Genomic DNA, 72,089 nt, shown 5'->3' on the forward strand with positions numbered 1-72,089 from the left:
GCAAATATGAACAGCACTAAAAAAGACATCCACTTAACAATATGCTTCTGACTTGGGAATGTGCTTATGAATACACCTGGTTTAAATGAATTTACATACATACCATAAGACAGAAGTGTAACTTTACCCTGTAAACATGGTAAAAGAAACCTTTTAAAAGTTAATGAAAAAATCGTGTTCAGATAAAAAAAAAAAAAAAAGGAACACCTTACAACAGTTCATAAATGTGGTCTTTAACTAATATTTAGGTGATGGGTGTTTAGTGGCAATTTCAGGCTTTTTTTATATATATATATATAGATTAGACCGTTGGTTTTCCTGTTTGAATGGTTTTACACTAGTTATTTTGGGGCCCTTTATAGCTTTTTGTTCGGTGTGAGCCAAGGCTCCGTGTTGACGGCCGTACATTGATCTATAATGGTTTACTTATTATAAATTGTTATTTGGATGGAGAGTTGTCTCATTGGCACTCATACCACATCTTCCTTTATCTATTGACCATGTTAATTTTTTTGTTGTTTTCAATTTTGTTTGTTTATTTGTAAGTACAAGGTGTAAGCTGTTTTGTCTAGGCTATAAACAGGTTTCTTACTAAATTGGTTTCGGTCATCAAGATGAAGAGGATACAGTGCAATTCAAATAGTATTTATTTACAATCAGACTTGCAGGCCTTTTTTTCATGACTCAGAGTTTAAAATATAAGAAAACATCAAAATAACAAGGGACATTCGGAAAATATCTTCAAAGCGCGTGAAATGTTTAAAACAGTATTTGTTTTTTAACAAATGAGGTTTGTCATCTAAAACTTGCATGAGCACAAAGTACACAACTTCAAATAGCCAATTCTCTATACCCTAAGCATCACAAAAACCTGGCAGAGCAGATGTAAGGATCATAATAATGACTAATACCAAGCCATTGTTCAAATAACATATCTCAAATTTCAATAAAAAGAGCTATTTTACAGGTTCGCGTATTGCATTTCTTAAACACATAAAATCATTAATTGATTAAATTTCTTGACATTTGCATTTGAACTTTAGCGTAAAAACTAACTCTTAATTAAAAAAAAAAGAATCTTAGAATGTAACTTCCAGTAGTGGTGATTTAACATGTCCTTGAGAGAGAAGAGAAGAAAAAAAATATCACTTTAACAATGATTCCTCCAAAAAAATTATTTCATTCCACATTGAACAGTATATAGTTTCTTTAAGTAAACAATCAATGTCAGTTTCTAATTCTTATTAAACTAAATAGTTTAAAACAATGCATCTTTATTAAAACAATTATCTAAAATTTAATGCCAAACAAGCATAAATAGGTTTACGATTGCATTTTTTTTTTTTTTTTTTTAAGAAAGCAACTTGTTAACATTTGCAGACGGGCTGCGGACAATTCAGCAATATTTATACTTTACAACCAATCTTAAGAAAACTCCGGAGGCTCTCCGAATTGTGAGATTACGAATAGATATTTTTAGAAAATACTTTGTAACAAACATTTTGATTGGTTGACAAAAGTACAAAACTCACGGTATGGAATGAAAAACTTACGGTATGGAATTGAAAACCAATGTTGTTTTTTTATGAGTGGCCGTTCATGTCATTTGCGGGATATTCTAACGAGTTAGAGAAAATAACGCGTTATTTTGTAAAACTATCGCGTTACTTTGTTAAACTAACGCGTTATTTCTTCATTTTATCGCGTTATTGTCCAAAACTAACGCGTTATTACAAAAAACTATAGCGACATACGATTTTGCTATTTATTTGAAATATAATCAAACTATAACGCGTTAGTTTCCACAAATAACGCGATATTTATCATTGACGAGCCAGTAAGAAATAACGCGTTATTTTGTTAAAATATCGCGTTACTTTGTTAAACTAACGCGTTACTTTGTAAAACTATCGCGTTACTTTGTAAAACTAATTTCTACTTTTTATCGCGTTAATGTTTAAAACTATCGCGTTAGTTCTACAAATGTAATCTAACGAGATATTTTATCGGAAATACACGACATGTGTTTTTATTTGTTTTCAATGTCGATATCCAATCACAAGTGCTGTTCCTCTCAGTGAGACTGGATAATCAACCCGAAGAGACAGAGGAGACAACACATCAATTGGCTACTAAATTGAAAATGTCTCTGGCGCAACTTCATGGATATCATTAATCAACCGGACACGAGGGAGAGGGCTGCTCCAGATCCTGAACACGAAGATGAGGATTTCCTTTCAGAGTATTCCTATTTTCCCTCGTTCTGGCTAAGAGTTTGAAAGTTCGTGGTCCATATGGGTTGATGCAGACGATGATGTTGAGGACACAGGAATGTACATTCCGGGAACAGACACTTGTTTTATTCGCATAAAAACAAGGCTTATAAATGTCTTTGGTCAACAAAGGTTGCTTTGAAAATAAGGCAAAATATTTTTTAATTGTAATGACCTTAACCTTGACATTAGCATTATAATTTTGATACAATTTTGTTTAATTCCGCCAATGACACGAACGGCCACTCATACACGTGTCATAATTGACACACAATTTACCAATGAAATCAAACAAAATCGATAGATAAGATCATTCAATCGACGAGATGTCGCCCTTCCTCCGATCAACGGGGGTTATCAGCAGTTAAGTGTGACAATTGTCACCTTTTACAGAAAGATCTGGTCCGAAAAGATCAATAGAAGACCACCGCTAGTATCAATATCCATCAATATAATAAGGCACAAATAATTATCATTTCTTTATGATTTATAAATTGTCTTAAAACAATGCTCCCGTTGTCATTTGATCGTGTTGTTTTTAAATACGCAAAACTAAAATAAGTTATCGAACTATCAGTCATTCAATATATCTCATATGCATTTACCGCCTATTTTATCCTAAAATTTTACAGCTTTCATATGTACTTTGACAGGAATCGTTTTCTTATTCGCCCGTTTACGTGGCGTATTATGGTATACCGTTGTCCGTCTGTCCGTCCGTCGCCAACACGTCGGACAATAACTCAAAAACGCTTATACCAATTCGTATGAAACTTTGGTGAATTGGTAAAATATCTATTGATGTGAGCTCCCTTTCGTTTTTTATAAATTTTAGATTTGACGTTTCTGAGTTTTGGGGTTTTATTCATTACAAAAAAGGGGGATTTTCCAGTTTTCGGACATAATCCTTAAAGTGCTTTGAGCATTTTAAGCTTCCGAGTTTTTGTGTTTTATTTATGAAAAAAGGGGGATTTTTTAGTTTTCGGACAATCACTCAAGAACACTTTCACCAATTTGCACGAAACTTTGGTGAATTTTTTATATCAATTGACCAGCTCCCTTTCGTTTTTATAAATTTTAGATTTTGCGTTTCCGAGTTCTGGGGGTTTTATTTATGAAAAAAAGGGGGGATTTTCAAGTTTTCGGACAATAACCCAAAATGGCGCAGCTGTTTATATTTTCTATCATGATCAAATAAGTTTTTTTGTTTTTGTTTTTTTTCCCAATAATTGCATTTAACATAAACTTTGCACACATTTCAATTGAAATAACATTGAAACAAGATTGAAGGTTATATAAGTCACAAAATTGATGTGACAAAGTAAATTTGTTTTAACATAATTGAAGAAGATTTGTAAACGACAAATAATTATTACACTAGTTTTGATAGGGGCTCGTATCATGGAAAACCTATCTTTATCCTGTACAACAAGACGAAGTATAGACTTATAATTTTAGCGGAAATGTATATGATTCGTGTTTGAATAATGGAATATCTTGCACTTCTTTCTTATACATATTTTACGCAAAGTCTTAAAATAACTACATGTATCATTTGTCCTTTTATAATAGCCGAGTCTAATACATGTATCATTGTACTTGCCTTCCACACAAGCGGAAAATAAGGAAAGAGGGGCAACATACAGTGGAGATCACTTCTAACCTCTCATTAAATCTGTCAGAATCTGTCAGGAGAACTGTTCTAGGACAGTACGTAGAACTGTCAGCCTGACACCTTTTAGTCAGTTCTAGGTTAGAACTGTTCTAGCTAGAACTGATTTGGTCAGTTCTACCTAGACTGATTTGGACAGTTCTACCTAGAACTGATCCTGACAGTTCTACCCTAGAACAGTTTTAGACAGTTCTACCTAGAACTGACCAAATCTGATAACAAATTCTACGGCCAGAATTGATTTATAAATTCTACGGCTAGAAGGGTACACGACAACTCGTACTTTCGGCAAGTCGTACTCAATATATAAATTGTGTATCTCAATAATATTTCCCCCTAATCCTGTTATTTGGTCCATGTTTGGGGCCAATAAGAGTATATATTTCAAAAAGCTGTATTTGTAGGACCCTTATTACTATATAATAGCAACAAAGCCTTGTAAAAATGTCTTACAATGTGTGTGTAAATATTAGTGATACTAGTGTTTTTTTTAAATACGCCTCTCGTAATTCTTCTAAATATTGGCTTAATTTTTATTTTAACTTTTATAATAATTGAGGTCAATACGTATATAAATGATAGTAGTATTGTGATGAAATATACATTTTAAAATATAGTGCAAACGTACATGCAGAAAGATTAGATCAGGTGTGAAGTTGTTTTGATAACGGTTAATTAATGGCACGCTTCGTGTGTGAATAAGGGCCGATTAACTGGTAATCGACATGCTTCAGGTGTGAAACAATGATCAATATTTTCTACTAACACGAAAAAACTAAGACATGTTCAACGCAATGTTCAGTAAAAAATATCCTTTTCATATTCTATGGATCTACCTCAGGGTGCACTGGGATACTTCAGGGAGTTAAAATATCCATATCTACGGATATAAACGTAGAAAACTTATATTATAATGCTAAAAAAATATTGGGTACGACTTTGTAGAAGTACGAGTTGGTAGAAGTACGAGTTGCCGAAAGTACGAGTTGGCTGAGTACGAGTTGCCGAAAGTACGAGTTGACATGTATCCTGCTAGAATTGATTTATAAATTCTACGGCTAGAATTGATTTATAAATCCTACAGCTAAAATTGATTTATAAATTCTACGGCTAGAATTGATTTAGTTTAGATTTAAGAACTCTTTGTCTAAATATATTAAAGGCTTCGGCAAAATAGCGATTAATCAATCTACTAGTAATTAAAATATTGATCTCTGATTACGTTATGAGCTCATATGTAGTATAACGTAATCAGAGATCAATATTTTAATTAGATTGGGGAGGGTTGGCGCCTTTAAACGAGTTTAACCTCGCCACATTCTGTATGTTCCTGTCCCGAGTCAAGTAGCCTGTAATTCAATTTGTTGCTTTGTAACATATTTGTTTTTCGTTCATTATTTTGTACATAAATTAGGTCGTTTATTTTCTCGTTTGAATTGTTTTACATATGTCATTTCGGGGCCTTTTATAGCTGAATATGCGGTATGGGCTTTGCTCATTGTTGAAGGCAGTACAGTGACCTATAGATGTACATTTCAGTGTCATTTGGACTCTTGTGGAGAGTTGTATCATTGGCAATCATACCACATCCTCTGATTATTTTTTATATATACATATATATAGAAACACATATGTCATCATCCTTGTTTTTTTTTTGCTTCAAAGTTGACCGATACGCTTAGAATTTGACAGAAAACGTGTGACGTTACAGATTTTGTTTTTATAAAATGACCATAAACCCACTTATTCACGGTATATATGGTATCAATATCTCTGACCTGACACTACGTACATTTTTCGAAAATCCGGTCAGAAATGCTTGTTTTGGTCCTAAACAGCTACGAAAATAACCCTCAAAATAAACCTAAACCTTCATATTGTTGTATGAAACCTTTTGCTAAAATTTATAGAGATCGATACACTTATACTGAAGTTATTGTCTGTGAACATGAAAAAAATCAGTTTGTACAGACCCTTTTTGGCCAATTATTCCTAAACAGCTATGTCATTAGCCCTGAAAATTAATCCCAACCTTCCTATTGTAGTGTGGAACCTTTTGCTAAAATTTACCAAAGAAATATCTCTTTTACTCAAGTTATTATTAAAACTAGACAAATAATTTGTTTTTGCCCTTTCCGGGCCCTTATTACAGAACAGCTAAGACTATAACCCCCAAAAACAATCCCAGCAATCCTTTAGTGATATGGATTCTTGTGCTAAAATTTCATAGAGATCCATGAAATTATTCTCAAGTTATTGTCTGCGAATCAAATATTGTCTTCAGAAGCAGACATAATACTACGCAAATAAATTTGCTGTCATATAATAAGCTCTTTGTTCTTTCAAACTTTGTATTTATATCTTGAAAGAAATGAAGGCTTCAGAGCAAATGCAATGTGATTCCCATTATGATTCATATTTCAAAGGGGCATAATTGGTTTAAAATATTTGATCAGAACTTATTTTCGAAAGTGTCAAAGACATTGCTGATATACACCAATGATAAAAGTGTCATAAAATTGAGGCAAGAATTAAACACATGAGAGCAATAACATTTCAATTTTCCATATAATCAATATTTCAGGAGGAATAACTCTTTTAAAAGTAATTGATCTGCACCGATTTTTAAAATCTTCCAAGTACATTGATGATATAAACCTATAATATAAATTTCATTAAAAAAAACCTGGCAAGAATTGTACACATAATCTAGAGCGCTCATAAGGCAATTTTCAATATAATTAATATTTCAAACGGAAATAACTCTTTTAAAAATAATTGATTGGCACTAATTTTTTTGAATCTTAAAGTCCATTGATGATATAAACCTATAATATAAATTGCAGAAAAATGTGACAAGAATTGTACACATCTCATATAATTAATATTTCCAAGGGGCCGATGATAACTCTTTTAAAAATAATTGATCAGCACTGATTATGGAACTTTTCCAAGATATAGCTGATATAAACCTATGTTATCAAGGATCATAAAATCCGCCAAGAATTGAACACACGAAAGCCCTAACGGTGCAACTTTCCAGAAAATTTACATTTTAAGGTGCATAACTCTTTTAAAAATAAACGATCGGTACTGATGTTTTAACTTTTCCAAGACATTGCTGATATACCTATAAGTTTTATAGAAATCTTGCGAGAGTTGTACACGTGAGAGATCTTACAAGACCAGGCATACGAATGGATGGACGCACGACTGGTATGTTCATGTCCCCTGCAAGGCGTTAGTTACACGGGTGACAAAAAAAAAACACCACTAAAACTTTTTTGCTAGCTACAAATATACAAATGCACAACATATTCAAATACCTTTGCTGAAATGTTGTTTTTTATTGATCGTTCTTAATTATCCCTATTGTTTTCATCCTCGTCCTTTGGTCTCTGGTGGACAATTGTCTCAATGGGAATCATACAACATATCTTGATTCTAATAATAATACAATAATTATCGAAAAGTGCATCATTTGTTAAAAAAATTCGTAAGGGTTCCGTGGAATCCATTGTCTCGCCTACTTTTACAGTTAGTCGCGGGCTCAACAAATATGGGAAAAATCAATAAAAATTTTCCTCTAGATACTGTCTTATGTTGTACTGTTTTACCACTGTCCCAGGTTAGGGGGAGAGTTGGGATCCCGATAACATGTTTAACCCTGCCACATTATTTATGAATGTGCCTGTCCCAAGTCAGGAGCCTGTCATTCAGTGGTTGTCGTTTGTTTATGTGTTACATATTTGTTTTTCATTCATTTTTTTTACATAAATAAGGCCATTAGTTTTCTCGTTTGAATTGTTTTACAGTGTCTTATTGGGGCCTTTTATATCTGACTATGCGGTAATGATTTTGCTCATTGTTGAAGGCCGTACAGTGACCTATAGTTGTTAATATCTATGTCATTTTGGTCTTTTGTGGATAGTTGTCTCATTGGTAATCATACCTCATCTTCTTTTTTAAATTATGATTGTAAAAAGCTTTTGTCCAAGTTTGGTAAAAATCCAGTATGGTTCATGAATATAATAAATGTTTTAAAAACTTTAACTGCAGACTGTATATAATGTTAACTGGAAGAGTAAACAGCTGTCATATCCAAAATTTATTAAAAAAAACTTAGGGGAGGTATAAACCTTTACAGATATAAATCAGTCACCAAAGTTTAATGAAAATTGCTCAAAGCATTTTAAGGATATTGTCCGAAAACTGGAAAACCCCCCTTTTTGTAATGAATAAAACCCCAAAACTCAGAAACGTAAAATCTAAAATTTATTAAAAAACGAGAGGGAGCTCATGTCAATAGATATAAACATTTCACCAAAGTTTCATGCAAATTGGTTAAAGGGTTTTTGAGTTAATATCCGACATATTGATGACAGACCTACAGACAGACGGATGGAGGGACAACTGTATACCATGATACGTTAAAACAGACTTATTAAAACTAAGTCCATTTATAAGTAATATACGGGAAAACAGGAAATAAATTTAAACAAAATTTCCTTCTAGATACTAGCTTTTCATCATAAATAGGCTTCGTATAAGAAAGTTATTATTAAAATTTTCAAAACTTTAACCACAGAGTAAATGAAATGTTAACTGGCAGAAAATCTAAGTGCATTTAAAAGTAAAATACGGATAAACAGGATTTTTTTTTACAAAATTCTTATTTCTGGATACTATCTTAATATGATCATAAACAAGCTTCTGTCCAAGTGTGGAAGACTAAGTTCATTTATAAGTAAAATACGGATAAACAAGATTTTGATTTTTTACAAAATTTTCTTCTTGATACTTTCTTATGATCATAAATAAGCTTCTGTCAAAGTTTGGTACAAATCAAACTTATTAAAATTTCAAGGACATACAAAAACTTTAACCACAGGGTGAATATTGTTGGAAGCCACCGCCACCACCGACGGAATGTAGAACCGCTTTGTATCGCTTTTCCTACAAAAGTCGCAGGCTCGACAATAAATGGGGAATGTGTCCATGGGACAAAGATGATACTCCCATTTGCATATCATATAAAGTTATAAAGGGACATTACTGAAGAACGGTACAAGTGACACTACCCAAATTTCTTATTGATCTGAGTTTTGTAGTAATAAGTCTTGTGTACAAGTTTTATAACATTTGGTTTAAACCAACTTTGGAACGTACTGACGGACAAGGGTAAAACTTAATGCCCCCTCCCCTACGGGGAACATACAAATACATTTCAACTACACTTGTTATATTTAGGAAATAATGGGTTCAAATAATCAATTGCCAGTCCAGGTTATGGATTATTCTCACCTTTTGATATATAAAATTTCATACAAAAAAGGTTTAAAATGACATTTGTTGCAAGACAAAATGAACCTATGCATGCTTTGGTAAATTCAATTAGAAATATCAAAACTGACCAAAAAATAACTTACACCAAATTGCAAGTCTAGCTTATTAGACAGAATTTTATATCAAAATCGAAAACTAAGCAACATGGTTTTATTACATAGAATGTTTTTAACAATGCATAACATAAGTATTTTGAGAGTTATTTTACATTTAGTAATTGTTTATGGTCAATAAGTTAAATGTGCTGTGAAATCATAATACTGTTTAATATACACATCACAGTTTTTATCTATTTAGTCTCTTTAACAAACAACAACATTTGTATGATTTTCTCTTCTAGCTAGCAATTATATTTGGTAATGATCACAGGTTTATTTTGTTTAATTATATAATAAGCAGAATAGTTCTATTGATTTATTTTATCATGTCCGCTGAACTTCTAATGTATATTATTTCTATTTTTTGTAACAAATGTACAATATTGGTATGATTTTCTCTGCTTGCAATATCTAGTGGTGTTAGTCCTCTCCATTTAATGTTACAATCTGCTTCATGTTTTAACAACAATTCAACAACCTTTACATGACCTTTATAACAAGCTATAAATATGGGGGATTCTCCTGTTCTCATACACTTATTAATGTCAGCCTTATTGTTTATTAACATCTGTACTACTTCAGTATGTCCTTTCTGACAAGCAATGTACAGAGGTGATACTCCATCATTATCACACTTATTAATGTCAGCCTTATTGTTTATTAACATCTGTACTACTTCAGTATGTCCTTCCTGACAAGCAATGAACAGAGGTGATGCTCCATTATCCATACACTTATTAATGTCAGCCTTATTGTTTATTAACATCTGTACTAATTCAGTATGTCCTTCCTGACAAGCCATGAACAGAGGTGATACTCCATCATTATCTCTACACTTATTAATGTCAGCCTTATTGTTTATTAACATCTGTACTACTTCAGTATGTCCATCCTCACAAGCAATGAACATAGGTGATGCTCCATTATCTATACACTTATTAATGTCAGCCTTATTGTTTATTAACATCTGTACTACTCCAGTATGTCCTTTCTCACAAGCAATGAACAGAGGTGATACTCCATCATTATCTATACACTTATTAATGTAAGCCTTATTGTTTATTAACATCTGTACTACTCCAGTATGTCCTTTCTCACAAGAAATATACAGAGGTGATGCTCCAGTATCTATACACTTATTAATGTCAGCCTTATTGTTTATTAACATCTGTACTACTCCAGTATGTCCTTTCTCACAAGAAATATACAGAGGTGATGCTCTAGTATCTATACACTTATTAATGTCAGCCTTATTGTTTATTAACATCTGTACTTCTTCAGTATGTCCTTTCTGACAAGCAATGTACAGAGATGATGCTCCAGTATCTTTACACTTATTAATGTCAGCCTTATTGTTTATTAACATCTGTACTACTTCAGTATGTCCTTTCTGACAAGCAATGTACAGAGGTGATACTCCATCATTATCTATACACTTATTAATGTCAGCCTTATTGTTTATTAACATCTGTACTACTTCAGTATGTCCATTCTCACAAGAAATATACAGAGGTGATGCTCCAGTATCTATACACTTATTAATGTCAGCCTTATTGTTTATTAACATCTGTACTACTCCAGTATGTCCTTTCTCACAAGAAATATACAGAGGTGATGCTCTAGTATCTATACACTTATTAATGTCAGCCTTATTGTTTATTAACATCTGTACTACTTCAGTATGTCCTTCCTGACAAGCAAAGAACAGAGGTGATAATCCATTTTTACGACAATGGTTTACATTACTGTTACAATGATATAAACACCATTCAACCAGATCAATATCTCCTATATAACAACACTGTATCAATGGAGTGTCTTTGTTTTGTGTGTTATATAGACTTGCTAATTGTTTCTGTTTTAATATTTCCAGATCTTTTAAATGCACAAGGAATTTTTGTCTGAAGATTTTATCCTCCATATTGATGTTACAGAAGACATCTTCTATCTTTCCTCTAAACCAGTCATCTATCATTCTATTTATATACATTTGCTGATATCTTTCTAATACAACTATCAAAAATTCATTTCTTTTGCCTTTATCTTCAAAAACAAACCTTTCACGTATAAAATGACTTGAAGCATTATTTATTAAACAATAAATCATAGCGCTGCCAAAGTAAAAAGCAAGAAAGTCAAACAGCTTGTCATGAATTGTTCTGTACACTTCACCATCCTTTCTGATAAACGTTTGAGTTAGTGAATCCAGCACATCACGAAGTACCAATCGTGAAGTTCCTTTCACCACTTTACAAGCTTCAAATGTGTTCTTTATAATTGTTTTGATATCTTTATTGACATCTTGTGTGAGCCATTCTTCTTTGAAACGATTGTTAAACATGACACATAGAGCAAGTGCACAGTATTTGACATATCCTCCCTCTGTTTGTAATTTATCTATCTCTTCTTTGTAAACTGTAAATGGATTCTTAAAGAAATCTTCCATTATCAGATTTTTGTTTTTGCTGTACAATTGACATAAAAGAGGAAAACAGTCAAACATGTCATAAAATTCCTTGATCTTAAAGGCTTGTGTTTTCAAGTAAAGTTCAGCAATAGATTGTTTTTCTTTTTTCGATAAACGTATATCTTCAGACAAAAGATTGCATTCACAGGATTGACAAAATGATAAAGATTTTATTTTTTCATCCTTAAAAACCTGAAGTCTACAAGACATGATTAATTTGACAGGTTTCTTTTCTATTAATGTTTTGATTTTTTCCATTAGATTTTTCCAGCTTTCCAACTTCGTAGGATTTATGGTATATGTTCCACAAAAGTCATCCACAACAAAAAGGATTTTCTTACTTGGATTGTACCACTTGATAATTTCTTCAGGGCTTGTTACCGGTAAAATATCATAGCCGCCTTCTTGCATTTGTAGAGCAACATGACGCACTAATGATGATTTTCCTGTTCCCGAACTTCCGGTGACAACAACACAACCATTTTCTTTAATACATTTTAGTACACTCTTTGCTCCATTTGTTTCTATAAACATTTTGTCATCTTCTGTCCAAGTTTCCAATTCCTCTTTAATTTGACCTAAAAAGAAAGGATATGATATTTCTTTGATATTTATATTTATTATGAGATGGACTACTGTTACCTTGCTATACTGATAAGTACTTGTATTTAACTTTATGTCTTGAGCTTACCTGATGAAAGTTATTCCTCAATAAAAGAAATGATCTTTCAATAGAAAAAACTTCATCAGCAATGCTCAAGACTTAAAATTTAGAAAAATCAAACGTATAATAGCTAAACAAATCAAAAAGCGGATTTCTATTTATTGTTGTGTATTTTGTTTTTGTGTTGTTCTGTTGCACCACTGATTGAAGTTTAGGGGAGAGTTAGGTGGTAATCGACATGTTTAACCCTAAACCACATTATGTATGTTCCTGTCCCAAGTCGGGAGCCTGCAATTCAGTGGTTGTCCTTTGTTACTGTTTTATCATATTTGTTTTTCGTTTGTAGTGTGTGCATATTATAAGCCAGGCTTTTGGTTTCTTCATTGGAGCTTGTATTGGTTTTGCTCATTGTCGAAGGCTGTACAGACTGTAATTGCATTCATTATGGTCTCTGGTTGATAGTTGTCTCATCGGCAACCATACCACATCTCCTTATTTTATATACAAATCATCAGGGTTAATTATGCCTGAGGGAGTTAGAACCAATATTTTAGCATATAACTGACATCATGAATGAGAAATTAAGAAACAATTATCAATTATCCAGATGACCCCAGCACTGTACAAATCAGGAATTAAATTAATTTGGTGTTACAATGTTTCATTATCATACAAGAGTCAAAATATGGCATATTGATTGGTTGATTGTTGGTTGCTTAAAGTCCAGTGGCAAATATTTCATGTAAACAATAAATATAATAGATAGGTCTTGTAATGCTAGTTGCAATCCGAGATGATGGTCGGGGAAATTTAGACTGCCACTGGAAAATGAGGGTATATTGGATAGGGACAGAAATTTCGCCTTGCAACAGGCTACCTACAGACCCCTTAAAGAGTTGTTGCAAGGGTTCTTAACGTGCAAACAAAATATGGCATAAGTCTCATGTACAATATGGTAAAAAAGAAATGATGTTCAGCAATCCTACCATGCATGAGAGCTTTCTGTCAAATTGCTGTCACAAGCTAAAAACCATTATAATACTCCAAACTAGAGACTCTAAAGAACCTGAGTTGCTCACCTTGGTCTTTGTGCATATTTAACAAAGGAAACTCACCAAACTTTGTAGAGAATAGAATGTATGACACAAATCTAAAATTTTTTTTATCTTATATTAATGATCCTTTAATTTCTTTAGTTGCTCTCTACCTATGTAAGTTTTTGCTCAAAATACAAAAGAGGGTAAAAGAAATCTGCATTTCAGGGCAATAACTCCTTTTTAAAAGAGTGACAACTATATTGGCAAAACTTGACTTGTTAGTAGATCTTGCCTTGCTGATAATCTTTGTAATAAGAAGTGTCTATTTATCTATTATAATATTTATCATATAAAGCAAAACATGGCAAAAATCATTAAAGGGCAATAACTCCAATAAAAACCTGTTGGAAGTTTTTTTCCAAATTGTCTTACTTGTAGATCTTGTTTTGCTGTTCATTTTTGATTTTTAAGTTTTTATCTATTATAGTTTTTAAGATATAAGGCAAAAACGAAAAAAAAATGTAAAAAATCTTCATCAAAGTGCAATAACTCTGATAAAAAATTGATTGACAAATTCGATCATGAGACTTGTTTGTAGAACTTGTCTTCCTGATCATTTTGGTAACTTAAAATTTCTCTTTATCTATCATAGTTTTCAAGATACATGTAGTATGCAGTCAGATTTTGTCAGTTTATCTCTATCTATGATTTATATAATGTTCAAGATACTAACCAAAAAATTTCTTTAAAATTAACAATTCAGGGGCATCAACCCCACAACAGGTTGTCTCATTCGTGTGATAATGTCAGGAGAGAAATATCTTTACCTGATGAACGTTTTTTTTTTTATCTCATGTCAGATTTGCACTAAATGCTTTAGTTTAGAGATATAAGCCAAAAACTGCATTTTACCATTATGTTCTATTTTTAGCAGTGTCAGCCTTGTGGTCAGCAGGCAGGGTCATCGTACACATTTTTTAAAACTAGATACCCTAATAATGATAATAATGTGGCCAAGTGTGGTTAAATTTTGCCCAGAAGTTTCAGGAGAAGATTTTTGAACCAGGTGATCCGCAGGGCGCAGCTTTATACGACCGCAGAGGTCGATCCCTGAACAGTTGGGGCAGGTATGGACAAAACATTTAAGCGTGATACAGCTCTGAATTTGGATTGTGATCAAATTTTTGACATTATATGGGTTTTTTACACAAAACAAATGTCAAGATTTTACAAATCAATTAAAAATTTCTTCTTCAAACTTATTTAAATCTAAAATTAAATAGTTGACACAGCATAGGTTTCTGACACAGAATGAATGTGGTCTAATGAACTTAAATTTTTTTTTGCCTTTGAGCAATTCATTATGCTGTCGAATATTAATCCTGTCAAAAAAATGTTTGAAGAAATTTTCTTTTTATTTATGAAATCTGAAATGAGAACAAGTATGGACACAACTTTTAAGTTTGATACAGCTATAAATGTGGATTGTGATTAAATAAATCATAGGTTTATGTCACATTATGAATTTGGTTTAAGAAATGAAAATTAGAATTTAAAGTTTTTAAATTTAATATTAAACTATTATGGTTCAATATCCAAAATGTAAATAGTCATGTCTGGCAAATGTCCAACATATGATACATTATCTAAAAACATTTTTTGTGGGCTTTCTGGTGGGTAGCTGTCTCCATATTTTTGGTCAAGTTATTAAGGCCACCATAATCAGCTTTGCCTGAAGTGTAGTAAGCATGGTCTTGACCCTTGGCACTGGACTTGCACCATTTTTTAATTTGGCTAGATACTGTGTCTTCTTTAATTTGGTGCTGGGGTACAAGTATTTGGTGATAACATACAGTTTGCATTTTGTCAAATTATAAGACAAACACACTTATTTAGGTATTCCATTGGACCAGATAGAAGACAGATAAAAAATATGGAGACAGCTACCCACCAGAAAGCCCACAACTTTATCAATTCAACACCTTCTGTTACAAGCATGTTCAGTAATGGTACAAAAGTTGACAATGTGGCTAAACTAAAGCAGATGTACTTTTTGTCAACTATGTATGATGGCTGATTATTTATCTTGAACTATATAAAATTGTGATGAATAAATATTTGAACCCCCCTTATCTTCTATTTTACTAGTAAAAATGGTTATGTAGGTGCTTGAAGGTATGGAATCATTGTTGTGTTTTAACAAAAAAGGTAGATATGCAGTTTAACAAACACAAAAAATCCTGCGTATGTCGATAAAAAGGTCTATAAAAAATCTCCAGTTTTGAGGCCCAAACTCCAGCTGAAAATTTCCAAATCTCCAGTTGTGGCTTGACAACTCTGTCACATGTATATAAGAATGAGTTTTTGTTGACCAAACTAGTCAATCAAAAGTTTTACTCTTGATTCACTTTCAATGTTGACATTCTTTTCCTTTCAATAACTGAACATGCTTTATTCATGTGTAACCCATATCTATCTAAGGAGTTCAATTGGAATTCAGATTAGTACAGATTCAATTAAGTCGGAATATTCACTTGCAAACGAATAACTTATCAGCGATGTTTTGTAGCTTATTTTGAAAAAATGAAGCAAATTGGCTGCTAAAAGCAATTAATTATTTCACTATTTTGATTCAAAAACAGTCATATATCTCGTATTTAATGCCCCCTTAAGCAACCAGCAATCAATCAATCTAAAGTTCATTGTGATGTTCATCACACTTTTAACCTAGCTCTTATATTTTTCACAAAAGCAGCCAAAAGTGCAAAAACTAGAGAAACTAGATATTTATGGGGCAATTACTCAAAACAGATTGAAATTTTTTATGTATTTTCTTGGAGGATACATCTCTTGTTGAACTGATTATTTTTTACTAACGTGAATTTTAACTATAACTATATTAAAAAATCAAAGAACCTTTGTGAGCAGGCTCACATACCCCACACTGCCACATTGTCACTGGACAAACAAATACCACCAGATCCTTAGTTCAAAGACCCATAACTCAAAAAGTGTCAACTGATAAAAAACTTTTTACAGGTATGCACATTAACATATTATGTCCTCATTAACTACAATGTTTTATAAAATTCTGTTGTGTGGTTTCAGAGGAGTTGCAATTACAAACTGTTGCAGTAGTATATTTAGGCCAAAATTCTTAGTTCAAAGGGGCATGTATAACTCCTAGAAAAAAAATTGAATCATAATTTCCTGTTGATATGCACATCTACATAGTATGTCCTTATTATAGATCTTCAAGGTTTCAAGAAATTCTACTGTGTTGTTTGAGAAGAGTTGCGATGACAAACTGTTGCAGTAGTACCGTATAGTGGGTTATTTTCACGGGTGTAAAATTTCGCGATTTTCATTGAATAAGGTATACGAAATATTTTGGTGTATTCAAAACTTTTATCAATACATTTGCATGTGCCATTTTAAATTGGCGGAATTTGTTTTGGGGATTTTGTTCCATGCGCGAAAATAGGTGAAAATTTTCATTCCACGAAAATAACCCGCTATACGTACACTATATTGAGGCAAATAAGTTCAAAGGGGAGCAACTCCTAGGAAAGAATTTGAATCATAATTTCCTGTCAATATGAACATCTACATAGTATGTCCTTATGATCTACAAAGCTTCATGAAATTCTGTTGTGTGGTGTCAGAGGAGTTGTGATGACAATAACAGGTCTGACGGATTGACAGACAGACAGATGGACGGATCAAAAACATTATATATGCACATCTACATAGTATGTCCTTACAATCTACAAAGCTTCAAGAAATTCTGTTGTGCGGTTGCAGAGGAGTTGCGATGACAACAACAGGACTGATGGATGGACAGACAGATGGACAGTTCAAAAACATTATACCCTCAACAACTTTGGTGCGTGGAGTATAATAACAACAGTGAAAATTATTGGTTTTCACCTTTATTTCAGGGGCAATATTCCCATATGCCATGATGATATGGTCATGATGGTCTTCAGATTATCCTCACACTTTTTAGGTGGATAGAACTTGCTATTCCGAAGATTTTAGCATGTTTCAAAAACGTTTTCAACCTAGATCTTACAGTCAGTCAGGGTCACTACTTGTACAAGTTATTTTTAACAAGCATTCTGTGAATATTGCATGGCAATACATAGTCCCTTACCGGTTAAAAAATTCACTGTATTGGAAAAAAAATTTAACTAGATCTAAAACTTGCCATGGTGTAAACTATATAACAAATGTCAATTCAATATCTTCAAGTATGACGAAACAAGAATGTGTCCACAGTACACGGATGCCCCACTCGCACTATCATTTTCTATGTTTAAAGGACTGTGAAATTGGAATAAATTCTCTAATTTGGCATTAAAATTAGAATGATCTTATCAAAGGGAACATGTATACTAAGTTTCAAGTTGATTGGACTTCTACTTTATCAAAAACTACCTTGACCAAAAACTTTAACCTGAAATTTGCACTATCATTTTCTATGTTCAGTGAACCATAAAATTGGGGTCAAAACTCTAATTTGGCATTTAAATTAGAAAGATCATATCATAGGGCACATGTATACTAAGTTTCAAGTTGATTGGACTTCAACTTCATCAAAAACTACCTTGACCAAAAACTTTAACCTGAAGCCAAAAACTTTAACCTGAAATTTGCACTATCATTTTCTATGTTCAGTTAAGAAATAATTGATGCCAGCTATACTTTATTGTAGTTTTAACATGGGTAGGCATTATATTCGTGATTATTTTTGCCAGAGCGATAGCGAGGGCTAAAATAACACGAATATAATGCCTACCCATGTTAAAACTACAATAAAGTATAGCTGGCATCAATTATTTCGATTCTGATTAGGACAATTACGGTAATTTCTATGTTCGCTGTGTATAGGTGCACAGTATTTGTGTAGGCTCTTCCATCAACCTTCCTGTCGATTTTTATCCAACTAGTTCAAACCAGTTTAATTTCGCAAAGTTGTTAATTTCTAAAATTCAAAATTGAAACAGAAATTAACAAATTAATTTATTAACCATTGTTAACTAAAACACTATTTGTGTCATAATATAACAGAAAAGTTATATTACAACAGTCTTTTCCTTTGAGGTCAATTTCTGACACGCACATTTTCAAGTCAGTTGTCAATGGCGGTGGACGCACAAGGAGAATCGGGTAGGTCTTTATTTACTAAATTAATCGTAAATATTCCGCCGGTTAATATTGTAGCATTGGTAAATATGTTCATATCTGATAGAGGATTCCTTGATAAAGTTTTGCTGACAATCGAGACTTGGCAGAAGGGGCCCTTTCAGTTTGACAGATCTCCATTCATACTTGCGGTGGCTACACCTTGTAAAGTTGGTGCCCTTTGTGCATCTGACGGTTTCAAATGCTGTATAACATGATGATTAAAATTAATACTGGGTGACAATCTTGTTGCATTTGTAAAATGGATTGGAAACCTTGGTGGTATATTGGTAATTACGCCTATTTCTTTTTATAGGAGAATGGGGTTCGATTCCCTGCTAGGGTCAATCCATTTTATCAGAAATATGAAACAATTTTGTCATTTCAGTACAACAGTAATAATAACCTATACTTTATTTTATATTTTATCGTCGGAACATATGTTTCAATGAAATTATTATATACAATGACATGCCTTTTTAACAGGAGAGATGAAACGTATTTTTCAGAGGGAGGGGTTTTGAAGTTAGAACAGCCAACATGAACGTTGTGGTATCTAGGTCAACTATGACAATTACGATTTGTAACACATTGTTGTTATTGTAAAAGTATTAGTAACAAAATGTGTATCATTTTAGTGTTTGAAAGTGCTTTAATTTAAGGAAATACATTAAATGCATACCAATTTGACGAAATTTATTTTTCTGCCGTAGTCAATATACGCATGTGTAAACTAATTTTATTGGATAATAAAGTATGGTTTCTTTACAAAGCTAAAGAAGCACGTCATATTAGAATGAACCGTAAAATTGGGGTCAAAACTCTAATTTGGCATTTAAATTAGAAAGATCATATCATAGGGCACATGTATACTAAGTTTCAAGTTGATTGGACTTCAACTTCATCAAAAACTACCTTGACCAAAAACTTTAACCTGAAGCCAAAAACTTTAACCTGAAATTTGCACTATCATTTTCTATGTTCAGTGAACCGTAAAATTGGGGTCAAAACTCTAATTTGACATTTAAATTAGAAAGATCATATCATAGGGCACATGTATACTAAGTTTCAAGTTGATTGGACTTCAACTTCATCAAAAACTACCTTGACCAAAAACTTTAACCTGAAGCGGGACAGACGGACGGACGAACGAACAGACAGACGGACGGACGCACAGACCAGAAAACATAATGCCCCTACTACTATCGTAGACGGGGCATAAAAACGTGCAGAAAACTGAATATTTAAGTGAATTTTATAAGTCAAAGGACCACAACTCTGCAAAAAATCTTCAGACCGGAACAAAATTCGAACTTAATCTGTAACTTATCATGATATTATATTTTTAGCTGTAATCGCCATGACTGTATGAAAATCACAAACCTTATAGTTGACATACTTGAACAAAACAAAACTTTGGTTTCAATATATTGGTATGTCTATAGAGAAGATGATTTTTCGAGAACAACAGATTATAAAATAAAACAAAACCTGTATTTACACCTATGTTCTATTTTATTAATGCCAGCCATGTAGACAGTATGACCAGACTTCATTCTTAAACTAGATTATGACTGTCACAAAGTTTTGTTCTATGTTGCTAATTTGTAAATTTTAGAGAAGAATGTTTTAAACAAATATAAATCAATTGTCTTAAAAACATTTGTTAGACAGTCTTTCCCCTCTGAGACATGAATAATTGATGTCTTTGATTGATTGATTGGTTGATTGATTGATTGATTGATATGTACATAGGTACGTAGGTTGGTTGGTTGGTTGACTGATATACTACATGTACTAATTAAACCCATGGGATAGGGTTTCTTTGAACAAGCGAAAATGAAAAAAAATGCGATCTTGGACCCTGTATTAAACAGATTTATTGATTAGTTGGTTGGTTGGTCGGTTGATTGATTGATTGATTGAAAGTCTGCGTGGCACTCTCCCTCTCTTAGCGAGGCCTAGGACTTAAAGTCGATATTCTGACCGTCGACGTTGCTGTGTACTTATACATCCTGCACTCCCAAAATGGAGGGCCTAGGGATATCCAAATAAATAAAAGTTCTTACATCTTCTTTTATTTTAAATTTACTCTTTTTCCTTTTGGAACTCATACTTTGTGGTTTCTTTAACTTGCTGTGTGTGCATTTTGTTTGAGCTTGTAGGAAAAAACTGAGTCACATTTTGTCTTGGAAGTTTCACTTTCTATATTTGGATACAGAATTTTTTATTTTAATTTAAGGTTCACGCACACAAAGGTGTTTTGAAGAATGTGATGTTCAAATATATACGTGTGGAGAATATAAATTTCTTTTCTAAGGAGACCGCTGAGCAGGGCACATGTGTATTGATCGAAGAAATACGATCACTTTTGGTTTTCTGATTTACAGTTCATTGATGACGGATCATGCATGAATCTTACATACACATGTTTACGGGAGCAAATAATTGTATTTTAATGCATTTTTACTAATTTGATTGTAGGAATTCAGCAATATTTACGAATTAAGGAGCAATTTCTATGTCACTGAAATTTATTTCTCAATCAAGCGCACCGCTCCTAAGGGGGACTTTTTTTCTTGAGTTATTTTATATATTTTACAGGTTAACTATTGTTGTTCAATGCATTCACACAAACAGTGGAGGATGATGGACCTTGGTTGATAAATCACAATAAGATGCATGTAAACATTAAGATATCTTCAAAGTTTGAGGCTGTAATTAGTTCATTTTGTTCATTTTCCTGTTTCAGTGGCATGGAACCCCTAAAACAAGGACGCTTACCATTTTGACAAAAACCTTCAACTAATATCGAGTTGCGACTAACATTTCGGTCTAATTTTTTTATACAGCTTACAGTTCATGTGATTCAAAAACATAACAACAAATTTATTTGCTAAAAGCCTGATAACTCCTATAAAATTTCATCAAATCAATTCGAACCAAAATAGACAAAAATTCCTGAGGATGTAACAAACAATAAAGAAAAAGAATTTTGTCGATTTCTTTTTTGAAAATGTACACATATGAAAATTTACAAAGCAAATTGTTTGGCTTAGGGAGCTACCATTTGATTTTTATGGGGGGCTAGGATAAAAAATTTTGTCCTGCATTCTTTTTTAGTTGTAATCTCTGTCCTGCCTTTTTATTTTTCACTCTATTCGGTCCTGCTTTTTTTTTAAAGTTTATCCTGACTATTTTTACATAAATTGTCATCCTGACTTTTTTTTTTTGCAAGTGTCTCATCCTGCCTTTTTTTTTTACTCAAAACTCCTGTCCTGCCTATTTTTTTCAAATTTCATCCTAGCCCCCCCCATAAAAATCAAATGGTAGCTCCCTTAGCAGGGTGAAATTTAAAAGGGCATAAACTGTATGATAAAATATAAGAAATATCTAAGCGACATAGACATATTGCGAAACAAAAATTTATTGCAAGAACAAAATTTGACGGAATAAAAAAACAAGAGGCTCTCAAGAGCCTGAATCGCTCACCTGAATTTTTTTGGCTTAATCTCATATCAATGATTATTTTGGCTTTTCAATTTATTTAAATGTTCTTTGAATCGTCCTATTTTCTTCAAAAGCAAAAAAAAAATCATTTTCTCCTATGTTCTATTTTAGCCATAGGAGCTATGTTTCTTGACATACAAGGAAATGAAATATGAAATTTATACTAGATACTCTGAAACTCTAAAACTCATTTAGCCTAAGTTTGGCTGAAATTGATACAGCAGTTTCAAAGGAGAAGATTTTTTAAAGTAAGTCAACATGATGAACAAATTGTGAAAAAAGTCTTTAAAGGGCAATAACTCCTTAAGAGGTCAATTGACAATTTTGGTCAATTGACTTATTTGTAGATCTTACTTTGCTTAACATTTTTGCTATTAACAGTTTATCTGTATCTATAATAATATTCAAGATAATGACCAAAAACTGCAAAATTTCCTTAAAATTACCAATTAAGTGGCAGCAACCCAACAATGGTTTGTTTGATTCATCTGAAAATTTCAGGGCTGATAGATCTTGACCTAATGAACATTTTAACCCCCTGTCAGATTTGCTCTAAATGCTTTCGCTTTTGAGATATAAGCCAACAACTGCATTTGACCACTATGTTCTATTTTAAGTAACGGCGGCCATGTTTTTTGACGGATCAAAAATCGAAGCACACACTTTGTGCAGGATAATCTAAGGAACAATCATGCTAAGTTTCATCCAAATCCATTCAGCAGTTTCAGAGGAGAAGATTTTTTAAAGTTAGCAAATATGATGAACAAATTGTGAAAAATTGTCATTAAAGGACAATAACCCCTTAAGGGGTCAATTGACAATTTTGGTCATATTAACTTATTTGTAGATCTTACTTTGCTGATCATTTTTGCTGTTTACAGTTTATCTTTATCTATAATAATATTCAAGATAATGACCAAAAACTGCAAAATTTCCTTAAAATTACCAATTAAGTGGCAGCAACCCAACAATGGTTTGTTTGATTCATCTGAAAATTTCAGGGCTGATAGATCTTGACCTAATGAACATTTTTACCCCATGTCAGATTTGCTCTAAATGCTTTCGTTTTTGAGATATAAGCCAAAAACTGCATTTGACCCCTATGTTCTATTTTAAGTAACGGCGGCCATGTTTTTTGACGGATCAAAAATCGAAGCACACACTTTGTGCAAGATACTCTAAGGAACAATCATGCTAAGTTTCATTCAAATCCATTCAGTAGTTTCAGAGGAGAAGATGTTTGAAAAATTGTTAACGACGACGACGACGGACGCCAAGTGATGAGAAAAGCTCACATGGCCTTTTAGGCCAGGTGAGCTAAAAATAATAATAGTAATCAGAAGAAATACAATAGGTCTTTCCACAGAAAAGTGGAAAGACCTGATAATAACCAATAGATAACAACAACTAACACCTAGTGACAAGAATAGCTATTTGTATGCTTTAGGTAAGCTTTAGAAGATAAAAAGCAAAAAATACAAGGAATGTATACATTAAATGTTTAACGTAAATTCCCTTGTTTCACATCCTTAGCTATATGGACCATAATTTGCTATTGGGCTCCGTTTCCTATAACTATAGAAAAGTGATAAAATGTGGATTACTGTAAGAAAAGTTGTAACTACATCTAAAGATGCCATTATTTTTATCAACATACAAGTGTGTGCTACTCTTCCCTAGAAAAAAAATTGAAATTAACAAATTTCAAAGATTATACGACCGTATTTGTGTGTCGTTTCTCGCGTTACTTTTTGCGTCTGAAGTGCATAACGCTGACTAATTTATAGATAATTGTCACCGGCAAATTCGTAATTTTTGCTTTAAAATAACAAAGAACATCGACCAATAAGAATAGTGAGAAAAAAATGCCGAGAACTATAAATATTTCTGTAGCAGGTGTAAGAACACTGTCGTTATTTTGGTTTCCCATTTCGTAACGCACATTTTAGATGGTTTAATCTGCTTTGTTGTAAAAGAATTCTTTGCAACAATATGCAAATACGAACTCTCGCGAGATGTTCAAACAGGTAAATGAGAGATGATTTACATTCTTGTTTTGTTCTTCGTAATAATTAAGTTAGAAAATGACGTTATCGTTATGCGTTACATTTCACACGAAACAGAAGTCCATTTATTTATTAAAATTGTTTTTGTCGTTAAGTTCTAATCATTTCCGGTCATACGTGAAACATGTGACTAACATGTGATCACGCCCTTACAGCCGGATATACGAAATACTAGGTCTAAACATTGTATTTGTTTCCAACGGGATGTAAGCAAACATAATCTGTAGGCTTGTTTCGTCTTGTTTAAAAAAGGAAAATACAATTTTCAAAGAGATTGCGCCGGGGGTCTATTATTTTTCCTATGTGCATAATGTTACATACGATCTTGTGTGAAAATAAATGCCCAATGACTTGACAAAATCGATTTCAGATTTGACCAACGTTTTAACACACTTTGTTTCCCAATAACGAAGTAAAGGGTCCTTGGAAAATTCAATCGAAATTACGTCTCCTATCATGGTGCCGATGTTCGTTGGATTGATTTAGCTTCAGCAGTAAATATTACTGGATATTTTAGGTGAATAAAGATAATTTAATACAAAATACATGTTAATGTACCGTTACACTTGGAATGTACAAAGTTGGTATCTTTGTCACAATTTTTAATTAATTTTTTTTATTCATGTTCTGCAAACACTTATCAGAAACGCAATAAACTTGTCAAAGGAAAAGTAAACTTTTACCATGCATGACTTGAAAGGAAGTACTTTATTGATTTTAGCCCACTAAAGTAGGTTAAAATGTGGAAACCATGTAGATGGTGTACAGCTCACAAATATCACATGGTGCCTATTTTAAAGATGCTAATTCCAAGTTAAAAGTTGTTTTCTTTACTGGATTTAAAGAATTTTACATTACCAATGATTTGGAATAAATTGTATATAACTGGAATTTCAAAACTAAATATAAATACATTTTTTTGGCTAAAACATCAAGATACAACGATTATGGTATCCTGTATCAATGAAGAAAATACGGAAATTCCTGAATAAATTGTACTAATTGTTTTCAAAACAAGCACATATTTAGGAGTTTTATAATACTGTTACATTTAAGATGGATTTTAAGAAAAAGTATACTGTTCAGATCATTTTAAGCAGATTTTGCAATAAAATAAAACTAAAAAAATGCTTTCGGTTTCTTATGGTTTCCTCTCGCGTTTAAAAAAAACTTTAATTTAACATTGAAAATAGATTTTAAATATTAACATGAAGCAAGTAACACTAGTAATGGTGTTCATATATGTCTTTTGAAATATATTGTGCAAAATAAAGAAAATAAAGATTGGTTTCCTGTTTTGTTTCCTGTCACGTAAACGGTGAATCAAAATGTATTAATTTTTTCTCGAAAAACTCAATTGTTCCATTAATACTATTCTAACATCAACACAACCCACAGAATAAAAGTTAAAGTTTTAGAACTTATAAAAAAGGATACAAAAAGAAACCAAAGGCCGAATACCAAATTATGGTCCATATAACTCTACAACCTTTGTCTAAATGAGTATAATGTACCTCTGATGTTCCACGGTATTGGGTCTTTCAAAAGTTCTGTCACCTCTGAGTGTTCAGTCTGTAAAGTAATGTGGGAAACTTGTAACTTCCTAAGATTTTCCGTCACTTCTGAGTGCTCCGCCCCTTAAATATCCACTGTTTGTCCTAATTCTTTTATCTTTTCCTGTGATTGTTTGATTTCCAGCATAATTTCCTGATTTGACTGATCTAAGATTTTAACCTTTAACTCTTGGCACTCTTGATTCATTGGCTGACCACCCAGTCTACTTACTGCCTACAAAAATATTTTGAAAAACAATAGTATTCAATCAAAACTCCATATATCTCAAAATTAATCTTAACAGACTTTTTCATTAATGAATTTCACACCCATCTAATTAGAAAAATTACCATTTGAAGTCACTGAGGCATGAGATAGGGAAAGCTCATACACTGCATCCCTATATCTTGTTCACTGAAAATTGTGAGGAAAAAAAATACATGTTGGATCAATGATTTTGAAAGAAGGCACCTATTAACATTTTCACTTGCGTTAGATCCCCTGGGCCCTTCATAACCTGTCAGTGATATATATAAAATCACTGATACTTAAGTTATGTAACACTTACATCAGATATATTACTCCATGCTGTATTGAAATCACCAGTGGCCATTTTGTTACTATCATGATGGGCTAATATATTCCTGTACCATTTAATCCTTGCTAGATCAGGTCCTGGAGTTGTCTCCACTGGTAGTGGTAAACTGTCAAAGCCATTGATTGGCTGAGAAACAGATGTCAGGTTTCTGATCAAGCAAATCATCAATGTTACATCAAATGTTGTGGAAACGGGAACACCTATAACATCGAAAGAATTATAATTAATAACATCTATAACATCAAAAGTAATAAAATCGGGTACACCGATAACATCAAAAATATTTGAACTAAGTTCACCTGTAACATCAGAAGTAATAGAATCAGGTACACCTATAACATCAAAAATATTGAAATTAAAAAGTAAAATCACAAAAATACTGAACTCATATCGGAAATTCCCTAATCACATGGCAAAATCAAATGACAAAACACATCAAAAAGAAATGGACAACAACTGTCGCATTCCTGACTTGTTACAGGCATTTTCAAATGTAGAAAATGGTGGATTATTTTCCTTGCACTAGATAATTATTTGTTTAAACTGAGACAACATTTTTAAATATACCATATATGCAACAGTATATTACCATAGACTGAAGATAAAGAAGAAGAAAGAAGCAACATTTTGAGGTGAATTCAATCACACATATACTCTCCATTTTAACATAAACTCATCATAGATACCAGGACTAAATTTTATATATACGCCAGACGCGGGTTTCGTATACAAAAGACTCATCAATGACGCTCAAATCCATGTTAACATGTTAAACTTAAATTCATTGCATTGGGGTTTTCTTATCCATATAACATGTATAAACATACCATTTCTTGGAAACAACAGATTCCATTGAGCCTGGTTCAAAACTCTCTTTAATTTTAAATCCTGAAGAGTGGTGTATTATGTATTCAGCGTTGAATGTAGATGAGTAGGTGGAAATTCTCTGTCAAAATAAGTACGGACTGCTCTTGGTGCCACTCCTTTCAATAACAAAGCTTAAGCGTACATAATTCTCTTCTTCTTCCAAAAGGGGTGCCATCATTCTAAAAATCCTTCTATTTACAATTGAAACCTATACCATTCTAAATATGGTCCATGCGGTCCTGAAAATAAAAAAAAATTCTACAAATGATAATTCAAAATAGCAAAACCTTAATCATCAACAGAGCAATAAGCTACATTTCCTTATTTAGAATATTGATAAGAGGATTTCACTCCTGCTGTGTAAATGTACGAGGAACAATGTGGTAATCTATAATACTTAAATAACGAGGTCCAATTTGTTGCATGACGCAAAAATGAAGAACCAAAGAATTCAACTTTATATATAACTTATATAGGACAATACTGTTGATTAAAAATTACACCATTCCAGGCCCTTTTGTTTTCCAAATAATTAGTATTACCAATAGTTAACAAGTTAAGGGTTGAATCCAATACCGAAAACAATAGACCACTTTCGAGTTCATCCGTCACTGAAAAAAACTCGTCAATTATGCACGCCTTTATGACGTCATTTACCAGATAGAGGTGATCGCCTGTATCCCTGCACTATTAAAGTTCATCAAGCGTCTAAGTGATCGTCATTGTGCAGGATAAACTAGAAATAATGTTTGTTTTGTAAGTACCTAATCACAATTCCCTAATGACAGCAGTGCTGATTTTCAATTATGAGAATTTAATTTGCCGAATAATTAGTGCAATTATAGTATAATAGTTTTCCAACCTCTCGCTCAACATTGGAACAGAAGTGGTGATGCACCTAAATGCACGAATGATGTTCACTAAAACCAGAGTTTTTGACGGAATGCATATAACTCAAAAGTTGTCTATAGCCATGTATCAAATGTACATGTTGTTTCAGGTTGTATGTATGTTCTGTATATTCCTCCTTTATTGGGAGCACTACCAAGGGTTATGATGTAAAGGCGGACATTAAGCATGTGCACTGTACAGTACAGATTTAATGTGAGCATTTGCCTTCCCAGTTGTAGTAAGAAAATAAGAATGGGCCCAAACAGATAGATCTTGAAACAGAGAAAAATGCTCTTTTTTGGGATGTTGTCTCTTTGACTCATTCCTCATTTCCATTCTCAATTTTATTTTAAAACTGTTCACCTTATAATCAGCATGACTTTTTCAGATGACAATACAAATACTAAAACTCCAGACTAAACATCAGCTATAGGCGTTACGGTATGTACTTTAATTCAGTCATATCACGGGTGTGTTCTGGTATCATACATTTTACAGTCCTGCTTGGATTTAAGACAACAGACTACTGGATTTTCTTACTATAGATCAACTGATATGTCGTACTGTATTAACAAAATCAAAACAGTGTTGTCAGTTAACAGGTTAAGAGATAACATAGTCCCAAAGGTGACAAAACAATTCAAACCAAAGAACAATTTACTACCCCACATTGCCCCAGCTAGCAGATTACACTTTTTTTTCATCTTACCATTTTTACTTAACATGCTAAAGCAGTGAACAAAAACCCAATAATTAATGTTTCAAATCAGCACGGAAGTAAAATATGTTGATACAGGAAGAAAATTGGATTGTCAACTCTTATTTCTAGTTATTTTGACTGAAAGAAACATGATACAAGCAGAGCTCCAGATAAGCTGCGTATTTGCGTGATCACGCAATACAAATAATAAAAAACCCAATGCAATTGCCAATTGCAGGGTTCAATAACCCAATTAATTCAAAGGAAAACCCAATTATATTCCAAAACCATGAGTTCTCAACCCTTTTATTGACTACCATTTGCGTTATTTACCCTTATCTGTTTACAGTCGTCGCGTAAACTATTTTCATAATATTTATAATTGGAAATTTCCTTTCGTTCTAAAAATAGATCCCTGCATCAAGTAGCTGAAATGGGTCCCTGTTAGAGTTTTCTGTTGCTCAATAGGTACACGTGTTTTTGAAAACATTTTGATCTTCTCGGCGTTTATCCAATTAGCGTGTGTCATGAAGTTATATTTTTTTCGCATTGCTCGGGATTTATCATAACATACATTGAATTAAAACAAAAGTGAATGTCCGGTAAAAATATTGAATAGAAGCATGTTTTCTGCTTCTTTTGAAAAGCTTAGGGAAAGTTATGATGATAACAAGACTCACCCAGTGTTTTTAGGAAGCGTCCATCGAACAAACAGGCGTGTGTGCGTACCTTAACGAGAACATTGCTAATAAAAGCAGGGTTTCCTCAAAAACGAAATCAGTTAGTGGAAAAAGTGAAAGGCCAAATCAATTATGACATGATAAAGCATCAGAAACCAAAAGTTCTAATAAAAGACAACTAAACCCAGATTTATGAAAATTGGAATGAAACAAAAACATTCAAGTATAATTAGAGTTTATATACTATTTTTTTTCATTTTACGGTTAATTAATGAATACACACACGCACTGATCTCAGAATTTATTATATAAAGGTATAAGACGAGTGCCTGTGAATACACATATATATCCGTTTTTTTTCTTACAGTTTATATGAGAAAATACAAAACTGGCAGAAGGTTTGTAACGGAACACAAATTAAACCTATAATTGCTTCTCAGTCAATAAACCAAATAAAACAGCTAGCAAATAACCCTAACCCTAACCCTAAACCAAATAAAACAGCTGAACAAAGAAATAAACATATTTAAGATGGAAAAAAATCTAGGGTTGATATTGCCTAAATATTCATTATTGTGTTGATGAAAAAACCCAATACATTAAGGAGCTTGGTGGTGAAAAACCCAATTTCATATTAACATGAGGGGTGAATTGGAATTGATAATGCAATCAAAAAACTTTATCACCCAATTATATAAGAAAATGGTGGGTAAAAAACCCAATTTGTGAATTCTTATCTGGAGCTCTGTACAAGTACCAAATCATGAAAAAGAGGGTAAAATTATTTTTAAATATTTTGACAATACATGGACTACAATATCATGAATATATCTATATTAAGTTAAGTAAGTTAGCTGTTTCTCGTGTATGAATTAAGTTAAATTATGTCCCCTGTACATAATAAATTTAATAAACTTTTTGTGCTTTTTCGGGGTCAGAAAATTAAACCAATTCATGACCTTTGCTTTGAAAATAAATAAACTATCTAATCAATCTGACATACAACATTGTACAATGGTAATGACATTCTTTGTCCCAAATAATGATCTCATGTATGTAAAGAAACCCTTAATGCTAACTCTATTTCTCCAAAATATGGGGGCTCATTGATTAAGTAAAGACCCCTAACCACTTACTTGTCCACAAAAAGTTCATGCTGGTGGCATGTTACCACAGACCTTCAAATTAAACCCAAAGAAATCTAATATAGCTGTACTTGTGTGTCGCTCACCTTGGTCTATGTGAATATTAAAGGAAGCAGATGGATTCATGACAAAATTGTATTTTGGTGATGGTGATGTGTTTGTACATCTTACTTTACTGAACATTCTTGCTGCTTAAAATTATCTCTATCTATAAGGAACTTGGCCCATTAGTTTCAGTGGAAAATGTAAGTAAAAATTTACAAATTTTATGAAAATTGTTAAAAATTGACAATAAAGAACAATAACTCCTAAGGGGGTCAATTGACCATTTCGGTCATGTTGACTTATTTGTAAATCTTACTTTGCTGAACATTATTGTTGTTTACAGTTTATCTCTATCAATAATAATATTCAAGATAATGACCAAAAACAGCAAAATTTCCTTAAAACTAACAATTCAGGGTCAGCAACCCAACAACGGGTTGTACGATTCATCTAAATATTTCAGAGCAGATAAATGTTGACCTGATAAACAATTTTACCCCATGTCAGATTTGCTCTAAATGCTTTGGTTTTTGAGTTATAAGCCAAAAACTGCATTTTACCCCATGTTCTATTTTTAGCCATGGCGGCCATTTTGATTGGATGGCCGGGTCACTTGACACATTTTTCAAACTACTAACCCAAAAGATGATTGTGGCCAAGTTTGGATTAATTTGGCCAAGTAGTTTCAGAGGAGAAGATTTTTGTAAAAGATTACTAAGATTTACGAAAAATGGTTAAAAATTGACTATAAAGGGCAATAACTCCTAAAGGGGTCAACTGACCATTTCAGTCAATTGACTTATATGAAAATCTTACTTTGCTGAACATTATTGTTGTTTATAGTTTATCTCTATCTATAATAATATTCAAGACAATAACCAAAAAGAGCAAAATTTCCTTAAAATTACTAATTCAGGGCCAGAAACCTAACAACGGGTTGTCCGATTCATCTGAAAATTTCAGGGCAGATAGATCTTAAACTGATAAACAATTCTACCCCATGTCAGTTTTGCTCTAAATGCTTTGGGTTTTGAGTTATAAGCCAAAAACTGCATTTTACCCCATGTTCTATTTTTAGCCATGGCGGCCATCTTGGTTTGATGGCCGGGTCACCGGACACATTTTTCACACTACTAACCCAAAAGATGATTGTGGCCAAGTTTGAATTAATTTGGCCCAGTAGTTTCAGAGGAGAATATTTTTGTAAAATATTACTAAGATTTACCAAAAATGGTTAAAAATTGACTATAAAGGGCAATAACTCCTCAAGGGGTCAACTGACCATTTCAGTCATGTTGACTTATTTGTAAATCTTACTTTGCTGAACATTATTGCTGTTTACTGTTTATCTCTATCTATAATAATATTCAAGATAATAACCAAAAACAGCAAAATATCCTTAAAATTACTAATTCAGGGGCAGCAACCCAACAACGGGTTATCCGATTCATCTGAAAATTTCAGGGCAGATAGATCTCCACCTGTTTAACAATTCTACCTTGTCAGATTTGCTCTAAATGCTTTGGTTTTTGAGTTATAAGCCAAAAACTGCCTTTTACCCCTATGTTCTATTTTTAGCCATGGCAGCCATCTTGGATGGTTGGCCGGGTCACCGGACACATTTTTTAAACTAGATACCCCAATGATGATTGTGGCCAAGTTTGGTTTAATTTGGCCCAGTAGTTTCAGAGGAGAAGATTTTTGTAAAAGTTAACGACGCCGGACGCCAAGTGATGAGAAAAGCTCACTTGGCCTTTTAGGCCAGGTGAGCTAAAAACCAGAGGCTCTAAAGAGCCTGTGTCACTCACCTTGGTCTATGTGCATATTAAACAAAGAACACAGATGGATTCATGACAAAATTGTGTTTTGATGATGGTGATGTGTTTGTAGATCTTACTTTACTGAACATTCTTGCTACTTACAATTTTCTCTATCTACATGATCTATAATAAACTTGGCCCTTTAGTAACAGAGGAAAATATTTTGTAAAAATTTACAAAAAATTTACCAAATTAATGAAAAATTAAAATTTGACTATAAAGAGCAATAACTCCTTAAAGGGGTCAACTGACCATGTTGGTCAGTTTGACTTATTTGTAGATCTTACTTTGTTGAACATTATTGCTGTTTACAATTTATCTCTATCTATAATAGTATTCAAGACAGAGCTCCAGATAAGAATTCACAAATTGGGTTTTTTACCCACCATTTTCTTATATAATTGGGTGATAAAGTTTTTTGATTGCATTATCAATTCCAATTCACCCCTCATGTTAATATGAAATTGGGTTTTTCACCACCAAGCTCCTTAATGTATTGGGTTTTTTCATCAACACAATAATGAATATTTAGGCAATATCAACCCTAGATTTTTTTCCATCTTAAATATGTTTATTTCTTTGTTCAGCTGTTTTATTTGGTTTAGGGTTAGGGTTAGGGTTATTTGCTAGCTGTTTTATTTGGTTTATTGACTGAGAAGCAATTATAGGTTTAATTTGTGTTCCGTTTCAAACCTTCTGCCAGTTTTGTATTTTCTCATATAAACTGTAAAAAAAAAAACGGATATATATGTGTATTCACAGGCACTCGTCTTATACCTTTATATAATAAATTCTGAGATCAGTGCGTGTGTGTATTCATTAATTAACCGTAAAATGAAAAAAAATAGTATATAAACTCTAATTATACTTGAATGTTTTTGTTTTATTCCAATTTTCATAAATCTGGGTTTAGTTGTCTTTTATTAGAACTTTTGGTTTCTGATGCTTTATCATGTCATAATTGATTTGGCCTTTCACTTTTTCCACTAACTAATTTCGTTTTTGAGGAAACCCTGCTTTTATTAGCAATGTTCTCGTTAAGGTACGCACACACGCCTGTTTGTTCGATGGACGCTTCCTAAAAACACTGGGTGAGTCTTGTTATCATCATAACTTTCCCTAAGCTTTTCAAAAGAAGCAGAAAACATGCTTCTATTCAATATTTTTACCGGACATTCACTTTTGTTTTAATTCAATGTATGTTATGATAAATCCCGAGCAATGCGAAAAAAATATAACTTCATGACACACGCTAATTGGATAAACGCCGAGAAGATCGAAATGTTTTCAAAAACACGTGTACCTATTGAGCAACAGAAAACTCTAACAGGGACCCATTTCAGCTACTTGATGCAGGGATCTATTTTTAGAACGAAAGGAAATTTCCAATTATAAATATTATGAAAATAGTTTACGCGACGACTGTAAACAGATAAGGGTAAATAACGCAAATGGTAGTCAATAAAAGGGTTGAGAACTCATGGTTTTGGAATATAATTGGGTTTTCCTTTGAATTAATTGGGTTATTGAACCCTGCAATTTGGGGCAGCAACCCAACAAACGTTTTTCCAATTCATCTGAAAATTTCAGGGCAGATAGATATTGACTTGATAAACAATTTTACCCACTTGTCAAATTTGCTCTAACTGCTTTGGTTTCAGAGTTATAAGCCAAAATCTACATTTTACCCCTATGTTCTATTTTTAGCCATGGCACCTATCTTGGTTGGTTGGCTGGGTCACCGCACACATTTTTTAAACAAGATACCTTAATTATGATTGTGGCCAAGTTCGAATTAATTTGGCCCAGTAGTTTCAGAGGAGAAGATTTTTGTAAAATATTACTAAGATTTACCAAAAATGGTTAAAAATTGACTATAAAGGGCAATAACTCCTCAAGGGGTCAACTGACCATTTCAGTCATGTTGACTTATTTGTAAATCTTACTTTGCTGAACATTATTGCTGTTTACTGTTTATCTCTATCTATAATAATATTCAAGATAATAACCAAAAACAGCAAAATATCCTTAAAATTACTAATTCAGGGGCAGCAACCCAACAACGGGTTATCCAATTCATCTGTAAATTTCAGGGCAGATAGATCTCCACCTGTTTAACAATTCTACCTTGTCAGATTTGCTCTAAATGCTTTGGTTTTTGAGTTATAAGCCAAAAACTGCCTTTTACCCCTATGTTCTATTTTTAGCCATGGCAGCCATCTTGGATGGTTGGCCGGGTCACCGGACACATTTTTTAAACTAGATACCCCAATGATGATTGTGGCCAAGTTTGGTTTAATTTGGCCCAGTAGTTTCAGAGGAGAAGATTTTTGTAAAAGTTAACGACGCCGGACGACGCCGGACGCCAAGTGATGAGAAAAGCTCACTTGGCCTTTTAGGCCAGGTGAGCTAAAAACCAGAGGCTCTAAAGAGCCTGTGTCACTCACCTTGGTCTATGTGCATATTAAACAAAGAACACAGATGGATTCATGACAAAATTGTGTTTTGATGATGGTGATGTGTTTGTAGATCTTACTTTACTGAACATTCTTGCTACTTACAATTTTCTCTATCTATAATAAACTTGGCCCTTTAGTTACAGAGGAAAATATTTTGTAAAAATTTACAAAAAATTTACCAAATTAATGAAAAATTAAAATTTGACTATAAAGAGCAATAACCCCTTAAGGGGTCAACTGACCATGTTGGTCAGTTTGACTTATTTGTAGATCTTACTTTGTTGAACATTATTGCTGTTTACAATTTATCTCTATCTATAATAGTATTCAAGATAATAACCAAAAATAGCTAAATTTCTTTAAAAATTACCAATTTGGGGCAGCAACCCAACAACCGTTTTTCCAATTCATCTGAAAATTTCAGGGCAGATAGATATTGACTTGATAAACAATTTTACCCACTTGTCAAATTTGCTCTAACTGCTTTGGTTTCAGAGTTATAAGCCAAAATCTACATTTTACCCCTATGTTCTATTTTTAGCCATGGCACCTATCTTGGTTGGTTGGCTGGGTCACCGCACACATTTTTTAAACAAGATACCTTAATTATGATTGTGGCCAAGTTTGGTTAAATTTGGCTCATTAGTTTCAGAGGAGAAGATTTTTGTAAAAGATTAAAAAATTTACGAAAAATTGGTAAAAAATGACTATAAAGGGCAATAACTCCTTAAGGGGTCAACTGACCATTTTGGCCATGTTGACTTATTTGTAAATCTTACTTTGCTGAACATTATTGCTGTTTACAATTTATCCCTATCTATAATAGTATTCAAGATAATAACCAACAAGAATGTGTCCAAAGTACACAGATGCCCCACTTAATTGCACTATCCTTTTCCAGGGTTTCCCCTGGGTCAATTATTTTTTTCGCCACCTCTTTCGCCAAAACAATATATTTTTCGCCACTTTTATTTTTTTCGCCAAGTAACATAAATATATTTTTCCTGTTGTGCCCTTTTGTACTAAGAAGTAATTTTTACAACAAAACAAAAGCTTTTATCACATGAAATTGATCCCTCATTTCATGTGAAGTCATTACATTGAAGGGTTACTCTCATTCGAGGGGTTGTTCCCAGCCTTTTGGATAGATTTTTTCACAACAACAGTTTTCTTTTCTTGACCATCGTAGATGAAAAAGTTGAGACGTACAACTATGCTTGAAACACGTGCATGTGTCACTCAAACGACTTTATTAAAGTCAAAGGATAAAAGAATTAAAGTTTTAAATTGGAAATTTTTCTTGCTTTTGAACAATTTTCGTCACAACAACAGCTTTCTTTTCAAAACTATCTTTAAAGGGAGAGATGTCAAAAGTTTGCTTCAAACACGTGCGTCGCAAAGATGTAAATAAATTCTGTATGTGACATTTATAGCGGAAGCCATTTGACCATATTATTTTGTGAAACAATTCAATCAACACCTTTATTAATTAGTCCTTTGTTGTCGATAGCTATAAAATGCAATCAGCTGATTATTGATTTTCTGACTAAATCTTAATGAGGTCGAGGTGAATTCCGAGTATTGTCTGATCGGGTAAAGCCCGAGAAACTCGATAAAAGTAAATAAACAAGATGGAGGAAAATAAATCGGTTTATATATTTCTTTCGCCAAATTCTTTCGCAAATGACGAATTTTTATCGCCACAATTATTATTTTTTCGCAAATTGCGAAAATGGCGACCGCCAGCGGAAACCCTGCTTTTCCATAATCCATGGACTGTAAAAATTGGGTAATAATCTAATTTGTCATTAAAGTTTGAAAGATTATACTACAGGGAACATATGTACTAAGTTTCAAGTTGATTGGACTTCAATTTCATCAAATTCTACCTTGACCAAAAACTTTAACCTGAAACTCCCACTTTCATTTTCTATGTTTAGTGAACCATGACATTGGGGTTAAAAGTCTAATTTGGCTTTAAAATAAGAAAGATCATATCATTTATATAAGCAACAAGAAGTATTAAGTTTCAAGTTGATTGGACTTCAGCTTCATCAAAAACTACCTTGACCAAAAACTTTAACCTGAAACTCCCACATTCATTTTCTATGTTCAGTGGACCGTGAAATATGTGTAAAAAGTCTAATTTGGCTTTAAAATTAGAAAGATCATATCATAAGCAACAAGTGTACTAAGTTTCAAGTTGATTGGACTTCAGCTTCATCAAAAACTACCTTGACCAAAAACTTTAACCTGAAACTCCCCTTTTCATTTTCTATGTTCAGTGGACCGTGAAATTGGGGTCAAAAGTCTAATTTGGCTTTAAAGTAAAACATTTGTATGACCAAACCATGCTGATAACGTATACACCTGTTTGTGTGTTGAATAGGGGCATCCATGAAGGATACACGTGAAGAATAATACTAAATTTTAGGAAGTTTATTTCTAATTTCTTCTAAGGTGGGAAATTCCTGTCCATAAATTTATAAACATATTTATGACAATAATGAACACGTTGTGATTTATTTTCATGTGATCTGGAATATTTACGTAATGTAAACAGGTTACGCAAACCGTCGGCTACTTCTGTGTTTCTTAGCCTGCTTCGCAAGTGTTTTGGGTGATTTTAATTACCGATCTCCTCGCCGTTTTTTATTTTTAATTTACAATGATTTGTCTGCACCTCTTTTTTGTTTCTTTTCTCGCAGAAAACTGTAAATTCACGTACCATTTCTGCCCTTTTTTGGCCCCAAATTCCTAAACTGTTAGGACCATAACCCCAAAAATGAGTCCCAACCTTTCTTTTGTTGTTTTAAAAATTAAACATAGATTTCTATTTACTTATACTAAAGTTATTGTCCGGAAACCAACTGTCTTCGGACGACGACGACTGATATCAATATAAAATGAATGTACGACCGCAGTTTTTTTTTTTGTTTTGTGCGGTCGTATAAAAATGTAGTACTTTATGATCATGATGATAGAAGGACGAGTTGGAGAAGGTACGAGTTGACATCATTTCCGAGGACGAAGACATGTCAAATCGAAAGTTTATGTTTTATGTATACCTTATCATCTGTTACAGTCTTGTTAAATTAAATTTATTTTAACAGCTGCTGCTGTAAATCTTTACTTTGACTGTACACACTGTTAAAAAATCTCCCTCACGTTGATTAACAAACAAGTTACAACAAATCGGATAATTCTGCTCCCTCCAGCGGTCTACTTCTTTTACTGGTATCCGATCGTTATGGACAAATAGCCATACTCACTGACATTTTACGCAGGGAACCAACACAAGGATTTTACATGTGTGTATGTGTAATCCTCCGTTATTCAGAGCACCCCCAAGGGCATAAACAATAACCTCCTTCTTTGAGCCTTGTTGTAACACTTGTACATATCTATGTAAAGCAAAATTATATCCGGGTGAAATTTGATCCGGTGGAAAAAATGTCACAGTAGTTGTTGTCATTTTTTATCCGGAGGAAAATATTTCCCTGGGATATTTTTTCCTTTGCCGTGAAATTCTATCTGGGTAGTTAACTTATTGAATAGTTATTAGAAAAAAATTATCCTTTACAAATACTATGAAATAATAATAGTGTATTTGAAATAAACCTATTTTGTAAAAAAAATGTATTATAATGGGAATTATTTCACAAATTTTCATTGAAAAAATTTCCTGTAAAAAATCAAGTAAATATCTTTCTTTTAAAAAGAAAATTATCATTAAACATAAAAAAGAAAACCAGAAATAATTTCAAAGATCGTAATTGTGAAATAATATCATGATTAGATAAGGTAAGTGAAATACATGTAAAAGTGAGTTGTTTTCAGATCTCAGTACAAATATAAATTAAAACGTAAAGGTAGAAATATAGTTGCATTACAACTGTTAACAGTAATGGAAGAATTTGATTATGATAATATTTTTAACTATATAAATAGTCTGGGGACAAAGATGTTGTTGTTGGTTATATGGATATCAGATAAATTATAGCATAACAATAAATTAGAACAATAGCAATTTTAACAGCTGGATAGTATTTACCTGTGAAATGTTATCTGTCTTATTAAAAATTCATGTTGTAAGTCATCTTGTTATATAAATGAATATATAAAAAATAAGATTCAAAAGAAAATTTCACTATGAAATAGATTCAGGAATGTATTATATATTAACATCTGTAAAATATAAATTGCTCATAATTACCTCCCTTTGATAAATTATGCAAATTTGTTCTACCTTTGTGAACCATTTTATAATTAAAGTCAGGTATATATTGATTGCAATTAGCTCACATACTATAGTTAATGGGACTATATTTCAGAAGGTTCTGTGATATATGATACGGCAAATATATACCGGTACATACTATCCGCATAACATAGATAGATTTTCACTCCTCTGGAAAAATTCAACCTGTGAAATACCATGCCTGGAAAAAAAATACCGTTTTAATAAAATATCACAGAGGAAGAAATAAACCGTTACAAATATCTACACTTGTATGATATAATATATTGTATAAATGTGTATCATTGCCACCGGAAATTGGATACCAACGTGGCGGAGAGAGAAAGGAGAAATACAATAAACAAGGCACACCACTGTCCCAAGTTAAGGGAGGGTTGCGCCGTCACAATTATCACATTTGTATGTGTAAGTCCTAATTAAGACACGAGTCTGGGTCAGTACGCTACTTAAGTTACGATTTTCCTTAGTAAACACTAAAGTTAAGAAAACTCCGCCCTTTTTTCTAACTGAGTGGTATGCATAAAAAATCTTAAACTAATATGATATTTCCTTTAATAGTAAAACTTAGTTGTTTAAAGTCACGCCCGCAAAACTCAAGTGGTATGCATAAAACCCCTGATACTTAAAAAACGCCGAAGATTACACTTATTTAGTATTAGCTTAATTAGTTATAATAGAGCTACTAAAAGTACCTTAAATCTGAGACTACTATAACACATATATAGTACGTAGTCTCAGCTTAAATGTTCAAAAATAGGTAAAACCAGTCGATGCTTTTTTCACGCGGCAAAACATAGATAGAATTATATAGCTACCAGATGCATCATCACCATTTAATTGATTAATAATTATAACTCATATAATAGCATGAATAGTTCGTTTGTTAATTGCTAAATATTAACGACCAATGTAGTTTTCTTTAAATCATGAGGTCACAATGGGAATTTCAGACTGGGAAAAATTTTAAAGATTATTTGTAGAAAAAAATCTTTTAAAACCAAGGGCAGAGAATTATACTAAATTTGATGGGACAAAAATACCGAACTCCAAGGGAAATTTCAAACGGAAAGTCGATCCTTTATGAAAAGGCAAAATCAAAAGCTCAAACACATCTATAACGAATGGAAAACAACTGTCATATTCCTGACTTGGTACACGTATTTCCTTATGTAGAATATGAAATGGTGGATTAAACCTGGTTTTATAGCTAGCTAAACCTCCATGTATACGACAGTCGCAAAGAATTCCATTATGCTGACAACATTGTTTGTGCAAAACTAACAGACATAATATTAGGTAAAAACTTAAAAAATTGGGGTTCAACAGTCAACATTGTTATATAATCTTAATCAATATAAAAACAAATAACTGTTTCAACAAAGAAAAATAAAATGCCATATAGATAAAGTATATAGGCAAAAATGATAGACAAGAAAATTGGGGAATTTAACACGTAAATAAGATGATGAACAACGTTAGTATTTAGAATCTACATTTCAAGACCATCATGATCATTGTGAAGTTGATACGGAATATTTATCCACAAGGTCTTGGTATCTTCCAATGAACTTTTTTAGAAACAGGAAGAGACGTTCTTTGACATACCCTTGGCTCATCAACTTTCTGCTCAGACACTGATGACGTTTTATAAAGTCTGAATAGCAACTGCAAGCTCTTGAATACCGAATTAGTTGAGAAATGTATGTCCCATTTGCAGGTGAAGTTGGTTTATTTCTGCTACGTTGCGGAAAATTTATAATTTTAAAATTAAAATCGTCTCGATTGTCATAGAGTCTGGTATTGAGATGACCACTTTTGTCAAATTCGAGGTATAAATCTAACAATGAGGCGAAGGAAGCCATGTCTGTTGTTTCTTTAATTTCTTGTTCTCCAGTCTGGAAGATATATTAATGGAACCCGATCAGAAAAGTTTGGATTGTTAATGGAAATCACATCATTAAAATATCTGAATGTGAAATTAATTAAATGATCGGGCTTCTTTGGATTTCTTGTATTTGACAAGTGTGTGCAGGAACTCCGGAGGCCCGACTCATGTGAAAATAAGAAGAGGTCGGCAAGGAGAGGCGCACAGTTCGTTCCCATAAGAATGTCGATAACTTGTTGAAAAAGTCTGCCTCCAAATTCAACTTGATAAATATGTTGTCAATGAGAAAATCCATCACATATATACTGATCACTTGACAATGTTCCGATGTGTAGCAGGTACTGTTAACAAAATATGCTGTATGGTATCCCAAAGCAAAAAAAAATAAAGCGCATGCTGCCATTTTTGTCGAGCCTGTGACTTTTGTCGCAAAAGCGAGACCGTGAAAGCTATTCTACATTCCGTCGTCGGCATCGTCGTCGGCGGCGTCCACAAATATTTACTCTGTAGTTAAAGTTTTTGAAATTTTGATTACTTTCTTAAACTATATATATATCCTGGAATTTTACAAAACTTGGACAGAAGCTTGTTTATGATCAAAAGATAGTATCCAGAAGAAAAAATTGTAAATATTTATTTCTGTTTTTCCGTATTTTACTTATAAATGGACTTAGTTTTTCTGCCAGTTAACATTACATTCACTCTGTGCTTAAAGTTTTAAAAATTTGAATAACTTTCTTAAAATATCCTGGATTTCTACCAAACTTCGACTGAAGCTTGTTTATGATCATTAAATAGCATCCAGAAGTAAATTTTGTAAAAAAAAAATCCTGTTTATCCGTATTTTCCTTATAAATGAACTTAGTCTTTCTGCCAGTTAACATTACATTCACTCTGTGGTTAAAGTTTTTAAAAAATATAATAACTTTCTTAAACTATCCTGGATTTATACCAAGCCTGTTTATGATCAAAAGTTAGTATCTGGAAGGAAATTGTGTAAACAATTATTTCCTGTTGATCCGTATATTACTTATAAATGGACTTAGTTTTCTTCCAGTTAACATTATCAACATGGTCTTGGTATTTTCCAGTGAACTTTTTTAGAAACGGGACGAGAGGTCTTTTGACACAACCTTGGCTCATCAACTTTCTGCTCAGACACTGGTGACGTTTTATAAAATCTGAGTAGCAACTGCAAGCTCTTGAATACCGATTGGGTTGAGAAATGTATATCTCATTTGCAGGTGATGTTGATATATTGCTGCTAAGGTGGGGAAAATTTATAATTTTAAAATAAAAATCGCCTCGCTTGTCATAGAATCTGGTATCTGTTGTTTCTTTAATTACTAGTTCTTTATAATATATTGGTGGAATCCGATTAGAAAAGTTTGGATTGTTAATAAATGGAAAGAACATTATGAATATATCTGAATGTGAAATTAAATTATCGGGCTTCCTTGATTTTCCTGTATTTGACAAGTGCATGTCTGCAGGAACTCCGATTCATATGAAAATAAGAAGAGGTCAGCAAGGAGAGGCACACAGTTTGTTCCCATAAGAATGCCGATAACTTGCTGAAAAAGTCTACCTCTAAATTCAACAAATATGTTGTCAATGAGAAACTCCAGCATATATATACTGATCACTTGTTCCTCTGTGTAGCATGTTTTACCTTATTGTTAATTATTAACAAAATATGCCGTAGTGTATCCCAAAACAATAAATTTCTAGCGCATACTGCCATTTTTATATTGAAAAGCATTGTGGGTTATTTCTTTTAGACGATTTTTCAATTTCACATTGGGAATGGTGGTAAATATGCAGGGTTGAAAAATAATAAGTTTTGATGTAATTAATTTCAGAGAGAGATCGAGATTAAAAATTATCAGGAAGTTCTTTAGAGTGTTTTAAGAATCCACATATGGTTAATACCACTACGCGAGTGAACAGTTTCACAGTATTTCTGAAGACCTTCTTTCTCTGTGACCAGAATGTTTGTCAATCTAATGGACAATTCCTATGTAGAATATGCAGAAGAGCCAACAATGTACGGTTGTTTGTGCGAAATTTTGTGAAGCTTACAAGTCGAAAACGACAAAGAAATCAACACAAAAAACACAAAAAAAAAACATCGTTTCCATTCCCCGTTCACACCTGCATTCTATGCATCCCTTGTCAAGTGCATAATCTCTCCAACATTTGAGAAAATTAACAGGCAGTTAAAAAAAGAATAGTTATAATGTAATGTAACCATAGCGGATGATGAAGATGTAAAAGAAAGCCATCAAAATTTTCAGAGGGCGATCTAGATTTGCAATTCTCTCAATGAATTTTAGCAAATTCTATCGCTTAATGTTTCAATAAGGAAAAAATTAACTTTCCTCTATAAAACCCATATAAAGTAACTGTGATTACGTTAATGTAATGTATTTTAGCGGGAAAATAAATGCATTGACCCGGAATGAACGGCAGACTGAATGTAATGTTAACAGGAAGAAAACGGCAGATCGACTGAATGTAATGTTAACTGGAAGAAAAACTAAGTCCATTTATAAGTAAAACACAGATACACAGGTACAAAATATTGACAAAATTTCCTTCTAGATACTAGCTTTTGATCATAAACAAGCTTCTATCTTAGTTTGGTACAAATAAAAAATAGTATAAGAAAGTTATCAAAATTTTTAAAAATTTAACCACAGGGTGAATGTAATGTTTTCTCGCAGAAAAACTAAGTCCATTTATAAGTAAAATACGGAAAAAATAGAATTTTATTTTCACAAAATTTACTTCTGGATACTATCTTATGATCATAAACAAGCTTCTGTCCAAGTTTTGTAGAAATCCAGTATGGTTTAAGAAAGTAATTAAAATTTCAAAAACTTTAACCACAGAGTGAATATTTGTGGATCACTTAGTCTCGCTTTTTCGACTAAAGTCGAAGGCTCGACAAAAACCCAGCTACCTAAAGTGATAAAGATTTATAAACACGAACCTCACCATCAACTTCACTACAATGAACTCTTGGTTTAAAAGTTCCATTGTAAATGAGGTCAAGGTCAGATGACACCTGCCAGTTGGACATGTACACCTAACAGTTCTTCCATACACCGAATATACTAGCCCTATTGGTTATAGTATCTGAGATATGGACTTGACCACCAAAACTTAACCTTGTTCACTGATCCATGAAATGAGGTCGAGGTCAAGTGAAAACTGTCTGACGGGCATGAGGACCTTGCAAGGTACGCACATACCAAATATAGTTATCCTATTACTTATAATAAGAGAGGATTCAACATTACAAAAATTCTGAACTTTTTTTCAAGTGGTAACTGAACCATGAAAATGAGGTCAAGGACATTGGACATGTGACTGACAGAAACTTCGTAACATGAGGCATCTATATACAAAGTATGAAGCATCCAGGTCTTCCACCTTCTAAAATATAAAGCTTTTACGGAGTTAGCTAACGCCGCCGCCGCCGCCGGATCACTATCCCTATGTCGAGCGTTCTGCAACAAAAGTTGCAGGCTCGACAACAATATTATATAAATAAAACAAAGCTGAGAGGACGATAGAGCAAATTGTTACCCCGAGAAAACATTGTCAACTGCGGCGAAGCAACGGTTGACAATGCTTTTTCGAGTGGTACCAATCTGCTCTATCACCATCTCAGCTATGTGTAATTTATTATACTGAATGCCCTATCATAATTGTCGCTTACAGATTAATTTTATTTTAAAAGTATTTTCTATGACATCACGTACATAACAACGTTACATGTATTAGAAAATAACAACAAAAGTGAGGCAAGATGTTTTATTTTTTTTATTTCGACAGTCAAATAATAAAATCTGAGCCAAAACGTAGAACTTAAGCAAATGTATTTAAATACTTGATGTAAATTCTTTAAATCATCGATTTTTGATTGGTCTGGACGAGAGGGTGATATTCAAAAAATTGTCACCCGCTCAGTCATGTGATAGAGTAAATTAACACCCTCGTATCAGCCAATCAAAATATGGCATTTTAACGTGAAGTGTAATAAATATGTATACTCTATATGAAGGAGCTGAATTGTCTATTATGTTGCAAAGTTTTTTTTTCAACTGGCCATCATTGTCAATTTCTAGATTTAAGTCGAGATATATATGAGACTGTCTTAACAATATCTGCTGTATCCTTAATTATATGTTCGATTTCCAATCGAGAGATGCATTCATAAGTCACCAAACTTCGAATTATTCAGTGATAGGACATCATCTATATCATGTAATGTAAAGTTAAAAAATTATGCTAGCTTCTTTTCATTCTTCTTTAGAAGCTCTTGTATGGAGTCTGTCTCATATGAATAAAAGAACAAGTCGGGAATGTCAATTATTTGTTGAAAAAACAAGTCCTCGAGAAATCAAGCATCATGACAATGTCAGTTTCAGAAAATTATTTTTTCAATCAAAATCATTTTGGTTGTTTACCAATTACGATTTTCCTCTCTCAAAAACAAGATATTTGTATCTATGGTGCCCATTCATTTTTTTATGAAACATAGCAGAACCAATTCTGATAATTTCTTGAGAATGTTGAGCTAACCTTGCTAACACCCATCCCATATCCTTGCTTTCTTTCAATTTTATGCAGCATGTATACCATGCTGGAAAAAAACCAGTTATCAAATACAGATAGTACATAGATCTAAATGTTATGACTGATTTTTATTGGTGGGATCAGAACATTTTATTTGAAATGCTGTTTGTAGTGACTGTGAAACCAAATTAACTACAATGTATGTATATTTTTTTTGTAAACAATATATTTGCAAAGCAATATTCAAAAAGTAGTTATTTTCAAAAGATGAAATGTACCACTATCATTTATTGACTTCAAACAATTTTACAAGCAGCAACAGAAATATAAATAACATATAAATAGTTTTCACAAATATGAAATATCCTGTAAAAAATGTTATCACAGAAAATGAAATACAACCGATATAAAAAAATAAAAGAACTAAAATATGTACAACAAATTATAATGAAGAATTCTAAAGTCTTACCAGCTTATGGAATGTTTGTTTATGTAAAAGTTGACATGAATCACAACATAAAATGTACTAAACATTCTGAGTTATTCAACATGACACTAATTTCGGTATCATATAATTATCTATTTTTTGTAATGCCCTAAAATTGTAAATTAACTAAAATTTAAATAAAAATGTATGCTAAAGATCTGACCTCGACAATAATACTCACTGAAATCAATATCATATAGATTTTTTTATTTGCCTTGAAATACAGTTAATTTCATAGATACCAATTCAACTAAAATTATATGTGCTATTTGCAATAAAGAAGTAATGTGGTTTTAAAGAAAGAAAGGGGATCAAGATTTACCATTTCATATAGATAATATTGATTAAAATAATTTAAAGACAAATAGAACAAACATTAATTATCATGCTTATTATCTAAAACTTCTTATCTTTTTTTAAGGGGGAAGGTGTTCGAAAATTATAAATGTAAAAGGAGAAGGTTCGATAAGGCCTTAATATGGACTCATTTCCATGTAGAACTTCAAAATAGGATTGACTAAATTAAATATGGCAATGAATCATAGCTAAAACAAATGAATAGATTGGAAATATGTCTTTTTGTTGAAAACTTGCATATTAGCGTTCTTTTCATGATGTCACAAGTAGTAGACATTTTGATTGATCATTGAATTTTTGGACTATAATATAGATGTCATGTGTCAACCAGGTGCTCCGCAGGGCGCAGCTTTGTACGACCGCAGAGGTTGAACCCTGAACAGTTGGGGCAAGTATGGACAAAACATTCAAGCGTGATACAGCTCTGAATTTGGATTGTGATCAAATTTTTGACATTACATGGTTTTTTTTTTACACAAAACAAATGTCAAGATTTTACAAATCAATTAAAGATTTCTTCTTCAAACTTTTTAAATCTAAAATTAAATAGTTGACACAGCATAGGTTTCTGACACAGAATGAATGTGGTCTAATGAACTTAAAAGGTTTTTTTTGCCTTTGAGCAATTCACTATGCTGTTGAATATTAATCCTCTCAAAAAAATGTTTGAAGAAATTTTCTTTTTATTTATGAAATTTGAAATGAGAAAAATTTAACCCCCCCTTTTTTTCACATCCCCGTTTTCCTTTTTCTAAAACTGATATCAATTCAAATTTCTAAGGGAGTTTGCAACACTAACTACTCTTTTAAATACATCATAACATATTAAAATGTAAAATAAAGTGCTTGTTATCACTGAATGGTAAAGATTGGTTGGTAGTAAAAGTGAATATACATTGTTTATTGTATAAAACAATAAAAAAAACTTCATCAGCAACATTTTATATTTGCAAATTTCCAATGAAGTTATTTACATAAAGTTATTGGCAAATAAAAATAGAAAATGACATCATAGTCATGTCTGGCAAATGTCCAACATGCATTATCTAAAAACATTTTAGATAAGATAAGGAAAAAAAGCTTCATCAGCAACATTTTATATTGGCAAATTTCCAATGAAGTTATTTACATAAAGTTATTGGCAAATAAAAATAGAAAATGACATCATAGTCATGTCTGGCAAATTTCCAACATATATTATCAACTACTATTCTATACAAAGAAAGATAACTCCAATTGAAAATTAATTGCTATTGCACAATATTGTGCAATTAGATATTTCTTGCTATTGTGCAATACTGTGCAATTGAAAATTTCTTGCTATTGCACAATACTTGATATGGAATCCTGATTTGGACCAACTTGAAAACTGGGCCCATAATCAAAAATCAAAGTACATATTTAGATAAAGCATATCAAATAAGCCAAAGAATTTAATTTTTGTTAAAATCAAACTTAGTTTAATTTTGGACCCTTTGGACCTTAATGTAGACCAATTTGAAAACTGGACCAAAAATCTACATACACAGTTAGATTTGGCATATCAAAGAACCCATTTATTCAATTTTTGATGAAATCAAACAAAGTTTAATTTTGGACCCCCATTTGGACCAACATGAAAACTAGGCCAATAATTAAAAATCTAAGTACATTTTTAAATTCAGCATATCAAAGAACCCCAAAGATTCAATTTTTGTTAAAATCAAACTAAGTTTAATTTTGGACCCTTTGGACCTTAATGTAGACCAATTTGAAAACGGGACCAAAAATTAAGAATCTACATACATAGTTAGATTCGGCATATCAAAGAACCCCAATTATTCAATTTTTGATGAAATCACACAAAGTTCAATTTTGGACCCTTTGGGCCCCTTATTCCTAAACTGTTAGGACCAAAACTCCCAAAATCAAACCCAACCTTCCTTTTATGGTCATAAACCTTGTGTTTAAATTTCATAGATTTCTATTTACTTATACTAAAGTTATGGTGCAAAAACCAAAAATAATGCTTATTTGGGCCCCTTTTTGGCCCTTAATTCATAAACTGTTGTGACCTCAACTCCAAAAATCAATCCCAACCTTCCTTTTGTGGTCATGAACCTTGTGTCAAAATTTCATAGATTTCTATTCACTTAAACTAAAGTTATAGTGCGAAAACCAAGAAAATGCTTATTTGGGCCCTTTTTGGCCCCTTATTCCTAAAATGTTGGGACCAAAATTCCCAAAATCAATCCCAACCTTCCTTTTGTGGTCATAAACCTTGCGTTAAAATTTCATTGATTTCTATTCACTTTTACTAAAGTTAGAGTGCGAAAACTAAAAGTATTCGGACAACGACGCCGCCGACGACGACGACAAATCCAACGTGATAGCAATATACGACCAAAAAATTAAAATTTTTGCGGTCGTATAACAAAAAAGTTGTGTTAACATGTTGGTTCTATTATTCTAAATATCTTACTTTCATTTTTATTTGTGTGAAGCATGTGCTCTTTGTTTCCTAGGCCTAAATTTGGTTAAAATCAAGCAAGGTTTTTTTCAAATTTCACTAAAAAAATCTTTGTTGGCGAATTTGGGTGGTAACTATTTGAATTTATAGAAAATAGCTCTATTTAACTTTCTAACATATCTATGCACAAACTTGAAACAATTTTTATCTTGTAAATGTAAACTTCATATTCAGGGTCAAATGGAGCACCTACTAAACATTTTTTTTTTTTACATTCCTTGTACATTTGTATATGTATTAGAGTTATATCAATGTTATAAGCTAGTGCAATTCTAGTCAGGGAAAATGACAGTTGTTTCCATTCGTTTGGTGTGTTTGAGCTTTTGATTTGCCAATTTTGGCCATTTGTTAAGGGACTTTCTGATTTGAATTTTTCTTTGAAGTTTAGTATGTTTGTCTTTTTTCTAATAAAAAAAATGATTTAACATTCCTGATCCCCAATTTATTTTAGTTTTAGTATTATGAAATCTAACATAATGACTTATAAAACAGGTAATACATCCAAAATGGCAGCCCATCAATGTTCAGGTGCATGTACAGTTCATCATTACCAATTGACAAAACTCATGTTAGTAGTGAAGTTGTTAATCACATCCAAAGTTATGTCAGATTTTTAACAACTTAGGTTAAATTTAATAAGTTATCTGTCTTATTTAGTGTGTTAAGTTGCCTTCTTAAATTATAATATGCCTAAATATCCATTTGCAGTTATGTTCCTTTGTATTATGTATATTACTACTTTTTTTCTATTAATGAATATTAACAGCAAAAACAATCTACTTTAACATGATAAACAATGCATAAAAATGTGTATTTGGCAGTATCAGTGACTTCCCGAAGCCTAATATACCCTAATGCTGAGATGAATTTACAGAAAAATAAATAATGTTTAAATGTCAAGAATCTAAATGCTCTGATGAAGTGAGGAAAAACATGAAAAAAACACATTGCTGTATAAAGTTATTTCACTTTATTTTTATGATTGCACTAACTGTCCTGAACACATTCTCTGCGAACAGTAGCCTGTCCAATTTAAACATCAAGGGTTTCATGCAAGAACCTTTTAAATTTCATTAACAATCAATCTTTGCAATATGATCCTTGAATGATACTTAGTCTAATGATGTGAACGTTGACTTTTTTGGTGTTTTTTATTACCTTTTACAAAATTGGGAAGTCCGGATTAATTATTAATTTCTATTAATGTTTTCAAACAATAAAAGTCATGCATTAATCATATATAAAAACATATATTAATACATTTCAGGTAGCCTTACAGATGTTTTAAATTTGAAAAACAATGGGTACAGTTTATTGACACTGTAACACAAAAAGGTTTTATTATTTGGTTCACCAGACAATTGTTCCCTTGTAACATAAGACCTCAATTGGTGCTCAAATGCAAATAGTTAAATAAGTTTGTATAGTTTCACTAAATAAAACCTAAGGACCCATGTCGCTACATGCATTTTTAGCCAGATTCCAATTTCAAGTTTATGTTTTAATACTAACAATAGCAAGTCTAATGGAATAACAGCAAGTCAAACACAATACATATTGTAATATACAGGCAAGATGTGTTGGACTACAGTTGATTATCAGAAGGCTTTTTACACAACCCTATAAATTAAGGGACCTTAAAATTGTAGTTTTTAAATCTTGGACCCATCAGTTATTTTTTTTGTTTTAATCTTATTAACATCAAGTAAAGAAAATATATTTGTCTGGCAAAAATTTAAAAACAAGAGGAGCGACCATACTTAAGAAAATATATTTGACATTGGTTCAAGGTTGTGTAGCTCCAAACTTCATGATGACATAAAAATAAAAGAATGTATGTAATGTTAGTAAACAAGCTTAGCTTCATTGTCGTGAGATCAAATTTAATTAAGTAGTCTCATTTACTGACAAATTATAATTTATAATCATCTCATATCTGTAAAATTTTATTCTTGTCGACTTTTTAAATATCACATAATGGTATAAATAAATATTCTTCCTCTAAAGAGGGTTAACTCAATAGTTACAACTAATCTTACTCAAACAATAAATACAAATTAACAATTAACAAAGCACATAAAATATCTTAACTATAGCTACATGCACACATATACAAATTAAAAAGTACATAAATTATCTGTGTGAGTGACATATACAAATTAACAAAGTACATTAAATATCATAACTACAACCAACATATACACATTTCTATTTACATACATATATATCTATATATAAATCAAAGAAATAACATATAACTTGTTTTTCATGACAAATAAAAAATAGGTTTTTCTCTTTCATTATTTCCAGTGTTTAACTGAAACATAGACATAGTAACTGTCTCTAGTAGCACCAAGTTTCTGTTTTGATCGAATAATCTTTGATTTATATTTTATGAGATTTAATTATATTTAGTTTTAAGTTAACAAGTTTTCAAAGTATAAAAAACTTTTGGAAAGTTCACATTTAATTCATATTCTTCATAGATATAGGAAGATGTGGTGTGAGTGCCAATGAGACAACTCTCCATCCAAATAATAATTTATAAAAGTAAACCATTATAGGTCAATGTATGGCCTTCAACAAGGAGTCTTGGAACAACAAGCTATAAAGGGCCCCAAAATTACTAGTGTAAAACCATTCAAATGGGAAAACCAACGGTCTAGTCTATATATAGTCAGTACATTTACTGTTAGTAAAATAGAAACTTTAGACTGCATGTATCCATCAGTACAATTCTGTCATCAGTAATATAGTTTTCAATGAGACAATTTTCAAAAATAACTGAGACCTAGCTAGCTGTGAGAGTCCTCCAGACAACAAGTAACAAGAAACTGAGAGCACCTACATATCACTTCCCTGTATTTGAAAAATCATAACATACATTTTTGTAAGATAATATACAAATCTTAAAAAAAATAATCTATAAAAGTCCAGGAAAACAGTAATGTTAATCAGGGGAGACAATTATTGACTTAAAATACAAACATTACCGAAAATCAAACACAAATGTAAGTAGAAGACAAAAATAATCATTTATCAATACTATAAGCTACTCAGGCCTCAACTGTTAATGAAATACAAATGTAACAGGAAGACAAAAATTAACACTCACTAAGACTACAAGCTACACAGGCCTAATTGTTAATGATATACAAATGTAACAGGAAGACAAAAATTACCACTCATCAAAACTATAAGCTACTCAGGCCTAATTGTTAATGATATACAAATGTAACAGAAAGACAAAAATGACTCATTAAGACTACAAGCTACACAGGACCTAATAATAAAATGGATACCACAGCTGTAACAGGAAGACAACAGGCTGACTCATTTTCAGGAATATTGTAACTTTCATTTTTTTTAAACTTCCATTTAGGTATCAAGACTTGCAAAATCAAACTTTATTCAAGACATGATCAATTACTAACGAAATTCCTTAATTCAAAATTTTATAACTGAAACTTTTAGTCTGATTATGAAATGTATGAGTAGACCCTTTTTGTCACAAAATAAATATTCTAGTGCAGCATTCAATTAAATCTAATTATCTTATCACATATTGTTTATTATTTCATATCGGTTGAGAATAAGATTCTCTTATTGGGTAAAAAGGGGTCACATGACATTCATTATTCTTCAGTGATAAATTCATATCGGTCATTAACAGAACAAAACGGACCAGAAAACCGGTCGTTAACGAACTTTTACATGATAATGACCGGTGGGGCGTCGTTTCCGTCTGATAATGACAGTTGGGGCGTGGTTTCCGTCTGATAATGACCGTTGGAGCGTGGTTTCTCTGTTAATGACCGGTGGGGCGTGGTTTCTCTGTTTAGAGATGTGTACCTTAAATCATGTTCCTATTTTTAATATTATATTTAAGTTTTTGATATGTTTATCATATGTTTTTGTTAATTATAAAATTTATTATTATAAAGTCTATTTCAGTATTTATATACTGAAAAATTGCACTAAAATGAATGGCAGTATAACTACGACTGGTCTTCACTCTTTGCCATAGAAATCGTACAACTACTCGAGTTCCCTTTGGCATTTTGAATTTCTGAGAATTTTCCAAAACAAGGTTTCTCAATGAAATAAACATAATAGTTCTTGAAAAACTGGTCATTATCGTGATACATGGACTGCCCGTAGGACAGTGGTATTGACTGCGACAGCGATAATGACCTCGCCTTCGGCTTAGTCATTATCACTATCTTAGTCAATACCACTGTCCTGTGGGCAGTCCATATATCACGATAATGACCAGTTTTTCAAGAACTAGTATATAAATATATATGTAAGCAGTGTCAAGAATTGTTTAAATTTTTAGCAAATAATGAATCTGTCTTGATACCTGTTGAAATTTTTGAGAAGTCTTTAGATAGAGATTTAACAGACATGATGGCCTCTTTTGTAGAAAGCGGTTTACTATTGTCAGATTTCCCTACACCAAAATAATTTGTGTTTACTCCAAGTCTATTCACTTTTTCTTCAATTTTCCTACATTCTTCTGTTGTTTCCTTTATTCTTTCAATCTTTGCTTTTTCATAAGCCTGTAATATGAGAAAGAAATTTGTACATGCAAACATTTTTAAATATCTATCTTTAAATTCAAAATTAGAAAAACATATGATGGATATTTGCTATGCACAATTCACTTGGCAAGACCAATGGATTATTGTCCCTTGAACTTCATTTTGACTGCATGTCACCAAAAACATTCCTTATCAAGAAAATGTCTGATCAATTTAAAGAATCTCTGTCTGAAGAATAAAAAAGATTTAAAAAAGAATTATCATTTAAATAACTTTTAAGTTTTAGACACAGAGTCTGTTTGATTTTCAAGCTGGATTTAAAAAACAAATCTGGCCTATTTAGATCATAAGATGTCTGAAAAAATACTCAGCTGGCTTCATATTCAGAAAGTATTACATATATATCTTGTATGACTCTGAAACGAAAAAATGCTCTGGATAGAAAAAGAAATTTTTTGCTTCCAGGTTTGCAAATGTAAAAATAAATGTGGTTTGATATAAAATTCCTGGCCATAGACATAATATAGTTTAAAGAAAATACATTTGATCAATGAATAAGAAACAATTTCCTCAATATTATATTCTTGATTGAAATATATATATATATATATAAAAATATGCATACATAATGTAGTACTGATCATGCTCAGAATACATTTGTTTCTATAATATTTCAACACTAAGGGAGATCATTTGTAGTTTTTATAAAAAAAAATTATGAAACATGCAATGATTGTCATGATTGTGACATTTTAAGTAAGTCATATTTTCATTTGTTAACTCAAAATATAAATTCACAAAAGTTTTGGGTCTACATACATGTTCATGTACATGTATGTCAATGTCAGAAATTCTATCCTAAAAAGTCTGATTGGTCAGTGAATTTATCTGTTAAAATTATTACTGTGTACAACAATTATAATATGCAATAATAAGTTAAAACAAATGTCAACAAATACATTTTTGTAAAACATTAGTTTATTATTACGACTATCTCAATATTATTTCATGTGAATGCAGAATTGCTGACTACTAGCTGTTGGATAGGAAATTCAAATTCACAATATCTTTATTCCTAATCAAAGGGCCAATAAAGAGCATACATGTATATAAATCAACACAAAACACAACACATGCAATCTAGCATACGCGCGTCTGGCGTACTAAATTATAATCCTGGTATCTTTGATAACTATATACAAACTGATCGTTAATAATTAAATCTGATTTAGAACAAATATTGAAACATGATTATATTAATAACAACAAAAAAAACAAAAAAAACTCCATCAGCAATGAATTCATAAAACTGAACTTGCAACAAACTTTTTCCTCTCCTCTGCTTGTTTTTGTTTCTAGGAAATCTCTTCTGATGATTTTATTTTATTTACTTGAGATCTTTGTTGGTATTCTAAGAAACGTGCTGGTGGTTTTCCTGATTTTGGTTGAATATCCTCAAATTTAATATCAAACACAATGCAATCTTGTCCATCTTTATTTACATTTTCTGAAGCATCCATAGTCTTGGTAGTTCCTACCCTATATATATACTTGTAAAAATTTGGTCGCTGGAAAACAAAAAAAATATTTTATAAAGCATTGTAGAGTTTTCATGAAACAACATTCTGTATATAGTTGGATACATTGTAGTATCTATACTATTAAACGAAAAGACCTCATTTTGTGTGTCGCTTCTCTTCCTTCCACAATAAATTAATCATCATGCCTCTGTGTTCTATAGGTACATTGCATAGTCGCATTTGTCATCTATTCTTATGACTTTTCAGTTTGGGTTGTTTTGGGAGAAAAATGAAAATAAAGTAATCCGGATATTGTTCCCGTCATCAGGCCAACTTATAAGTCATACCAGACTTCCGGTTGCAAACTTTCACATTATTTTCACTTAATGGAAACACAACACATTGATACAAAATAACTGATCTTTGACAAAATACAGCCGAAGTAAGGGGCTGACGAGGGAACATTTATTTTTGCCTGCTTTATTTAAAAACAAATAGTGTTCAGGAGTGTACCAAGGGTCGATGATGTTTATAAATAAAACAGATTTTTGTTCAATAACAAACCTTTTTTCTCTAAAGCATACAGAATCAGGACTTTTCTTTCTGAAACAATATGTATTTCAATACTCAGTAGATACTATTTTGTTCACTTCCCTTATGATAGTCAATTCGATGAATGACTCGGAAAGGTTTCGCACGAGTCGGAAGAATGGAGAAATCAATGGATATAGACCGAGTACTCGGGCACGGGACAATAATTTTCTCTTTGATAGAGACTCTATAAATATAATATAACATTGGTCGCCTTGGAAAAATAAATTGAAATTGATAGTTAATAGCAAATACACTTTATTTATAGTCTACGTATGTTTATAGTATACAGAGACGCGAAAATAATGGAATTTGATAGAAAACTACAAAATAACGGACTTTTGAAAGGTTTAAGTCTCCAAGTACCTAAGAATTTTGATACATTTTCTGAAATTCAATTTTGATACATTTTCTGAAATTCTCTAGATATAAAATCTTTTACCAAATTCTCCGTACAACAGTTTACATACTTTCAACCAAGTTCTAAATTCCCGCGATTTCGCGGGTGTGTCCTAGTATCAATATATGTATACAAATTTGTATGAATTTTGGGGGTATACATTGTACCTTATTTTTCACGCAGTTCCTTTTTTTTGTGCAGCAGATTTTTCTATAAATCATGTAGTGAGCGTAAACAATTACCATATTGCAATGTTAAAATATAAGTCATTTATTTTCATAAATAAAAAGTACAGTTCTTATATATATACAAACTTGACAAAGGGAAAAATAAAATTATATTTTTTTAAAGAGGATAATTCAGTGTTCTCCCCAGGGCCTTTTAGCATCATGGTAATGTGATGCTATAATCTTAAATGTGATGCTATCTGAATTGATTTTCTTATACATTGTAGATAGTGTTGTGGATGTGATGCTATACTTTGTAGAATCAAGATGGTATTTCAATTTCCCCTGTTTACCAGGATGCTTAATGAAATATCTGGGGTGAACACAGGGATTTAATGAAAATACAGGTTAACATTTTTGCTTTGAAAAAGGTTTATGGCTAAATAAACTTATACATCTTTCTATGTTGTGATGTTTATGACAAGCCAAAGTGGACAAAAAGAGCTATTTTTTAATATAAAAAAATCATTTTCTAATATTAAGAAATCATTTTTTAATATTAAAAAAACATTTTTTAATATTAAAAAAACATTTTTTAATATTAAAAAACATTTTTTAATATTAAAAAAACATTTTTTAATATTAAAAAAACATTTTCTAATATTAAAAAATCATTTTCTAATATTAAAAAATCATTTTCTAATATTAAAAAATCATTTTCTAATATTAAAAAATCATTTTCTAATATTAAAAAATCATTTTCTAATATTAAAAAATAAGATACTTTTTAATATTAGAAAATGCTTTTTTAATATTAGAAAATCATTTCCTAATATTAGAAAATCATTTCCTAATATTAGAAAATCATTTTTTTAATATTAGAAAATCAGTTTTTAATATTAGAAAATCATTATTTAATATTAGAAAATCATTTTTTATTATTAGAAAATCATTTTTTAATATTAGAAAATCATTTTTTAATATTAGAAAGTCATTTTTTAATATTAGAAAATCATTTTTCAAAGCGCCTGAATGAAAAGTAATAGCGTTTTATGACGTCATTAAATATTTATCTTTCATGGAATTTAGTTCGCATTTCCAAAGTTTATTTCTTTGGTGTTGTCTCCATGGGCATTGAAACAATATAGATGATACTGGTGGATATTTCATTATTTGAACAACATGATACAACCGTGTGTTCATTTTTATTGGAATGCGAAACATTAGACAGAATGAAACTAGAATTTAGAGTATCCAAGGATCAGTCCTAGGACCTCAGTTTCTTTGTTTTTACATATACAACCTACGCTAAAGGTCCAAAATAAACAGCGAGACTGTTTGCGGATGATGCTGTTGTCTACTTAACCACTTCCTCAGACGACCTCGGACAACGACTGCCACGAACTACAAGAAGTTCTAGACAAACTGCCGAAATGGAAACATGTTTGGAAAATGGAGTTCCACCCTGAAAAATTCAGCGTCCTCACAATAATAAAAACAAATCCAATCAAGCGGTACTACAAACTCACGGACATACTATGGGACATGAAACATCTACAAAATACCTATAGGCTGCACCATTGCAAATTATCTAGAGCATATTACATGTAACAACATTACAGGAAAAGCCAGCCGATACCTCGGTTCTTTCCATCGAAACCTCCAAATTAGTTAAAGCATGTAAAGAGCATGCCTATAAAATATTCGTAAGACCGCAAATGGAATACGTCACGACATGAAACCCGTACTAGCATTACCACATTGATAAAATGGAAAAAAAGTACAAAGACGTGCTACACGATTTGTAACCAGCAGACATAGAAACAGATCAAGTGACAGCAATATGATTACGAAATTAGGATGGAAAAGTCTGTCAACAAGAAAAAAAGAAGCTAGACTCATCATGTTTTACAAAATAACAAACGACCTTGTAGCACATGCACTTGTCTCAGAAACGTTTTCCTATATACCTTCATATAACACTGTGTTATATCAAGGTACATAGGGGAGGGGTGGAATCTGAGACAAGTGCATGTGCGGGCTCTACCTTGTAGACAAAGACAAGAGTAAACACCCACAAAAACCAACATCAAGCTCTAGCGGGACAGGACATCAGGATGAAATTTGTAAAAAAAATAGACAGGACAGGGGGTTAAAGTTAAAAAAAAGAAGGAAGGATGACAATTTATGTAAAAAAAAGTCAGGATAAACTAAATAACAAAAGGCAGGAATAGAAGGAAAAATAAAAAGCCAGGACAGAGATAACAAATAGAAAGAAAAAGGGCAAACATTTGCAACCAGCTTAGTCCCCCCTCCATCCCCATCAAAATCAAACAATAGCTCCTTTATTGACACAATAGATAAAATAAAGAATACGAAGGAAATGATTATCAGATGCGTGGTTTTTCTTTTAGGATCGTTTTGTTTATGTAACCAAGATGGATAAATTGCCGAAAAGTGCTTTTTACTTTTTCGTAAAAGTTTACGTCGTAGCGCGCAGTCGGCTGCGGCAAGCGCAGATGGTGATGATGCACAGACCTGCAGAATTGTTTTGTCTAAAATTGAGCCAAGCAAAGCGATGACATAGCAAGATTACTAGTAAACAACTAAACAATCATATCCCGATATCGTTTCCTGTGACATGAAAGACGACGATATAAAACTCTACTAGTATTTACTGTAATGGAGTGTGATAAATACCCATTTCTATCAATGTTCAAATATTTAATTTTATTTTCAACAAAATAACAGAGTTTCAATGTCCCCGCATTGCACATATTTTATATATCCAAGATACAAGGGCAATAACTAAAAAAGCACTTTTTTCTTTACCTTTATTTTAATATCTCAACATGCTCAAGAGAAATAAAAGTTTCATCTAGCAAACGGAATAGGATTTCCATTATCATTTTATGTTTCATGCACGGGGCATAATTTGTTAAAAATATTTAATCAAGACTTATTTTAGTTAGTGTCCAAGACATTTCTGATATAAGTTTCACACAAATCTTGCAAGAATTGTACACACATTACAGCGTTAACAAGACAGGACGGACGCCCGATATTTCCATGACCCCTGTATAACGCGTTAAGACAAGTAATCAAACAACCCATGGGTTGGATAAAATTCCGCTTCCTATATTTCGAAGTTCCATAAATAAATAAGTGCCGCTGTAATGGGTCCGTTTATGAGATGTAAAATATAAGATTCGGTGTGAATAAGTGCCACTGTAATGGGTCTGTTTTTGAGATGTCAAATATAAGATTCGGTGTGAAACTCTTTCATCAAATATTTCTGAATTAAATGAAAGTAATTTCGAGAAAACAATAATTTTTTTTTCGAAATATATATATTGGTGGGTATTTTGAAATGAAACAAACATTTAGCCAGTGTCTGATTCTAGGTGAGTACACATGCATACAGGAAAAAATCATCCGAAAAATATCATTTTCTGCATAAAATGGGCCTTGAAATTTTTTCGCCTCGCTCCTCTCGGCGACGGTTTCGCATTCACATCTATTTAACCCTGGCTATTTTTATTTTAGAGATATTATTGAGTTTTTTGTTAAAAAGGTGTGTTTTCACATGTCATGCTGTATCTCAGAAACTATTTAGGATTATTGCACACAAGACGACGGGCGTATCATGTGCTCATGGCGCAGCTGTTTATTATTTTTCATATCTCCGATATTTGTATGTGACTGAGCAGTTTTATCACTTTATTTCTGTTGGGGCAGCCCCATTATTCCGACACCCTATTAGTCTGACACCCCATTTGTCCGACATCTCATTGGTCCGACACCCCATTAGTCCGACACACCAATAGTCCGATACGGAATAATTGAGCAATATATTAAATAAATAATATTATTTCAATAGGTTAATCCAATAACTTAAAGTTGATCTTCCTGAGAGTCATTAAAATAATAATAACATACATGAATTCATAAAGTACTTACAATATTGTAATTGTACTCAATTCCGGTGGCAAATATTACATGCATATTCAGGACGAGAAAAATTTAACAATAAATACACTAGGTAGGTTCTGTAACAGTTGCCATCCGGGATGAAAAAGTTCAACAAAACTTGGACTACCACTAGACAATGAAAGTTATTATATTGAATACAGACAATATTTTGCCTTTCAATAGGCTCAGACAAGAGGCCACAGAAGGCCCCTCAAAGAGTAGGTGCCATGTTCTTAACCTGCAGGGACGTTGGATACAACGTCACATCTCTGATATTTGGGTCAGGATCCCTAATAGACCTTGAGATGAGGAACTCAGATGACGTAATTAAAAAAAAATATTAGTCCGCCATACAATTGTGGATGCTGTGATTTTAAAAATGGACATAAATGAACAATAAGAACTGTTTTATAGAGCTGATGTGATGAGAAAAGAAAGATGTAGATTTGACCTGAAATAAATTATTAGAAAGGACAATTTTTTTATTGAATTTTATGATCAGAATTTTGGGATTATTTCATGAGGAGAGTGACATTTTTCACCATCTTCCGGGGTCCAGCAATTTGCGAAAAAAGTAATATCCCTTGCCACCCCGAAAATTTAACCAGACATGTATAAATGTATCAGCTTCGATATGAGCCATCATACATGTTCAAGTAAACGATATGGACTGAGCAACGGAGGAAAACGTTACCATTACGGCCTATGGAGAATTAATTGTAAATGTATACCCATTTGTTGAAAATTATACATCCCGCACAACCAAACGGACGTCCAACTTTGGCAAGGGTTTACTGCCAGTCAAAAGAAGACCAAAATTAACAAATGTCTCTTCCCACTTGAATTGTATATACATGTATTTAAAAATAAAAAAACTCACTGGACCTTCCATCGAATGACTAAGAACAGATTGATTTTGCAGTTTATCAAGTTGGTTGGTGAATATGTACAATAGTAAAAATAGTTGGATTTATTATAACTCAGTTATCATTTTCTATATAAAATAAGTACACATTATTTTGACTATTTTTCAAATTGCAAGCGTTGAACTATTTAACCTATTGGACCATTGTGAGACTATTTGTCCGCACGTGACATTACATTTCGAGGAATTTCAAATACAGCTATGGGATTGGATGATTTTGAAAATACCTTGGGAGTTGCAACGTGCCGTTTTACCTTTTGTATCTAAGGTTGCGGTCAGTGCAAAACATAGCCTTTTCATTTCAGAATATTAATAAACATGTAACAGCTGTATGGTTATGTTTCCTCTTTGTTTTTTTACAATAGTTTATTTATCTCCGGCATCTATTGTCTGTTGTCGTTATAACATAGATGAACTGAAATTTAAAAAAAAACACGCAAGATCAACAAAGCCATGTTTACTAAATATACACGTTTAACTTCGCCGCATTTATGGCCTACCCCAAGTCGGGAGCCTCTGGCCTTAGATAGTTTCATATATATATACTCGTCTAAACATCAACCTAACAATGTTAGATCTGTAAATTTGCTTTCGCAAATTTTTTGTTCTTCCCTCGCCGGGATATATATATTATTGTTAATTTTAGTCCAATTATAAAAATGTTTTGAAGTTAAACATGACGTCCATTTTCACTGAACTAGTACACATTTACGTTTAGGGGCAAACTGAAGACCTCCTCCGGGTGCAGTTTTTTTTAAGATGACCCATTGTGGGTCTTTGGCTGTTTTCTGCATTTTGTTGGGTTGTTGTCTCTTTGACACATTCCCCATTTCCATTCTCAATTACATTTGTGAAGTTTTGTCAAATAACTAAAATGATGATACGCAGCTTAATTTGTATCTCACCCAAAGTAGAGAATTAAGAAAGTTCAGGCTTCAATTATGCTTTTAACTCGATTTGTAGGCTTGGTTCAGTGTACAGAATTATTGTGAGAAGAACATAAGTTTGGTTTGACTTTAAGCAACTGTGTTTGTACTTAATTCAATAGTGAATAATTTAAAGTTAACACATTCAACTCTTAAAATATATATAGTGGGAAAACTGGTAAACCAAATAGAACTTTGTAAAGTTTGGCGCGTTCTCCGTAAGCAACCTGTTTGAGTGTACGAGTTTACGACAACAGCAAATGTGCTAGTAAATAGAAAAAATGAATACAGGTACATTCGTGTGACAGTGTCAATGTCAAGAGGAGTCGGACCTGTTTGCTTGAGTCATACCCATAAGTTGTGTTTAAGAGATAAAAGAACACAAATGAAAATACTTTAATACAGAAACAAATTTTGTTGTATCATGAATCTGCAATTACATATATATGATGATGACATATTATCGCTTATTTAAATAGACCATACACATGGCTATTTTTAAATGATTGGTAGTTATTTGTTTGTATTATGTCCAGTGGCAAATGTTTCATGACTTTATCAAGGTGGAAACTTCGATGCAAATGAATGAAATGTACCACCAGAATGATATCGAACTTAGAATGTTCAAGTTCATTCTTACAGCACATTTTGTCCATTTTCATCGAAGTTTAAAACTTACAAAAGTCTTTTTAACATAGAAAAATTATCACCGATTGAACTATTTTACTTTATATATGATCGATGTTATAAACTTAAACTCGCCAATGTTCGAGTTTATTTAAGAAATGGATGCTTCTTTTTGTAACTTCATTGGGGTGTAAAAGCGTTGAGCGAGATGCATTTTGTATGAAGCGCGAAAGCAATTTTGAGCTAGGATCCTGAAAACATGATTTTTCTCAAGTTTGTATTTAATTAAACTATGCACTTTATTGTGGGACCTCGTTTCATCATGAGTGGTAAATTTTATTGTGTCAATGAAGTTGTTTAAAGAATACCGCGAGATTGAAGTTTAGCCAATCAGAATAACGTATTATAATGAAACATACATCTAACAAATGTCTAATGTAATTACATGTATTATTAAATAATCTAATTTTGGATGTAACGCGTCTTCTGATTGGCTGACGTTATTTTGTTATCAGCCAATAGACATAATTAAGTCATGTGACCGTGACGTCATCAACGTTTTTTCATGGTTATCCACGGTTTAAAATGGATTTTAAAATAAAATTATTATAAAAAATGACTGTAATATTTTTTCTGTCTATTCGAAATAACATAAAAAAATGTGGTGCACACTGTTAAATAACCCGCTACGCGCGTTATTCAGTGTGCACCAAATTTTTTATGTTATTTCTTCATAGACAGAAAAAATATTTCAGTAATTCCTTAATTAACAATTCGATAGCTCTCTTTTTTGTTTTTGTTTTTTGTTTTTAAGTTTTCGATCTTAAAGTTCGTATGTATAGTATAGATGAACGGAAATAATAGTATTTCTGTATGGTAAATATGACATTTTTTACAGTTTAATTGGATTGTATCCGAAACCTAATTACGTGAACATTATTCTTTATGATGAGAGACTGCCCTGCTGATGACATTTCCTATTTAGTATTATCTGTTTCTGTAATATACTCAAAAGAAAGAGTAGTTCAAATAACTCGTCAACGATTCTACAAATGAGTGCCTGAATTAGGGCGGGAGGGAAGGGGGTATAATTGCATCCATTTTTCCTATTCTTTGTACATTTTGTTCATTACTCCCTCCATAATATAAATTTACTATTTTAGAACCTCATTTTTTGGCCCATTTTTGTCGAGCCTGCAACTTTTCTTGCAGAAAGCTCGACATAGGGATAGTGATCCGGCGGCGGCTACGGCGGCGGCGGCGGCGTTAGCTAACTTCTTAAAAGCTTTATATTTTAGAAGGTGGAAGACCTGGATGCTTCATACTTAGTATATATATGCCTCATGTTACGAAGTTTCCGTCAGTCACATGTCCAATGTCAAAAGTTAAGATTTTTTGTAATGTTGAATTCTCTCTTATTATAAGTAAATGGATAACTATATTTGATATGTGCGTACCTTGCAAGGTCCTCATGTCTGTCAGACAGTTTTCACTTGACCTCGACCTCATTTCATGGATCAGTGAACAAGGTTAAGTTTTGGTGGTCAAGTCCATATCTCAGATACTATAAGCAATAGGGCTAGTATATTCGGTGTATGGAAGGACTGTTAGGTGTACATGTCCAACTGGCAGGTGTCATCTGACCTTGACCTCATTTTCATGGTTCAGTGGTTATAGTTAAATTTTTGTGTTTTGGTCTGTTTTTTTCATACTATATGCAATAGGTTTACTATATTTGTTGTATGGAATGATTGTAAGGTGTACATGTCTAGCGGGCAGATGTCATGTGCCCTTGACCTCATTTTCATGGTTCAGTGGTCAAAGTTAAGTTTTTTGTGTTTTGGTCTTTTTATCTAATACTATATGCCATAGGTCAACAATATTTGGTGTATGGAAATATTTTATGATCTTTATGTCAGTAGCGCAGGTTTCTTTTGACCATGACCTCGTTTTCACGGTTCATTGCACAGTGTTAAGTTTTTGTGTTTTGGTCTATTTTTCTTAAACTATAAGTAATAGGTCAACTATATATGTTGTATAGAAGCATTGTTAGCTGTACATGTCTGCCTGGCATGGTTCATCTGACCTTGACCTCATTTTCATGGTTCATTGGTCTTTGTTTAGTTATCTTGGTTAATGTTAAGTTTATGAGACAGTTGTAATAAAGCTTTATACTTAGGACTATCAACATAATATCAAATATTAGAAGTCGAGACATTTCAGCGTGTACACTCTTGTTCTATTCTTTATACTTTTGCCATTATTCTCTTGTTCTGTAAACCTCCATTCACACCCTGCTGAAGTTGGACTATTGGGGTGCCGGACCAATGGGGTGTCGGACTAATGGGTGCCGAAATATCGGGGCGACCCCTTTCTGTTAAGCAATTGGATAAAAAGTTGCTCTCTACTCTCTCAAAGCCCTGTCATTTAAGGTCATCTTCCGTAACGGTAAACTGAATCTGCCTACAAAACTATAGTTGGGATCAGATTCCTACCAGCGTAACTGTATAACTTTCCACTAAAATGAATTTGTTGTTTCCTTTCCTTTCAGCCAATAGTACGAAGACTTTAATACATCCATTACATACAATTTTTTAGGTTTAAAATGTCCTTCAAAAATGGAGCCTGATTATTTGGCCCTACCCCCTCAGTCATGTCTACTGAATTTGAAACTTTTGCTTATTTTACATGTATTAGCTTGTAAGATCTTGTAATTAGTTCAGTTTAGGGGGAACTATTCGGCGGGGGACATTTTAGCGGAAAAAATGGACATTTAAGCGCCAAAGTAAAACCCATTTTACGGCCAGATTTTAAACCCATTCAAGCGATCGAAAATTAAAATTGTCAATGCCCATTTTAGAGAAACATTTTTAACCCATTCTAAAAAAATATATAAATCCGAATGTGTCCCCAGTACATGGATGCCCCATCCGCACTATCCTTTTCTATGTTCAGTGGACCGTGAAAATGGGATAAAATCTTAATTTGGCATTAAAATTAGAAAGATCATATCACAGGGAACATGTTTACTAAGTTTCTAGTCGATTGGACTTCAACTTCATCAAAAACTACCTCGACCAAAAACTTAGAGAACGTACGTTTAATGGGCTCTGGATATACCCCCTGTTCAATACTGTACATATAATTGCATTAGGAAAGGTTCTTTCTCTTTATCTTGACGTCTAGATTGTGGTGCAAATTCGTCTATTATAATACTTCGTATCTTTATATATGTTGTTGTTTGCAATTTGATAATTATCAAGAAAACGCGAATAGCTGGGTGACAACTATAAAATTGCTTATTATAATGGGCATGGAACGTTTCTGTCCCTTAATTATTTGCTAAGAATTACACGGAATTTCTGCCCAAAGCTTAAGTGGGAACATAGAATCTTCAGTTACATAGTATTCGGTCAGATAATCGGCGAATTCGACACATCTCTTATTGTGTTTCCATGATGAACATATAAACAGCTTAAACATTAAACCAGTAAAAATTACTGTTCATGGTGATAGTGAGGCGAGTATTATTCAACCAGGTAAGTTTTGGCTAAAATGGGCTAATAAAACAGATGAAGGAATTAATCCTGCGCTAAAATGGGTTTTAATGTCGGCACTAAAATGTCCCCTAGTAGTTCACTAGATCGGTTTAAGATGAACAGCTAATGTTAGGTCAATGATATTTGGCATTTAAATTTATTGTCATTTGTATCATTTAGCAAAATCTGTTTAAGTTCATTCGGACATTGTTGTCTTAATTCCGTTTGTAAACAGTGAGGGGTTATTGAATATAAAACAAACAAGTCAAAACTTTTTGACGATGAAGATTTTAATTTTTAATATTAAAAAATGATTTTCTAATATTAGAAAATGATTTCTTAATATCAAAAAATGATTTTCTAATATTAAAAAATGATTTTCTAATATTAAAAAATGATTTTCTAATATTAGAAAATGATTTCTTAATATTAAAAAATGAATTTCTAATATTAAAAAATCATTTATTAATATTAGAAAATGAATTTCTAATATAAGAAATTACTTTCGATTTTTTAATATTAACCAAAAATTTTGACCTTAACTTTTGACCTAGGAAGTTGTACATACATTATGAAACACTCTCTTGTGTTGGTTAATATACATATCAAGTATAAACTTTGAAATCATAATGGTTCTCAAGATATAGAGCGGACACGATCTTTACCAAGGGACAAGGGGTTTCCAACTAAAACAAAAGTGTTTGACCTTGAACTTTGACCTAGGAAGTTGTACAATTATTATGCCCCCTCTCGTGTTGGTTAATATACATGTCAAGAATAAAGTTTGAAGTTATAACGGTTCTCTAGATATAGATCGGATACAATTTGTTACCGACGGACGGACATACCTGAAACGAAAGTTTTTAACTTGGACTTCAACTTAAGAAATTGTGCCAACAAAATGACACACCCTCTGGTGTTGGTTAATAGATATAGGAAGATGTGGTGTGAGTGCCAATGAGACAACTCTCCATCCAAATAACAATTCAAAAAAGTAAACCATTATAGATCAATGTACGGCCTTCAACACGGAGCCTTGGCTCACACCGAACAACAAGCTATACAGGGCCCAAAATTACTAGTGTAAAACCATTCAAACGGGAAAACCAACGGTCTTATCTATATAACATAAAAAAAACGAGAAACGAGAAACACGTATAAATTACATAAATATACGTATAAAATATAAAGTATGAAATTATAACGGATTTGTAGATATAGAACGGACACAATTTGACACGGACAGACAGACAGACCTGAAAGCAAAGTTTTTCTACCTTGAACTTTGACTTTGGAACTTGTACAAACATTATGACACACCCGAGGGTGTTGGTTAATGTACATGTCAAGTATAAAGTATGAAATTATAACGGTTCTGAAGATATAGAGCTGACCCAATTTCTTACGGACGGACGGACATGTGGCTGTCAACTGAAACAAAAGTTTTTGACCTTGATCTTTGACCTAGGAAGTTGTACACACATTATGAAACACTCTCTGGTGTTGGTTAATATACATATCAAGTATTAACTTTGAAATCGTAACGGTTCTCAAGATATACAGCGGACAGGACCTTTACCATAGGACAAGGTGTTTCAAACTTAAACAACAGTTTTTGACCTTGAACTTTGACCTAGGAAGTTGTAAAAACATAATGCCACACCCTCTTGTATTGGTTGATATACATGTCAAGTATGAGGAAATGAAATTTTAATAGTTCTCTAGATATAGAGCGGACACAATGTGTTACGAACAGACAGACAGACCTGAAACCAAAGTTTTTGATCTTGAATTGTGACCTAGGAAGTTGTTCAAACATTATGACACACACTCTGGTGTTGGTTAATATACACGTCAATTATAAAGTATGAAATTATAACGGTTCTCTAGATATAGAGCGAACAAAATGTGTTACCGACGGACGGACATACCTGAAACGAAAGTTTTTAAACTTGGACTTCGACTTACAAAATTGTACCAACAAAATGACACACCCACTGGTGTTGGTTAATATACGTATATAGTATAAAGTATGAAATTATAACGGTATTGTAGATATAGAGCGGACACATTTGTTACCGACAGACGGACAGACCTGAAAGCAAAGTTTTTCTACCTTGAACTGTGACCTAGGAAGTTGTACAAACATTATGACACACCAGATGGTATTGGTTGATATGCACGTCAAGTATAAAGTATGAAATTATAAACGGTTCTCTTGATATAGAGGACACAATTTCTTACGGACGGGTGGACATGGAGTTGTCAACTGAAGTTTTTTTTTACCTTAAAGGCATACGATACAGTTACAGGGGAGGTAATGACGCTGCCAACGTAAAATGCTATTTTCGCAACGTCAAACTGTCATGTATCGATGAAAAGATGTTTTTTTCGACTGATTTTTATCATTCAAACTGATTTAATTTGAAAACGAGTGCATGGACCCCTATTTTTTAAAACGACATTTTGTTTCATTTTCCAGGGACATGTTTTACATGTCAAATATTAGGTATGATAGTATAACGGTTTTTCTGATCTAGAGGACAGAATTTCTTACGGACGAACGGACATGGGGTTGTCATCTGAAACGAAAGTTTTTGACCTCAACCTTTGACCTAGGAAGCTGTATAAACAATATAACACACCCTCTGGTGTTGGTTAATATACAAGATAAGTATAAAGTATGAAATTATAACGGTTCTCTTGATATAGAGGACACAATTTCTTACGGACGGACGGACAGACAAGAGGTTGTCTACTGAACCAAAGTTTTTGACCTTGACCTTTGGCCTAATAAGTTGTACAAACAGTATGACACACCCTCTGGTGTTGGTTATTATACATGTAAAGTATAAAGTATGAAATTATAACGGTTGTCTAGATATAGAGCGGACTCAATTTCTTACGGACGGACGACATGGGGTTGTCATATGAAACCAAGTTTTTGACCTTGACCTTTGATCTAGCAAGTTGTACAAACAATATAACACACCATCTGATGTTGGCTACTATACATGTCAAGTATAAAGTAAGAGATTATAACGAAGTTTATCCAGTGCACGATGTTTTGTCGATATTGTCAACATCGCAATGTCAACTTTATAGTGTCGTTATTGTGTTAACATTGTATCCTATCTTTATGTACTGTACCTTTGTGTTTACATTGTTCACACCGTATATTCGTGATGTTAACAATGTTGTGTCAACATCGTGTTAATGTTGTATATCGACTCTATAACTTTCTGTTTACATCGTTCACATCGTATACATTGCAATGTTGACAATATCGTGTCAACATCGTGTTTATGTTGTATATCACCTCTATAACTTTCTGTTTACATCGTTAACATCGTGATGTTGATAATATCGTTTATACATCATTTACAGCGTCGACATTGTATAAATTATATGAACCAAGTCTATACCTTTGTATTTACATCGTTCACATTGTACACATTGTGATGTTGACAAAAAGTTTTTTTATTCATTTATATGATAATTATTCAATGAAGTTTGTCGGTGACATGTATACAGTTTGCATTTGTATGTTTTTCACAAACAAATCTTTTTAAAAAATGTGATGTTATAGCTCTAATTTGACACAAAATAGTGTCAACATAGTTTATATGGCGATGTAAACATAAAATCTTTGTAACATTGTATACATCACCATGTTTACGATGTCAACGATGTAAACAATATATAAGAGTTAAAACAATGTAAACGATGTTGACACAACATCGTGTAAACATTGTATACATCGCGATGTGAACGATGTCAACGATGTAAACAATATATAAGAGTTAAGACAATGTAAACGATGTTGACACAACATCATGTTAACATTGTAAACATCGCCATATAAACAATGTTAACACAATACATTTTCAAAATAGTATACATCGCGATGTTAACGATGTCAACGATGTAAACAATATATAAGGGTTCAAACAATGTATACGATATTGACACATATCGTGTTAACATTGTAGATATTGCGATGTCTACAATATTGATTAATCATTGAGCACTGGACATGAATGTTTATAACGTGCTTGATCCCTAATTCCTAAACTGTTGGGACAAAAAACTCTCAAAATCAATCCCAACCTTCCTTTTGTGGTCACAAACCTTGTGTTTAAATTTCATAGATTTCGTAAAGTTATAGTGCGAAAACCAAATGTCTTCGACGACGACGATGACGCCAACAGAATACCAATATACTGTCACCGGGGAAACTGGGGTGACTTTTAGGGCGTGCAACAAGAGCCTGAATGAATGGCCTCTTGTTACTGAAGCTGTGTGATGCACCTGATCACACAACGAACGATTGCTGTGAATAGCAATGAGAACTATGACACTGAAACTCTGGTGAAAACTAACTTCTGAGACTCTGGAACTAGCGAATGAATAAACCAATAATTCAGCATGGAATACTAATACTTTTATTACAGATGGACTGTGTTCAGTGTAAAGTCCTGAGTCCGAATCTTGCTTATTGAAATTATAAGCAAGTATTTATACACAATTGAAATGACAAGAATAGACATAACAAATAACAATTAATTTGAGTGATATTGTTCACTGACAAAGATTAAACTATTTTTAGAACTTGAAGAATAGATATTAAATGATAATCTGATTATGACAATTAAGAACATACATTATGAATAAGGTAAAATGTCACTAATTAGGTAACAGATTGAAACATGTCACTCAATGTCCAAACTAAGAATTAAAAAGCATGTTGATTGTTTTAAGTCCTGGATACGAAATGTAAATAGAAACGAAATTATAAAATAAAATGAATTATAAAACACAGAGAATTAAAGTCTAAAATATCACAATTGAGAATTTTGTATTAAAGTCCAAAATAATAAACGAAGCTGCTTTTTCCACTGTCACATATGCCTCTCATCCCAATTAAGTCCGTCCTCGGACTTAGCACTATCTATATCGGCCTCCTCTGCGGTTGTTATAGTGTCTGTTGTTGTAGTTAGGTCGCTGTTGGTGTTGACTGGAAGACAACATATAATTTTCATGCCGAAGGCTTTGCAGTTCTTCTGTCAGCTGTTTGACAGAATTTTCTTGAGATTGAAGTTTAGAATGAAGGTCTGATTTTTCATTTTTCAATGTTTCTATTTCGTCCGTAAATTCGGTTGAACGCATAAAGTAAAGATCTTGCACCATTTTCACAGTCTTGTCTTTTTCAATTATTTGGTCCTTTAATTCTTGAATTTGATTCACATATTCCTGTACGTTTATACGCGAGGCATTTTCTTCTTTATGTTTACTAATGTTTGCAAGCTCTTGCTTAAACTGATCTCTCTCGGATTTAACACTCTCTAGATGGTTCATTTGAAATTTTAAGTCCTGAATGTACTTTTGATGTTCTGAATTTTTCCGTTTTTCCTCTGATAATTTCGACTTAACACTATTTAGTTCTGTTTTTAACACATTTGCAATGTCCAAATGTTGAATGAAGGCCGAATTTCTCATACCTGAGAACGGTAAAGCTCGGATGATGTTTTTGCGCTCAATATAGCTGTGTATTCTAGCTATATCACGTTCTTTTTGTTTTCTAGATTTCACATGAACTGGTGTACTTTGTCTGTCTTTTGTTGCTTTTGAAAAACACTTACTTGAGAAATGTCCGAATTTTCTACATGAAAAGCACCTTTGATTGACAGAATTACAAATATAATGTTTATGG

General features: G+C 32.4%; 1 protein-coding gene across 2 annotated transcripts; it reads right to left on the minus strand.

The window, feature by feature from the left end:
• Positions 1-9,426: 9,426 nt before the first annotated feature.
• On the minus strand, positions 9,427-38,331 carry LOC139527018 (ankyrin repeat domain-containing protein 50-like). Of its 2 annotated transcripts, none has more exons than XM_071322256.1 (5): positions 38,148-38,331; positions 27,300-27,578; positions 26,443-26,672; positions 25,835-26,108; positions 9,427-12,434 (listed from the first exon to the last, which is right to left on the minus strand). In XM_071322256.1, exon 5 carries the CDS (start codon positions 12,388-12,390, stop codon positions 9,706-9,708), a length of 2,685 nt encoding a protein of 894 aa, XP_071178357.1. In that variant the 5' UTR covers positions 12,391-12,434; positions 25,835-26,108; positions 26,443-26,672; positions 27,300-27,578; positions 38,148-38,331; the 3' UTR covers positions 9,427-9,705. The 2 variants fall into 2 exon arrangements, with proteins under 2 accessions (XP_071178357.1, XP_071178358.1); XM_071322257.1 differs by having other exon boundaries at positions 9,427-12,491; positions 25,807-26,108; positions 38,148-38,318.
• Between the last annotated feature and the right edge of the window lie 33,758 nt (positions 38,332-72,089).

This window comes from Mytilus edulis, chromosome 6 (assembly GCF_963676685.1).
Source record: "Mytilus edulis chromosome 6, xbMytEdul2.2, whole genome shotgun sequence".
NCBI classification, from domain to species: domain Eukaryota; kingdom Metazoa; phylum Mollusca; class Bivalvia; order Mytilida; family Mytilidae; genus Mytilus; species Mytilus edulis.

Bases quoted from the DNA above. Each gene is read 5' to 3' on its own strand.
- LOC139527018 (XM_071322256.1), bottom strand. From the start codon at position 12,390: ATGTTTATAGAAACAAATGGAGCAAAGAGTGTACTAAAATGTATTAAA.